We start from the raw sequence: 65408 nt of genomic DNA, 5'->3' as shown, positions 1-65408 counted from the left end.
CTCGAGGGGTGAGACAATGCGGACCCAACGCTTCGACCTCCTACCGAACGGCTGTATGTTGTCGAAAGTTGCAAGAAGGTCATTTCTCCCAGACCTATAGTTTGTCGTTCACGTGAGAAACACTGGCGGGTGTGTATGATGCATGTGTAAACTCACCCGACGAAAACGACGCGAGACATATTCCCAGCAGCCTCGAATACAGGCTTTCGTGGAAGGCAACGACCTGTGTGTAACATGAATTGTGATTTCAAAGAAAGTCTGTTGTCATATTACCAGCATGCCTATAAAGCTTAACGCGCAGCAGGCGACAATGCGTCGAGCATAACGTATGCGACCTTTGAGAAAGTACGGCCACCCGAGCTTCACAATTAAGGCCGGAGCGATATTACAAAAGGCAATGATGCCCTTAGGTGTTGACGGAGGGACGAGGTCGAGTGCAGCCGAAAGTATGATGACGTAGAGTACTTTATGATGATCAGCGCAGCCATTTGAAGAAACAAAGATGGCACACCGTTGTTTATGAGTCCAAAGAGAAAGAAAGAAAGTCCAAGCTTCAAGGACAATCGTTTCTTGCCTGCCGAACAAGCCAAATCAGTAAGGTTTGAATCTCCATTAAAGAATGGCGTCATGGTACAAGGTAAGTACTAATTCTAGCTCAGCCCGGCGTCTACTCCATGGTTTGGAAAGCTTTGCTACAATCAACACAACACTTGCCATGCACATCGAACACTGACCTGTGCTTGGTATAATAAAATGTCCTTCGGTATGGAGAGCGGCTGTGCTGTGGGGTTCGACTGACATCTCCGAGAGAGCACCGGCTTGCCACTGGATATCGCGGGCACGAAGAGAGTTCTGGCGTATAGACTGGAGTTCCTGATTACCTTAATAAGGCTCAGATGGATCAATATCACGATGAAACACTGCAGCTGTGCGCCTGGGATGATAGCTGGTCAAGAATAAAGGTGCAACATGCAAAACACGATGCATCGCTGTCCCTCCGGATCTCAGCCAACCCCTAAAGAGGGGGTCAGTAACTTGGGGGCTCATCGACACAATTACACCAGTTAGGAGGCCCCGGGCCCCACGGTAGCTCTTACTCCCGAACTAGTCACTTTTATGCAGACATGGATGTCTTCGTGCTGCCGCCAGCTCTGAACAAAACTAATATGATATATCCTCGCCCACGTGTCAGACGCAAACAAATCTAACTGTGGGAATTTTTTTGCCATTGGCACCCGTCAAGACATAGTGTCTTCAATGCCCGAGCAGGGTTCACTGTGGCTACCACTCAGCAACGAACTACTTGCACGTCCGAGTCGCGTCGTCAACCACACTGCAACAAGGCGGCAAGAGCGGAAACACGACTTACTGTAGCTCGGCGGGTCACGTCCCCTCATTGTTGGGCCCAGGAGACGGGACAGACACCATCATCACTGACAACTGGCATAGACACTGTCAACTTGAAAGCAGCAACAACAGCGAGGATGAAGGAAAGGCGCATTATCTGTTAGATGTGTGCGGTAGGAAAACAGCTTGCTTTTATGTCCTGAATAATGTTCTGCTCGCCCAAAAAACTTCTTCAGAACAGATGTCATTTGTATTGCCAGCAGACCTCAGGTCTGATTTGCTCTATCTTCGACATTATCTTAGCGGCAGAACACTAGGAAATACCGGTAATATGTAATTTCAACCCGTTGTGGCATACAGCCTGGGATAGGTGACGACGATGATCCCTGGAGATGGATACTGACAGAAATTCAGAGTCTCGTCATGCATGGGAGAATGCTAAACTGGATACCAGGATATCAGCAGCTGGCTTGGGAGATCTCGAAAGACCCAGGTATACCTGTGTTTTCGGAACGCACACTATGCAATATCCTATAGTGCCAGACCCCGGCAAATTTTTAGCCCTGAAACGCGTTGTATATACGTGGGCTGACGTTGGTTCTCTATTATAGCAGGTACAGACGTGGCACTAGACACAATTTACCTGTGTTATCTATGAGAATATCGCGAGGACAGAGCGCTGGTGCACGAAACCTCTGGGTCCCCTGCATCATGCCATGAACGTCAGAGACTCGGAAGTTGCAAATCATTGTCTTCGATATTCACACATGTTCAACTAATGATTCTGCCTGATATCTTGACTTTTTGACACAGAAGATCAATTTCCATCCCCACCTGCAACTGCCATTACTTTCCAATTATCGAACTTGTCGGTAGATCTTGTGATGCGTCATGTTTTCTGCCATTCCCAGTCAAGCTTGTTCAAGACATATTCTCCTAAATAAATGTCTTTAATGCTCGAACAGTGTCTATTCACTGTGACAGGCTGACAGCCGAGCACTCGGCAATGAACTACTTACATGTCCCAGTTGTGTCATCAACCACACTATAGCTCGATGGGTCAATTACTGACACACATAAATTCGGTCTACCACGTCGGTAGTAAGCCACGGGGTTAGATGAAAACTACTCATGCTCACATCATAGGGGTCAAGGACTACTGGCTGGCAATCATAGGAAGGGCAGCAATCACCCACGTTGCAGTAGACAGGACAGTCACCGTCATCACTGACAACTGGCATAGACACTGCCAACTTGAAAGCAGCAACAACGGCGAGGATGAGGGAAAGATGCATCGTGATATCTTATATGAGCTTTCAAAAACAAATCTGAAGGGTGAGGTAGGAAGCTTACAGCTTGCTTTTATATCCTGAATAATGCTCTGTTCACCCGAAATACTCCTTCAGACAGATATCATTTGTATTGCCAGTTTTAAATTTAATTTGCTCTATCTTGAAGATCCTTTAATTAGGAAATGCTGGTAATATATAATTCCGGCCCGTTGTTACAGCGGTGACACGACGATTCCTGGAGCTACTATGTAGGCTAGGCTCAAGAATCTTGCAGTGGACACTGATAGAAATTTAGGGTTTCGTCATGCATAGGGAAACACAAAACTGGATACCGGGAGATCAGCAGTTGACTTCGGATATCTCAATTCCAAAGGAGAGTGCTCTCAGGTGTTATTTTTGTAGCACATAGCGGCCTATGCATGTAGGTCATTATGCGCTGATATAGTTATGTTTCACCATTCACTTTATATAATTGAGGGACCAACACTGCTAGTGCAATTTTCAATTCCGCACCTCAACGTGACCTTGGTTTGTGCGCCATTTCTCACAGAAGATCCTAGGCCCGCTGCATGTACACCTATCATCGCTTTGAACGTACATTACAACTGCGCAGAATTTTTGTGTACGTACTCAAACCACCCCGTCAAAGCAAAACCTACATCTCGCAATCACTCTTCAACATCCAGCGCGTATGTCCCCACCGGCTCGGAATACACCGGCTCGGATGCGTTTAATGTATCCTGACTCTGGGGTCATATGTACATAGACTCTTGTCATGGCGTCGTGCCATTCGTCAGGCATCACCATTTTCCCAATCGGATCCACGGTCTACCAATGTCCGCATGCGTAGGGTATAAAAAGCAAGCCTGCTTCTTACCGTGTCCACTCACCTCAGATTTATCAGATCCCGTATCATCCTGTACAGAAAATGCGTTTCTGCACCCTCGCCGTTATTATTACTTTGACAGCATCTATGTCTGTCAGTGTCAGTGCATGTGTTGGCCCACACGCCAAGTGCAATTTCGACACGAAGCCTTGCTGCCCTGGCTTTTATGGTTGTGACCCTGAAACTGTGAGTATGGATCGTTTGTTTGATTCAACACCACGGCTCACCTTTGTAATACTCATAGCACACCTGCGAAATCATATAGTTGTAGCCAGAGCTGACGATCACAATACTAGGTCATATCCCTGCCTTGATACCGTGCTTGATGGCATAATATGTAGTTCGTTGCTGGGTCGATCGAGGTTCTGTGTAGGATTGAACAATGTATACATTGTTTTCCAAGAAATTATTTGGCGCGTCAGTATGCTGGAGTGACATTGTAGTCGGTAGACAGTGATTGTACGCTTTGGCGTGTGTTGTTCCACGCTTAGATGGGCATTGAATTTAAAATACTCCCTGACGATAAAACGTGAAGATAAACATCAAGTTTTGTCTCCAGATAAAATCGATCACCTGACGATCACCCACTCACGAGCAGATCTCTCTGTTTGAGAATTGATTTGTGAAATAACACTGGTAGAAACCTGCTGCGACTAGGACTGCACAACGTAGAAAATCTCTGGGTTACTTGCTTATATATGTGAGACATACAAGGACATCCCTTCGATCGACTCTTCGACGATATATTGTGTTCACAGTAGCAACTCGTCCTTCGTTCGTTTCTCCAGATAGACATATCGTGTCTTTTCGTTGTTCTTACCCTCGACAACGCTGTGTACAGTTGACCGTGGGTAAAGGAATCCATTCGAAAGTGGAGCACGGTTCGTGCTAGTATTAATCCTCGATACCATCGAATGTAGTTGCATACGCGAGTCGCAGAGGAAACTCTTCGACTCACTGTCCACGACGGACAGTTTGGATGGAACGCAAAGTTGATGCGGGGGATGCGGTCATGGCTCTCAAATATATTGAGGAGTTGGACTTTGACAAACTGACTGTGTCCGAAGGTCCTAAGGTAGTGTCTTTGATAGTCATGATGCACTGATCTCCGGTGATGTTGTGCATGGTGGCCGTGATAATCATCAGAGAACTGGTGAACAAACTAGAATGTCATATATAGTAATATATAGTCCATAATCACAAGCATCAGCATAATTCTGCTATCGACCATCACATTATCATATTTGACCTTGTAGAGGAAAGAGGCGTTTTTGATGTCCCTAAACCAGCTCGTGATCGGGAAAAGACCCTCGCATTGCTCAAACTCAAACTTTGAGGGCAGGTGGAGCAAACGCCGATGAACAAGCAAGATGGATTCCAACTACCATCTTGGAATCACGGGCTATAATGTCGAAACTAGGCATAAAAGCGAGCACCGTCCAAAAAACGACAATGTGTTTACCGATCAGCGATGATACATTAATTGCCTGCAAATATCACGGTCGAGCCGAGCGAACCTTAACTGCCATGTTGGAAGTAATATTCATAACTTGAAAGCTAAGCGGGAAGGCGAGCACCTTCCGAAGAACAACCATGCGTTCACCAAGTGAACGACAATAAATTTGTACCCCACATTGAATTTTGACGCCATCTGTTTGAAATGCTTGATGTTCGTAAATCATAGGACCACTGTCCATGTAACACTGACGGCAGGCACTTTCCGGAGAGTGACTTTGTGTTCATCGTGCGACCAAGAATTAACTCGTGTTCTCCTCAGGATTTTGATTCCATCTTCTTTAGATATCTAAGTTTGGCCTGCCATATATCGGTTGGGAATCCGTGCGAAAAAGCGTTACCCTTGCGCAGCTGCCGCGTGTGTTCATGCTACCGCTATACACACCACCTGCTTGCAATGGCTAGTTTTCTTCAGCTGTTGGAGATTTTTTCATGTAAGAACAAAGGTTCGTATCTTTCAGGCGACGAAGATGTGTTCATCGAGCGAGCGAGTCTCAATTTGAGTCCCGCTGCAGCTATTAACGACGTCTTCCTGAAATATCTAATGATTCCATACTATACATTGGTTGGGAATATGTGTGAACATGCTGCACCATTTCGCAGTAGCACAGCATATGTTGATCAAGCAGGAAACAATCAATTCATACGATACCTCGAGTATTTAGGCAATCTAGTTTGGGCGAATAATGACTAGCATTGGTATACCAGTTGTGACTACGTCCAAAGAAGTCGCAGCTGTGCACGGACATTGTGAATTTTTACATAGTACTTTAGAAGAAAACTTCGCAGCCGAGGGTAATGCCTCACTTCGGTATCACGCATTCCATTTGACAGCCTCCCAGTGTTCATCCCACAGACCATTACGCTCTGCGCCGTAATTAGCACGAGACCATAAAAAACAGAGACCGTCGTGGTCCTGCTGTAGGTCCTGGATCCAGCTTATCGAACGTACGTAGGCGTATCCGCGAACTGGTGCCAGAATTGTGCTATTGGGGTGGGTGCTCTGAAATACAGACATAGACATGGTCACGCTGTACTTACCGGATCTAGCTCATCGAACGTACGCGGGTGCATCTGCAATTCGGTGCTAGAAGTTTGATATTAGTATGAATACTAAAAAATACAGACACGGGAATGATCGCGCTGTACTTACTGGATCCAGCTCATCGAACGTACGTAGGCGTATCCGCGAACTGGTGCCAGAATTGTGCTATTGAGGTGGGTGCTCTGAAATACAGACATAGACATGGTCACGCTGTACTTACCGGATCCAGCTCATCGAACGTACGCGGGCGCATCTGCAATTCGGTGCTAGAAGTTTGATATTAGCATGAATACTAAAAAATACAGACACGGGAATGATCACGCTGTATGTTCTGGATCCAGCCCATCGAACGTATCCACGATCTGGTGCTCATATACTTATGATGTTCCATGCGTTCGTTCCACAAAAAACAATTATTATGATATTATATTGATAGAGAATAATAGTATGTACTAGCACACTACAATTGTAAGCGAGCGACAGAGTTCAGGGTGAATCAAAAGTGAGGTCGTCACGCTGTGCTCTCTGCCTTGCAAGGGCATTGACAGACATGTTTTCCTTTGCTGCAGTACTGATGTCGTCACGGTAGTTCCTTCCAAAAACTTTCCTGAACAGAGGACAAGTGAGTCTTATTGGGACAGCGGGAGCGGTACCTAACGCACCTCGTCCACCACTCCAGGAGTCTGTCGACCCTACGATGGGCTTCTCGACCAGGGGCCCGTTCGAAGAAGTCTACGATAGTGCGCCAAAATTGAACGTAATCAAAATCCCCATCAACGGACCGCCACGAAGTGACAGAAGAGAGTGTGAATCGAACCTGAAAATTTGGTCATCATCTCTATCATGAATCTTGCCAAATGAATTTACCTGGCACGAAATGTAGGCGATAGACCGAGGAGTAACTTTTCTCATCTTGATGATCTGCGCTACGTGTTTCTTGACTTTGACACCAGCAGCGGATTTCTTAGCGAGTCTGTTGTTTTGGATGACATCGGCCCCATCACCATCGCCCTCGATGACCTTTGCGGAGGAAGGCGACGTGAATACAGCTTTGTAAGCCTGCCAAAACTTGTGAGATCACTGTAAGGTTACTCGGGTGCGACAAACCTGAAGAAGAATTTTGCCTTTAAAAAGCCCCTCCTCCAGATCGTCCGGGTTGGTGGTGTACTTGTCATATAGAAATGCCGGGAAGGACAGATCCGTCACAATATGGCCATCAGTGCGATCTCGAATACCTGCCCTTGCGCTGCTGAACAATCAGCGTCTTTTCGCAGCATGCCGAGCATACTACTTACATTGGGTCGTTCCAGTCAATTTCTGCTGGGCAGAGCAACCTACCACATGCATCGTTGATGAACCCACGTGAATGCTTGTCGTCGGGGTCGACAGGGGGTTCTGGCTTGAATTCTTGGTTTACCCATTCGGAAACGAGTGTCTTGAGTTTCGAGGTATCGTCACCTCGGGCGCCGTCAGCCCCCTGCCGAAGCTAAAGAAAAATCAGGAATGTGACAAAGCCTATCATCAACACGTAGAAAACCAACCATTTTAATCATGTGGACATACTCGTCATACTCCATCTCTACGGCCTTTTTATGGAACCATGGCAGGGTATTGGTGAGAGTGACGTACCCTACCTGCAGTCGATCTTGGCTATATAAACAAGCGCATGTTTAGCAATCGCAGACTGACTTGAAGGGAGAACGAATTACTCTACATTGACTTCCTCATCACCACCAGTCAGCTCGTATCTTCGGTCATTTTCGGTGACGAGATCCTCAACGTTGTCGAACAAAGAGACCACACGCCGGATCGCCCTTCCTTGAGCCATATATTGGTTCGATTGCCTGATCGATGATGAGTAAAGCCGACTTCATGGGTGGAATAAGTGACTATACCTTTCTTTTAATGCACGCCCCGCCTCGAGAACCTCCAACTTTTCCTCCAATTGAGCAATTCTGCGCCTTTGTCGAGCCTGTAGAGATGCCGCCGCTGCCGCCGTGAACTCTTGGCTGGGCTCGCCCTGCTGGCCCTCCGAGTTCAATTGTGCCGTGCTGCCTTCGTCCTCTTGGTGCTCCATGTGCTCCATGGGTATGAAGAAAAGATAAAGCGAATCAGAAGGAAGTTTCTCGAAGAAGGGAAAGGTGCGAGATGAGCTTGGTTCTATCCCAGCTCATCTTATATAGTGGTCGGGATCCCACCTCCTGCGACTAGCCTATAAACGCATAATCCTATTTAGGGAATCGCTAAATAATAACGTTAATACGATGCCTTTTTAGGGAAATATTGACGACATACGACTTTATAAAATATCTCACTAGTTTGACGGAGGAGTCTAGTGATAACGGAATAGACTAATCGTGTCGGATTGCGTGAAATGTTGATGTTGTGGTAAGAGAGATAGGTGTGGACGGGTGAGGATGACATGTTAAACTTGCCGTTGGACCATTCAAGGCAGCCGGCCTTCGTTGCTTCATCGATATTGTCCATGTGAATCGGTATGATTTGACGGAATCTTGAAGTTTACCTGCCCGAAGGAGTGCATGACAAAGTTTCTGGTGTGCAGTGAGCCACATTGATTTGAGATTCGAACCGAAGAGCTGGACAAGGGACTCGGTTATAAAAAGAATTTCGGATGTGTATCCACGTACCACTACCAAGTCCTCGTACATATAATGAATAGGTGAACTCGATAAAAGCGCGCTTGAGTTGAGAGCGGCAGTAAAATGGCCAGCGGCTTCTTCATGACGTGTGCCATCCAAGGCCTCGATTCCGAGTTGAACACGCAGATATGCCTGATGTGCGAGTTGCAGATATCAGCGTCGATGACCAAGTGTGGATGATACTTACTTGCACGACACAGCACCCAAGAGTATCGGCATTCGGACAACCAGCAGCAAGGTCTTTGAAGAGCAGGCTTGCCTCGCCATGTTGACCTGCATTGAAGAGGGCGATAGCCTGAGATACGCGATGAAGCAAAGGGTAATATGTGAGGCAAATGTAACATACTTTGATCAAGAGCAGTGAATAGAGGATTTACGAATCTTGGTCTGTGTACAGTGATGCGACATCAAATGCTGCCCTCCCATCCGGGACGCGGCCTTTTCCGCAGAGGGCAATATGTCGCCGTCGAGTCAGCCTTTCGTAAGGGGGCCATGATCAGTGCATATAACTCACCTTGATTGCATCCTGCAGAGCGTTGTCCCAGTCGTTTTGTCGAGCCGTCACGGATGAGCGATGGGCGTAGGAAGTGTGGTCGTTCACATTCCTGTTGATATCTTGCGTGAGTACTAGGTCTTCGGCGGTAGATAAGTCACCATCTGTGCATGCATCGCGGGCTGTTGTGATGGCGAGAATCTGTATAGGCCGTTATCATATCCTCAAAATGGTTTAGAGTCTCCAAAGTACGGCTACATAAAAATACCACTTACAAAAGCGTTGTTCCAGTTATAGATGATACATTGCTTAGATCATACACCCCGCAAACGAATGTAGCCACGTTTCCTGGAACCCTTGCGCCCAATGCAAGGTTAGAGTGTATTTGCAATTCCAGCGGATGACGTAGATGATAATGATACTTACTACAAGAATACCCAGAAGGTAAAAGCTACCAGAATCAGGTCAAACGAGGCTAAGAGTAGCGATTGGATTGGATTGGTGAGTGATTAAGAACACGGTGGTTTGGAATCAGGTTGATGCCATGAACTTTTCGATCGCACATCTCTTGGCTCGAGCGGCTTCAATGAGTCACCCTGTCACAATTGATACCGTAATGTATCAGATCCCCGTTCGCATTTCGGTCGTGTGTAGTCATATCCTATGACATCGCCGCTAGAGATGGAGAGAAGACACATCGCCACATGAAGGAGAAAGTCAAAATGTGTCTCGTGATTCGCGGTATTTGAACCTGCTGATTGGCTTGGTTACTGAAAAGCCTGGGCATAGAAGATAGATTACTTTCCTTCCACATGCTAGACAGCACGAGACAAAAATTTGTACATCTCCGAGGAAGCGCATCTCGTGACAGGTTGAAATCGGCTGTAGGGCGATGTACGCATTTGTGGAAAGCTGCGAGGGTTTAGTATGAGGACTGCTGGCATGAACTGTGTAGTCTGGATCTAATGTCAGTTCGTAACCTCGCAGATGCAAACACCGTCTCCCTTTAGGTTTTTCTGCCAACAGGAAAGCATGAGCGCATGTCTTCTGGTCCTTAAGCTGTGTTGCACTTACCACAATTTCATGTCACGCGACAGATGAAGTGATAACCTTTGCTATCGCGCTTCCGGAGAGCACGGCATGTGAAATAGACAGTCGGCAAGGGCCTTCCTGTACAGTGTAACACGTTTCTCCAACGCGTCCCTGAACGCGCCTGGAACGTGAATCTTCCTTATAAGGTGAATGGGTGACTATCTGCAGGCTCAAATAGTGCCGAATGGAATGGAATAAGTAGAGCCGAATTTGCAGAACAATGTTGTGTACATGCGATGATGCATGATGGTCTGACCAAAAGTGAGTGCCATTTCCTGACAAATTTGATTTCCAATAAGTCAGATAGCAGCGTCATTTCATCCGAGCACGAACCGAATGGACCGTTCTTCATACCTTCAAACAACAGCCTCGATTACGATAGATGTGAACATGCTCGAGTTGTGATACACGAGTCAAGAATGGAAACTTGCCGGGCGTAGGAAATTTGAGTTAGGAAAGTCCGCAGTCTGGTAGTATTTGGCAGTGTGCGACTGCGTGCTGACTCATGCTTGTCGGTCAGTGACGTCAGTCACGGTGGTGGGCGTGCAAGGTAATAGTACGTATGCCGAGGTTGATGTAGACGTGTAATCAGGTTCGAGAATAACTAAGATATCGAACATTGGTCATGTAGTACGGTACTGAGTAACAGATGTGTGAAATATTTCGAGACAGACGTATGAATACAACTGCAGAAGTCAAAATCAAAGGTCAAAGACAGCAATCACTGAGCCAATTGAGCCAATCTAGCCATAATAGCCTTCTTGAAGTCCTCCCATCGCTTCCGCAAAACAGGGGACTTCTCGATCGTCTCCTTAATGTAATTCATCAGTCTCGTATACAAGTCTTTGAAAGCTGCGCCCGAAAATTCGGCATCAGAGGATATTCTGCCCCTCACCCTCTCCAAGCCACAGCAAACTGCAGCAGCAGCAGCGCAAGCGAGACTATTAAGATCCTCCAGGTACCGGAAGAGTTTGAGCTCCTGAGCAGTGTCTAAAATGACGTTCAGAACTACCTCATTTTCAAGGAAATACCACAGGTTGTCTGTGCCCAGTCTCATGACAAAATTTGGGGGGAAAACCCGATCGTCGAGGAGGTGTGCAATGACAACTTCCTGGTGCTCACGTTCGGAACCTTCAGACCATATAGGAAGACGTAAACTGAAACCATCCACGACGAGATTGCAGGCGTGTTTCCTGCAGCACTGCATGATGCTTCTGCACGTTTCGGATAAAGTCAAATATAACGTCCCCAGATTGTGCGACGCCCATTCGGCTCCTTGCGCTATCGACGCATAAACGAGACATCAGTCAAGAAAGAGGCAAGGCTTACCCTTCATGACTTGTGTAGCTGCTCGTGTCAGCTTACTTTCAACTAACTCAAGTCTGTCCGCCTCATCCGACAACGAACTGACATTAATGGCATGTTTGGTGATTTCTGTCTTTGCAGACCTTACGATATGCCTGTGGTCCCTGTTTTTATCGTTGTATATGAGATGAGCTTGCGCCATATATCTGGCCCCACGCTAGAATTTTGTCAGTCAATAGGTATTTGAAAACCGGAATCACTTACGTTTCCCCTCCTTCCTCGTCGGTCATTCGGCCCCCCGTAGAAAAGGAAGGTTCTGTCTTCTTTGGGCATCGTCGCATTCTCGATGGAGTTTCGCATAGGCTCGTCGTCGGTATTCGGTGGTAACAACACGTCCCTGTCCTTAGAAAGGACCGGTTGAGTAAATTCTGGGATGAAAGCATTGAGGTTTATAGGATAGCGTGGTGTGACAGAGACGATCTTGGAAGGCGTGATTTGAGTAGGTTCGATGTGCACGATATTATCATGCATCTGAGACACAGAGTTATTCACATCCGGAGGGGACATATACGTGGGAGCCTCTAGGTTAAACGGATCGTGTATGGGATTGAAGGAAGGGTATGGGATGTCAAGAGCGATTCCTTGGTTCGGAGGTAACTGTGGCACAGATGATATATCGTCATCAAGCGCCAGATTGCCTGCAGATGAGGAACTAAAATTTTCGTAGAACTGCGGGTTGGCAGGCAGCAGTTGGTTATCAAAGAGGGATGGGGGTGTATGGACCTGAGGGTAGCTTGGAATGTGCCATGGCGATGGCGTCGGCATCACTGGCATTCCCTGCAGGTATGGATTGGTGGATGGATCATAGCGGTGTTCAGAATAGGCGTCATTATGGTCATGGTAGATAGGGACATCGGCGGGGGGAAGCCAATGACTCGGCTGGGGAGCAGAACCAGACGCATGCGGCTGAACAGCTCCTGCATGCTGGTGACTGTGCGCATGTTGCGACAAGGAAGGGCCAAGTTGCAACGACATCGCAGTAGGGTCGAATCCTGCATTTCGTAGCATGTCTGAGTCAGAGTCATCATGATTGGGGTATGTATTGCCAGCCAGCGGTTGGCCAATGCTAGCAAATGGCTTCATAATCAAGTGGTCAGAAAATGAGTTAAATCAAAACGGCGTGAGCCAGTTTTGAGTAAGTCGGAAAGTATGACTTACTAGTACCACCAGCGACTCGGATGCGAAGCAACTACGATAGGAAAGGCATCAATTCTCGACACACGTAAAATCATATGCAGCAAGTTACATGAGGCACACGCCTGGAATCTGATAGGGTGATTGGGAGCAGAACAAACCATTCGACCTTTGAGCGAAGGATAATATTCGGGGAAGTATACATCAAATCAATTTCCTAATAAGGTAATAAGACTTAATGTTACCGACTGTAACCGACAATTACAATCATAGACCAAATAAGGCATCAGACATATGCTTCTAATAGGAGCGATGACAAGGTACGAACTATGGAACAAAGTTCAATATTCAACTCTGGAAAGACACGTACAGGCTACACGTGTTGAAAGCCGCTGGTCTGCTGATTGATGCCGGTTGAGACCGGGTTTCAAGAAGTGCATTTACGTGCACTTGGCAGGGAAAGTGCAGCGTTGTAGTAATTAAACCCTTCGCACCCTCTTTTCCCAAACCCCAATTAGTCAACAACGACTCATCTGAAACGGAGACTAAGGTTCGAGTGTGCTGAACCGGTTTGAAAATTTTGCAACATTTCTCCCTTACCTCCCAACGTAATTCAAATACGTACACTACCTCGTCCCTCGGTAACGCCACTAGGCTGGAATCCGCTCCGGGGATCGCATCATGATATATGCCTCGCGGCTGAGTCGTCACCCCCATAAGTTGTACCTAAATATCTCATTTAATTTACAACTTAAATCATTGTTACTTATCGATTTTTGTTGAAAGCGGACAAAGTCACGCTGGGTGACAGCCAGCCGAGCGCTGCCGTGGCGGAGTTCTAAACCAATACCATCACTGGCTGCGACGCGTGACGACGTGGACATTACCTTGCGAAACAAGGTGCCATCATTAATGTCATCCTTGCTTTAAGTCTGTAGGTATCCGTTTGAACCCATGGCGGCTTTGAGACACAATAAGTATAACAATTTCATAGATGTAAAAGAACATTGATCACAGGACACGTAACGTAAACAGCGAGACACGAACTTGATGCTGTGGAGAAATACATGATGTAAATATAAGTGTGAATGGGCAAGTATCTTGATCTGAACACTCTGCCAGGAAATACGTCATTGCAAAATGTCAGAACTCTACGAAACCAAACTAGACATCAGTGACCATTGGGCCGTTGGCAGCACAATTTGATGTATCGCCCAAGTTGCGGATCGACTGCTTCAGCTTGAGATGATCTTGTAAAAGATCAAGCTGAGCATCAGTCTCCCGAAGAGATGTCTTGTTGCATTGACGAGTTGCAGTGAGATACTCGACATCTGCCGTAGTACGGGAAAGCGTCTGCTTCGTGACAAGTGCTTTCAATAGCCCTTGTGTTTCTCGTTCTGTTCTACGGAACTCCAAGTCTGCTTTGGCATAAAGAGATGTAAGGAGAGTGCGCAGCCTATTCGTTTCCTCGAGCTCCCAGTACGTTGTGAAGAGGCGCATACGTTGGCGTTCACGAACAGCTTCCTTGTAATGAACGATATAGCGGCAGGATGCAGGGCTAAGCTCATCCATAAAATTTAGAAATACATCATTGCTCTAGGAATTCAATGCATATAATGAGAGTTATGTATGACTTAAATTTAGAGGTGCCTACCTTGCTGTCCGGAGCTCCCAATTGATTGTTGTAATCAGCCTGCGGTCTGCCTAGTTGGCTATCAAAAGTATGAATATCTTGGAAGCAGGGAGGCTGGCGTAAAGGATGAAAAAAATGATGGTTGTTGTTGCTGTGATGCTTCGCTTGATGCGATTCGGCTCCACGAGAGGTGCCAATGAAAGGGTAATGTGCGCCGCCTGAATATTTGGAATCAGGGGTCGAAGGGAAGCTATCCTCGGGATCTGTCTCTGAGACTGTGCTCGTCGTCGCTGTCACTGGTATATAAATACATTTACACCATGTTACGAGTGGTTTTACCTCTTGATGACAAGGGAGAATTTGGAGCAGGACTTAGATTACGACCAGCATTGCTGAGACCGTAAGGACGTTGAGGTGATGTAGATAGTGGTGTGATACACGAAGTTTCGCATGGAGGAGGAGCACACACATTCATGTTTCAGCGTAAACTCGGAAGGTGGGTTGTCTGGGGGAGTTCACCAGAAAGCGATAAATAAACCATTCGGACTTTCAAAGACCGTCTTATTTCCTTTTCTCTGCTGTTCTGGGAATTCAATATTCACATCGGGCAGGAACTAGTACGATGTTGGGATATTAGTGATTGCCAAATTTGGCATATGCGGAGATTGAACACTTACTGGCTCGTGTGATGACATAGAAGCACTGGCAAACCCTGGGAAGAGGATCTCGTGAATAGACAACGATTGGACCGCTGCTCATACATCATGATGTCGCGATTCCTGTACGGCGAGGGTACACAGAAGGGTCATGGTATCCTCAGGCTGTGCGCCATCCCGCACCAGAGGGCCCACTCGATTTCAGGACCCAAACCTTAATTGGGTAGTGCCATGACTCGTCTATGACTAGCCTGTGCTTGGCCTTGAGGACTCCGAGTCCAAGTCATCGGTTCTCTGATTAGTAGGACACTGTTATCGTGATGCTGACCTTTCTCAATTAGTTACCCAGCTTAGCACAATGAGAACAAGTCTGGACAAGAGCCGCGGTGTCCCAATCCTAACGCGAATATTTGGCAGTGAAAGACCAGTCACACAGTGACTAGGGTATTCAAATAGGCTGCCTGACATATCTGAGTCACGGCATCGTGGCATAGCCGCAATCACCTACTATGATTACTACTGTAAATAAGCATCACCATCGACCCACTAGTCTAGTTACTCACATGCAACCGTGACCGTGCCTCTCCGTGCCCCCCAACGCACAACACCCCACTGTAGCCGTCCTTGCCCTCACGATGCAAATAGTAGTGCAACCTGGAGGGTAACGCGAAAACACTCGGGCTCGGTTTGTCCTTCAAAAGGATGGTTCACATGAGGCGGCCATGGACGAGGCTGTGTTACAGAGTCCCGCTGGTACTAGTCGTAGACCCCAGCACCACTCCAGAATCAGTTCTCTCCGTGTCTCTCTAGCTGGTTCTTTTGCTACCCGACGAAGTCGTAGATCTGAGCGATTATAGAATGCAATAGAACAGGGGTTTGGTGAGGGCAGCGCGTGTCATGCCTATGAGTGTTCCATTATTACGATTACCAATTTTGGTATATGCGGGCTGAGTTGTGTCATATTAGGCTAACAGCTACAAATTACATATTAATAAATCGCTGCTAATGTCGCTGAAAATTGATCAAGCTCTGAATTTTATTCAACCTAGAGGCAGACAAATTACAATTTGTGAGTGGATATGCCGTCACTGGTAACACAACTATAAGAACTTACCAGAGCCAGCTTTGAATTCTCAAATAAACAACAGCTGGCCATGTCTGACCGTACCCATTACGCGAATACCCAACCCTCTTGGATCGAAGACATGATGGCGCATGTCCAAGCTGATCGACTGTCCGAATTTTCCACATGTGGCGGCGGCGACGACGTATCGGTTTACTGGGAACCAGAATGGTCATCTTTCACAGACCCTTTTATAACCAACTCACCAACAGATACCATCCTCCTTCCTTCGTCCTTCAAAAATCTTCCGACCCTTCCATCATCCCCTACCGAGAGTCCCAGCGCTAAACCCTGTATGCAGCTCGGTGACACTGACGTGTCGCATGAAATCGAATCCTCTGTCACGGTATCAATCAATGTTCCTGCCAACGAGAAGAGGAGGTCTCGTACGTTTCACACCCGTCATCAAGGTACTGCACTTGAGCAGTTGCAAACTGTCAAGCAGTTGAGCAATAATGACATAGCGGGCGTTCGCATTGGGCAACCTGATGAACCGAAATCTGTGGTTAGTGACGGCAGCCTTGTTTAATTGTGCTATACTAACGAGAGGTCAGCAAACCAAAGCCGGTCGTGTAGGGGCCATACGAGTTAGCACCACCAGCGCTCGTCAGACTTGCAAGAGGAAATTCGAAGATGACGTCAGACACGACTCAGATACAGAACAGATATCTCCGAATCCCGCTCCAATTAGGAAGCGCATTTGCCGGGAGAAAACAGGTACAGACTGGCAGACGGTCCTCGACATAATTGAGTATGGTGATGAACGAAGTAGGAGTGGAAGAGCCCTGTGATAAGGTGGTGATCGCGAAGGTATGGAGGGTTTTAGTTTTAAAAGGTTTGGATGTCGATCATAGTAGGCACGCCAAATATTTTCATTTACACCTGAGAAAGTATTCACCAGTCGTAAATTCGCGACTGGAGTGCGATAAGGTGCCTGAAATTGGTGAGGCATTACAAAATCATGAAGAAATGAAAAAAAAACTTGCCTGGCTCGTTGAAATGCTAATTCCACGAACAATCCAACGGTTGGGGGAAGTTCTCGAGCATCTTTGAACCAAGCGAGCATCACTCGGACTTGCTCGATTGTGTCTTGGGTTGCAGAAGACATTGACTGGACCAGCTGAGCCTCTACGACAGATGTCGCATTGATTGCACACTGGTGATGTATTTATTTCAATTAATATTGGTGGACTCGATAGAAGATATGCCTCACAAAACCCCCACTTCCTGTGGGTGTTCTACGACGAGTGAGTCCGACTGAGTCGTAGCGCACTCGCCCGATGTCCACCAACATCGTTACTGAAATCTGTGGCCTCCTAGAGACTTCGAATACGAGAACCAGCCACTTGAGAGGTGGCTCGTGATCTTGAGGCTCGCAACACGGTGAGGCTTTGGCAAAGTGCGAAAGCTGGTGGTCCGTCAGCTCGAGAACCTCGACCTACAGCCTATCGACAAGATCAAGATCTATTCTGACTTCAAGATTAATGCCCAGCTGCTGATACCATCATACTCGACATTAGCAAAGAGCCCCACGCTCCCTTCTTTATCAGAGGCTGCAAAGCTTGACATCGAAACGATTCTCAGGCTCATTATGGTGAGGGAAAGAGCGTTGCAGAAGGCGGCAGAGGATGGATGCCGTTCACCGACGAGTGCGAGCGCTGGGGATGAATACGTCAGAAGAACCATATGCGAGATCTTTGGTCTCCCCAACTCTTTAACGACTAAGCCGTTAAAGACTGCTGCTGAAGGAGCTCCCGCAAATGGGGTTCATGATACCACGGGAGGCTCGGTTCCGATATTAGGGAATCCCACTCCGGGGGAGAGGAAGAAGAAGAATGCCAATGCAAATGGCACCTCCAACGCGGTGAGTGACTGTTGTACATTCAAACTCTTGTTTACTTAGTCTGCCCAGAATGGTCAGCATACAAATGGAAAAACATTCTAAGGTACGCTGCAAGACGTTTTGTTGACACTGGGCTTCTCTCGTTAATTCACAATACGATCGTCCATTCAGGTATAAGAATATGCGCTCGCAGTAGAAAGCAGTCGCACGAGATTTTGTCTTGCATGTAGGCGAAGGGAGAAGTTCGCGTAGGCGCACATGTACTCTCTGTGGATATATTGGTCCAGTGTATATTGTGTGTACAGGTTGAAAACATTTGGACGATACTCACCAAGCAAGGAATTCAACTCTCTGCCTCGATTTTTTTCCGTACTTGGTAGACCAGTCAGTTGGCTGCTGTGTGTGACGGCAGGAGCGACTCACTTTGCTCCAGATCTTTTCGTTCCCATTCACCACTGACACCAAGGTCTGCAGGCGTTTTTCGGCCCCATAACACAGCCGTCCATCCAATGTTAGTTCCGTCCTTGTCGGGAGACTGTTTTCCCTCTCCATGTATACAGGCAAGGTTACGCGACTTCGTAATATCTTCGTCAGATATAAGCTTGCCCGAACGAAGTTGCTCAATGAGTTCTTGCAGAATGGAAGTTTGAGCCTTGAGCCTTGCTCAGTCTTCGTCGGCTGTTTTTCGCTGCCACAGTAAGTGCATAGAAATTGAGTTCAAGGCTGTTGAGTATAGTATGTGAAGGATATACTGAGTACCGGACATGATGGAAGAGAAATAAGTGTACCGCGGCAAATGCCGCACTGTCGCCGGGCAATGGGCATCGATGCACGTTGTATCGAATTCGCTGAAGGATCGCAAGCAGCTACTAGTGATGACAATCCACACATGCGCAGAAGAGTCAGCTTATAGTATAGCAGACAGGATTTGATGCGAATCTGGAAATATAATGACTATGCAGGCAAGTGGCAAGTGGCTTTTTACTATGTGGTAATAAATGTCAGGCAAGCCATCATCGCAGTAGGCTAGAACTCGATGGCCATGAGTTGACAGTAACACAACTAGCAACCATGGTAGCTTGAGTGGGTCGAGTGGAAATCAGGGGATCCATCACCTCATCTTCAATATGGGACAGTGCCTGCGTTGGGCTGCATGTAGTATCGCTCGTTCACTTAAAAGTGCGATGCGCGGGTCCACGACCATGGGTCCCAGATAATGCGCCGTTCATACATTTAAGTAATACACCCAGACCAAGGTAGCCCTCTTGCTGTGAACGTGAATCTGGAGCTTGACCAGTAACGCGGCATGGCATTCATAAGTGGTCTGCTTATTTGCGTACACACCTCTTAGTGGACACGTATGATGACGTGCACAAATAAGCTACACTAACTGTATCGCCTCAGTCTGGTCGAGACAATATAGGTTGTAAGCTGCCAGCCGCAACTGGCTAACAGCAGGCTCGAAGACTCCATCCTGCCCGAGTTTCATCATGATTTCTATTTGAAACGTGATAAGCATAAGATTGTCAACTGACGGGGTATGCATACCTGTGGGTCTAGAATTGGACCACTTATCCAAGACGCGAGTTCAGGTTTATGTCCAAAGACTTGCGAGAGCGAAGTGCAGACTTCATCGCGTGAAACAGGCTTGCCGTCCATACAAACGCCTTTCGTCGTGATCGAAAGTTGCTGTTTTCTATTCCCCGGCGTGGTAACAATCAATGTCAGCTCAGTTTGCGGGTTCTGCAGTGGATAGGCAGCAATTTTTCACGTCCAGTGCATCGCCCCGTAGACCAAAACTGCCAAACCCTTCAAAAGTCGCAAGCTTTGGATGCCCGATTGCTTTTCGGGTTGACGTGGTCAAACCGCCTTGTGGACGTGGTGGAGTCAGCCAGATCCTCTTTACATTCATTCCACCTTTCATGCCAACCATAGATGCCACCCAACCTCCAAACGCGAGATGCATAAAAACTAGACCAGCACGCTGGTCGGGCGGAGTTTGCACTGTGGCTTATTGCCTATAGTGTTGGGGTCATCGGGTATTGCGGGCTCGGTTGGTTCCACAGGACGCGTGAAATAGTTCCAGGAAAGCTCACACATTGCTAGTCTGCACACCATTGAAGTTAAACCAGCGCGTACAAAATCAGAAAAACTCACGTGCAGACCGCATCAGCTATGAGAAGTGTCCAGGTAAACTTGATTAAGATGCTGGGGTTCTTGAGTTCATAAAACGGTTGTCCTTTTGGTATTTGGGTTCCTTGAGCACGGCCAGGGAACAGGAAAAACCACCTTGAGCGATGTGCAGTGAAAGTAGATCGGTTGCAGCGGACTAAAGCTTTAGTAGTCTTCCCGGTCACGTTCCTGTGCTGTTTAACTCGCTTGCATCCGGCGTCTTCCGCTCCAATAGAAAGTCTGCTTTGATTTATGTAAGCTCGGATCACAAACTTGAACGTTGGAGTCTAACTGTGACTGACATTCATGTCAGCTAGCTTGATATGCGCCTTTTTGAAATTGTATGGACTGCTTTCTTCTTATTTCTTTTAATGGTCTCTTGTGATGCTCCGGGTTGCCCTTGGGATAGGCCGACGGACTTTCGAGGACTCAGTAGACATCGCGCCAGCTGCCGTTTCTTCAAGAGAGTCAGCACTCTTGCGAGTGAGAGGAGACGAGGTCGCGCAAAAGATTCTGTCCTTTCCAATTTTCTTCCAAACTCTTCGGCGACTACATCACTCTCAGCTGTTCGACATGTGAGGGACGGCCCGACTCTGAAGCCGGTTGCCCCTCGCAGACTCCTAAGGTCGATGTCTATGGCACATGGGCTAAGCCGTGCATCCAGTCCCGTGTACTTGCAGCACTCAGATGGGGGACATAATGACCACACTGATTTTGAGATGGGGAGTTATTCTGGAAACATGATGGACCATCACGATACCTCAGGTTGGTGTCTTCTTAGGTGGCCGCTTCCGAATTAATGCATTGCCAACAGGAAACCAGACCTCCAATGGGAAGGCAACCAGACCTCCAATGGGACGAATTCCGAGACCTCTCGATCATATCGAACATTTGCGCGATGACCTCAATCATTCTGACAACGGTGACGTCCAAGTCCCATCGGTTGAAGGTTCAACTCCCCTTTCCGCTCGGTCACGAATTCAACGTGTTATTCTAACACTAAGGGATACTCTTCAAACGGCGTTCAACTCGTTTAGCCTCTGCAGATTGTACCCTCGGCGTCCTTCGTTTGAGCCAGATGCCTTCGTCCCATCCACGCTACTTGCACGCACATCCCCATCAGCCACTCCAACAACAGATTCCCCACCGGACGTCTTGCCGCCGCCTCACCCATTCCCCAACATGACCATATACCGCCTCATGTCCTGGATGAACTCGGGTTCTAACCTGGTATCTGAAACTAAGGTCTCGCAACTGGTCAGGGAGGTGATGCTGGCCGGGGATTTCGACCTAAAGCACCTTGATAATTTCTCAGTCAGGCGCAGCTTGCAACAGTTGGATATGGAGAGCGGGAAAGGAGTCACTTTCCCTGATGACTGGATTCAAACGAGCGTCAATATCAACATTCCAACGAAGTCACGGGAAGACGGCCCTCGCCCTTATACCATCTCTGGGTTTCATTATCGTCCTCTTATTGACGTAATTCGCGCAGCATTTGCAGATGTCCAAGCACGGGCCTTCCATATCCTACCTTTCCAACGGTTGTGGAAAGACCCTTTGGACGGCCACCAGGAGCGGATATATGACGAACTCTACACATCTGATGCCTGGTTGGAGGCTCAGGACGGTCTTCAGAGGCTACCGAAGCAGCCTGGCTGCTCACTGGAGCGTGTCATCGCAGGCCTCATGTTTTTTTCTGATGCCACCCACCTGGCAAACTTCGGAACTGCGAAGGCTTGGCCGCTGTACCTGTATTTTGGAAATCTGACCAAATACGCACGTTCATCGCCTCAATCAGGCGCATGTCATCTTGTTGGATTTTTCCCCTCAGTAAGTTTAATTGAACATAGCATGATCTCTACTTCTATTGACACATTTAGCTTCCTGACAGCGTGAAAGACGTTCTGAACGGCTTGTCTCGTATATCGAAAACTGGCATTGCTTCTCTCCAAACTCATTGCCGCAGGGAGTTGTTTCAAGCATGCTGGGAAATCTTGTTGGATGAAGATTTTATTGACGCATACCGCCACGGTATTGTTTTGAAATGCGCTGACGGTGTGTTGCGCAGGGTCTTTCCCAGAATATTCACGTATTCAGCGGATTACCCTGAGAAGTATGTTGTTCTACTAACTTATGAAGTTAAATTACTCATCGCCTTGCAGGATTTTAATCGCGACGATCAAGGACATGGGTTTGTGTCCGTGCCCTCGCTGCGTTACGCCGAAAAACTTGTTCAGTTTCCTTGGGCTAGTGGGAGATATGAAAAGACGTGTAACTAACCTTCGAGCATACGCTAGGGCAAATGTTGTTAAGGCTCGTGATTTTATCTATGGATTGGGAAATACGGTAGATGGTGCTAAGGTAGAAAATGCGCTAGGGGAAGGATCATGGGTACCGACTCTGGTAGGCGGAACGCCTTCTCTTCAATTTTACGATCTGATTCAGAATATCTGGTGGAAGAATCGTTTTGTAGATAAGCTCGGACACCTCGGCCTCGACCCGTTCAGAATGCTTGTGGTCGACTTCATGCACGAGTGCGAACTGGGCACCTGGAAGGCGTTGTTTACACACCTTTTAAGACTTCTTCATGCCCTTCCCCAGGGTAGTCAGCTTATCGCGACCCTCGACAGCAGGTACGAGTTTATACAGAGCGTTATTGTCTGCTGACCAGTTGGTAACTTTCATTTAGATTTCGCCAGATACCAGCATTCGGTAACGGCGTGATTCGAACGTTTTCAAACAATACCTCCGAGATGAAACGGTTAGCAGCGCGTGACTTCGAAGACATTTTACAGGTTTTTTTCGGGTCACTTATTTTCTGCATCAGATTTATTGACATGCCCTCTGTTGTCAGTGTGCTATTCCAGCCTTTGAAGGGCTATTCCCCGCCGACCATGACGCGGCCGTGCAGTCTCTACTTTATCGGTTTGCCCAATGGCATGCACTCGCGAAGCTCCGGATGCACTCCGAGTCTACCGTTACCTTCCTCGAAGACACGTTCAAGAAACTGTCTAAGAAGCTACGTAAGTTTCGAGACTACACTTGTGCTATTGTCAACACCACGGAATTGCCCAAGGAGAAAGCGGCTCGCCTACGAAGGGCTGCTCAACGGTCTGAAACCAGTAACGCCCCTCCAGAGTCCAGCGGTACAAAGGCAAAGAAGTTTAATCTGAACACATACAAATTCCATGCGATGGGAGACTACGTGAGCACTATTAGGTTGTTCGGGACTACTGATTCTTTTACAACTCAAATTGTGCGCATGGATGATTGCATTCCTACTTTGCAGCTGAGCTTAACTTTGGCTAGGGGGAGCTTGCCCACAGGGCGCTGAAGGCATTTTATCCGCTAACCAACAAATTAGATACTCCGGCGCAGTTAGCCAAACATGAACGCAGACGCCGTGTGCTACGGCGGGTAGCAGACGCAGGAAATGTGCCCTCCTCTAGCAGTCCGTCGCAAGCCGAGACCCCACCTTCATCACTCTCTGGTCATCACACCATCTCAACTAGTCGAAATAACCCAGTAGATCTATTTGCGTTTCTCCGAGAAAATAATGGTGATCCCGCTGTCAAGGTATGGGTACTAATGCGTTTTTGATATTTTACTCATGGCGGTTTTCAGAATTTCATGCCGAAACTGAGGGATCACGTACTCTACAGGCTTCGAGGGCTAGATGTCGCCTACTGTGACCACACGTTCACTGATCAGGAGCGTAATACAGTCATTATCCCCAACAACAGGATCTATTCGGTTCAGACTATGCAAGTTCACTATACCACTTACGACTTGAGGCGCGAATACGACACCATTAACCCCAGAAGCCATGGGGATATCATGGTGCTTTCAGGGGAGACTATGCCTAGCCACCCGTATTGGTATGCCCGGGTCTTGGGTATCTATCATATGGAGGTATGGCTTCAAGACCATGCTGGGGGTCAGCCTGCAAAACGCCACCTTGAAGTTCTCTGGGTCCGATGGCTTGCGGTGCTTCAGGACTGGAGTTTTGGCATGAAAAACGCTCGTTTACCCAAGACTGCATTTGTAGAGGAATCGGACCCTGATGCGTTCGGCTTCCTCGATCCTGGGCAAGTAATTCGAGGAGCGCATTTGATTCCTGCGTTTGCCTCGAAACGTGGTGTAAGCTCCCTTCGCCATGGGAAATCGTTGGCACGTCCTGGGGGGCAGCTAGATGATTGGGAAGAGCATTATGTTGGAATGTAAGTGCGAATATATCTTCCCTGACACATTAATCCTCAAACTTCTGAACCAGATTTGTCGATCGGGATATGTTTATGCGCTACACTCACCTCGGTATCGGTCATTCAACTATGCTGCGGAGGATCTCCAGAGACTGTCTTGGCTCTGATTTGGTGACCCCAGACAATGTCATGGATATCATACCTGGCGGGCAAGATTTGGACGATGGCGACGGTTCTGATGGCGACAGCTTGGATGGATTTCATGAGGATGGCGAAAGCAGCGATGGCGAGGGTGATGAATGGTACGATGATGAGTTTACTGATGAGGAACAGGATGGTGGCGCCGGGGATGAAGGGGACGAGGATGAGGCTGACGAGTTTGATGAATTATCTTTCTGAACTTTTTCGAAACTTATCCTTCCAGTCACTAGGTCACTAGTTGCATCTCCAACATACCGCAGTTTCAGCACTAGAACCACCCTCCCCGACCCCTACGTCAGTGGAGGAGAGCCTTGTTTCGCTTGGCTCGACTGTGATATTTTGTGTATCATCGTTGATTGGTGAATACATTGTCGGTTTTTGGATGATGCTCGCTTTCATGCCTAGTTTCGACATCATGGCGCGCGATTCGAACATGGCGGTTAAAACCCATTAAATTTGCTTGTTCAAATCTGACATCAGCGCTTGCTCCACCTGCCCTTAGAATTTGAGTTTGAGTGATGCGAGGGTCTTTTCCCGACCACGAACTGGTGTTACAAGGTACGATCGATAACAGAATCATGTCGATGGGCTTGTGGTTACGGATTATATATTAGTATATGTCAAAAAGTATTCTAATTTGTTCACCAGTTCTTCTGATCTGAGTAACCCAGGCGCATCAGGGCCGGAGTCGGAGTCGGTTATGAATTGGGACGGACAACAGTGACAGTTGAGTCAGCTTTTTCGTTTGCAAGTGTATTACCTTGTTTGCTCCGTTTGTTATCGATCGCATGGATGACTTGAGCGATTGAACCAACACAGTGCGCAACAACATTTCTGTAGGGTTGTCACAAATTTGTGAACACCTCCAAGTCATTATGATGTTCCTCAGCAAAGGACGTCGAAGGCGATTGCGGCAATGGCAATACTGCCGTCTGGGGAAGACTTGGAATGGAGACATCTGCCACACCTCATCGTCATGCATCCGCACTTGATGGCTGCAGATTTTTCTGTTGACAGCTGCTTCAGGCTAAACATCGAGTTATATCTACTACTGATAAACACTCAGGCTTACCAAGAATTCCAATCGTCTCTCTCAAGACCAGCCTTGTCTACCGACTGCTGTGTATTATGCCCGTTTTCCAGACTTCAACATTTGTCCTGTCTGTCAATGGTATCTCTGCGACGCCTCCAGGCTTTCGATGAGCTGTTACCTCTCGGCGATGGGCATGCGTTTTAGACAAGGACACTACAGGTGCGATATCAGCTTCCACTTCCTGCACTCATTTGGAAATGTGTTTTCATCGACAGACAATCACCGCACCTCATTCTCTCGAGATTAAAAATATATCGTCGACCCTTCAACTAAGGCGTTTAGCAGTCATTCAGCAAGAAATTCGACCCCAAACCTCATAAGGGTCAGTCGTCCGTTCAATTCAAATTTCGTGGCCGGTGCCTGAACTGATCTAAGCCAACAGGTAGTCATATGTATATACCCAAGACCATAGTTAGGAAGTTGCCAACCCGCAGTTCTACGAAAATTTTAGTTCCTCATCTGCAGGCAATCTGGCGCTTGATGACGATATATCATCTGTGCCACAGTTACTCCGAACCAATGAACATACCCTTCCTCCGATCCCATACACGATCCGTTTAACCTAGAGGCTCCCGCGTATATGTCCCCTCCGGATGTGAATAACTCTGTGTCTCAGATGTATGATAATATCGTGCACAGGACGTTATATTTGACTTTATCCGAAACGTGCAGAAGCATCATGCAGTGCTGCAGGAAACACGCCTGCAATCTCAGTCGTGGATGGTTTCAGTTTACGTCTTCCTATATGGTCTGAAGGTTCCGAACGTGAGCACCACTAGTAATTCAACCATTGGCCTTCACCATCAATGATATAAGACCGTTTAATGTCCCTGTGTACGCACTTTGGTTTGGGGTATTTGTCACCTCAAGTTGATTGGTTATATAGGGCGTCTGCGGTAGACTATGTTGGACTCATCTACCTCCTGATTTTGGCGGTACGTTCACGACTTTCAAAGTTGATAGGGATATGTCTAATTCTCTCACATCTAGTTCGTGTTGACGGTACGACATTCACGATGGTTCCGGACAATGTTCATTAATATGGTGTGATGGTTAGAACCAACTTCTGGCGGCTCGCGTTGAATCAGGCTTTGAGAAGCGTTTGAGGTTGCGACCTCTCATCCTTATCCGCCTGCTATGGCCGGTCACTCTCTACTTCTTTGTCTCCGTATGGTGTTTTACTCATTTCCGGATGATCAACTGAAGTGTGTCATTTATAGCTAATGTACTCTCTCTTAAGTTTGGCGTTCGGAGTGCCATTTGGCAGGAAGTGAGTGTCATATTTTTTGATGTAGAATTGCGATCTGACCTTTGTATCTTTCTAAGATTTGGGCACGCAGGCTTTGTCATCTCCTGGATGATGTCGTGGTCTTGTACCACGTGTCCGGCAAAGGGAGTAGAGGATTCAGCGTGTTACTAGACGATATTGGACAGGCCAATCTTTTATGGTCCGCGTCTCGTCTGCAAAGTTAATCAGCCCCAGACTGAGCCCACAAAACAAACAAGCCCCTGCAGATCCTCAGCTGTTCCGCCTTCGTCAAAGTCTGGCGGACTGACAAGGAGCGTTTGGAACACGCGCGGATGGACGTTTCAGGAATGGAGAAAACAATGCGATATAAATAATTCAGTCACGAGTTATACATTCGAGGGCACTCCAATTTCTCGCTGAACCAAACTCCGGCAGATTAGACACGGCCTCGGATTCCAGTGGACGAAGGTTAGGGAAGAGTAATGCGGGAGGGAACCACACGGAATGTAGGACATATGCACCCCAACTTCACAACGGACTGAAAGTGCGATGCAGTACATCCTGCTCGCACATTATGCGCCGCATCCCCATTCCATCCCATTCCCGTTCCCATTACTACATCCCGTTCCCGTTCTCATTCCCGTTCCCACCACCATCAGCACACTGACTCCAGCATCAGCCGGGAGAGTGGAGTGAGTCTTCCAAGTCCAAAAATTGATACGAACGACAGCATTAGTTGGCCCACCGGCAAGCTCTCGTGCGGCCATCATAGCTTCCCACAGTTCTGAATCGGATCAAAACATCCACCCAGAAGTTCGGTTGATGGTGTAGTCCTGGTCGTCCAGCTGTAGATGCCTTTCCCGAGTCGAAACGCACAAGACGCAAGAACTTGTCGAATTCATTTGATGTATAGCATGTCCGCTTGTGAGTTTTCACATACCTTCTGCGTAGAATCTCAGTGACATTGTGCCATGTGTGCTTGTTGGTGCTCGGTTTTTGGCATATGGCTATCGTATGTCACCACTCATGAGGATCTCTTACTGAAGATCAGAGATATCCACTAGTTTTGATGTTTGGCTTGAACCCCTTCGAGGATACAAATCACTCGGAGTTCATGGCGTTCGTCACGGCATATCTTCAGTGCTAGTTGTGTACGCGTTCCTCCAATTTTACGTTCTCGCGAGCGCACTCTGGGTATCCTGTGCTTGCGGCAGGGAATTTCTGGATACTCTCCGGTAAGTCATACCTATCATTACTTTACCTAACTTCTGACGAGTGCATCAGATCATCTCCCCCTACTATTCCTACCCCAAATAACCTTGCACCAAGAATGCGGAATGACCCAATCACAACTGCAGGGATTTTACGGGTTTCTTCTGAAGGCAATTTTTTTGTGTTTCCCTGCTTTATTCTTCAATTTGACCATGCCATTCAGAATTTCAGCGAAACGAATTCCTTGCCCGTGTTTAGAACAGACTCCCAGTAAGTATTTCAAGGGTCGATAATACACATTCTGAAGATGACGTATGAAGAACCCGGATGCTGGACTCTGCGCATAACTTTGCTCTTGGATTTTTTCGTTACCCTCTGGAGGGTCAGTACCAACAAGAGATCATGATTGGAGCCAAAGGTGTAAGTCATTTGAACTACTCTAAGATACTCGATTGATAATATGAGCATGTCAGATCAACAATACTCTCGCCCCTTATCGATTTTGCCCCAATAATGACATTCCAAATATCGGCTACCGCGGCGCACCACTTACTGATGCATGGAATGCAGTGTATCTCAGGGATACCGTCCCTCGTTTGCAACGATATGTTGATGGGTTTGAATTGGATGTCCGAGATGTTTATGCCATGCAAGAATTGTGTGCCTACGAGACGGTCGCTCTTGGTTATTCCAAGTCCTGCGAACTCTTCACGGAGAAGGGTGGGAAGGCTTTGATTATTCGTAAGAAACCTCTTCTATACAGTTTGCACGCCGCTGATCTTAACCAGATCTGCCTTAGCGGTCCAGAATAGTGCTACTACCAGTACTGTTCCCTCTTCATATGCGGTCCCAGGAGCGTTCCCAACTTCTCTCTACCCTAATTACTACAATAATCCAACGGCCACCTCTGCGCAGCCACAGCCAGTCATTTCAGATCCCGTCACAGTAATTCTCTACTGTAACTGCTACGTAACTGAAACTAACTCGCTCTTCAGCATGAAATCTTTCCATTTTCCCTGACAGACCCGCAAAACATTCCTCAGGTAACTTGCATTCCCGATGTGTGCCGCGTCGGTTTCATCGTTTTGACCCTCCGGCTTTGACAGAATGACACCGTGGATCCTCACCCACTTCCACCCCAGGCGTCCTCTCAACAACTTCTTCAACAAGCTGTAGCGCAGATCAAGTCAATTGCAGTAAACCCGATGTTCACTACATCATGTGCACGGTGCCAGGCTTCCCTAGAAGTGGCCAAATTTCTTGCTTTTGCGGCTCCTGAACAAGGGACCAATCTCGCTTTGACGCTTTGCGAGTACTTCGATTATTCGTCCTCTTGCGAGAAAAATTATGGACCTCTCGTGTTGGGACCGATCCTTACTCAAGTTGCATCTTTTGCTGATGTCGGAGGATATGACGGACAGGTGGAATCAGTTGCTGAAACGGAAGAATACTGCTCATGATGTTTCCCAGTCGATTTGCTCCGAATTTCTTGGCTTATGTCCAGCACCTACGACAACGACTCTCATCCTCACTGGCTGGTTTGCAAAGCCGAAGCCAAATCCTCTTCCCCCTCCCAAGCAGCCCAGTGGCCAACTGATGAAAGTTCTGCATCTTTCGGACCTGCATATTGATTCCCGTAAGCGGCATTTGCACGCATGCGTTGATTATCTCCACTGATATTCTAATGTTCACTATTGGTGTGTTCTCTCCTTCACTTGCCGCCCCGAATTGAAGTTTGATTGAAAAAAATATATAGGTACAGTGTAGCTTGGGGCTCACCTATAGCCAGGGCACAAGGAATTGGCTATGTGCGAGAGCTTGTGTCTCGTCTCACTCAAACGCCGATTGAACGCACAATAGTTCCACTAATGCGACACTTCATTACGCTGTCACTTTCCCCCTTGGAGACAGCCTTTATGTGGACGCAACGCATGAAACTGTAGTATTAAATGGTCAGCTCGTTGATGAACCTGAACTTGAAAAGCATCCTAATTTTTGTTCATGGACAGTTCTTGCTGCGTTGAATATTTCGAGCTTTGCGGCGATGGGACAATTGCCGACTATCGGCGGTGTCCTTCACCGCTGTATAGGTTGCGAGTGCGGTGAGGGTCATAGAGACATTTCTTTTGTGCAAGACGGCTAATGTTCTTACATAGATGACTATGATTTGTGTGCAGCAGTTTCCTGACTGTCACAGAACTATTGGATGCCCACGCACAACAGGACGACGACAGAGTCCGGCTCTTAGTCCAGTCAGAAGGAGAATCTGACCACACGATTCCTGCAGACAACACAGGTGATTTTGCTAGGTAAGTTTTCGCCTTTGATTTGTATTGTCTACGATTGAGCTTTCGGGCAGTCTACGCGATACTATTCTCCGAGTGCGCATCCATGACTCTGACATATCGCTTTTCCTACACCGTCAATCTAATCGCCCTCTCCCGAATCCCAGAACTTTCAACAGCCCACGCCGCCACCTCGACACGATACGAAACGTCTGTGCTGATCGTGAGATGTTCGCCCTCTCCCTCGCCCTCTCCCTTTTCCTATCCCTTTTCCTCTCCCTCTTTGCCTCCCTCTCCCTCTTTGCCTCCCTCTCCCTCTCCCTAGCGATCTTCCTTGCACGATCGATGCTGCAGAAGCGCTGATACGCCATTCGAAGAGTCAGCGCGTCTGATTGGATGTCACGATGGACTACTCACCTCATCCTGAGGTGCCATCGTAAAAAGTAAGCGTTTTCGATTATAATTTGACGTTTTATATACGACATAGCAGATGGATGTTATCGACGAGGTCGATTGCCTTTTTCGGCGCAGTGCCTCACGCTTCAAATTCCGCCGAACTCAACCAATGGTTCAAGCGCCCGTCACTCATAAGGCTGTCCTCAACATTCAACCTATGTCCTGTGCGTTTTCTCGTCTTTTGGCCTGCTTATCCCACGTTGATAGTGTGATAGTGCTCTTATCGGACGCTGACGGTGCTACGGCCATCACTTTCTGGCTTGACTACCACGTCAAGGACATCCGGCTGATGTAGTGGCTCTCTGTGGCGGGGCTGTCGACCTTGACCTCCGCAACAAGAATGGCGATACACCACTTCATATCGCTTTAAAGGAGATGGAAGAGGATCAGGATCGTTTTGAAATTGTTCAAGAACTAATATGTTGTGGCGCAGAGTGCAAACGGTGCGTTCTTCGCGTCTCAGTCAAACGAAGTGCTGAGCGCTCTCCCTAGGGCAATGTCAGGCGGCCTCACACCACTGGAATATGCGCAAAGTCGATATCCTTTAGAAAACGGATCATCGCAAATCCCCCATGTGATGACGAGGATGACGAGGTTGAAATACAGCCAGAACAACTGAGGAAGCAAATGTATGACAGAAGTGATTTCGTAGACGGTAAGATATTCGTCGATTCTGCCCTGATGACCACCTTCACGTTCTACTTCCAGATGTCGAAGATGGAAGCGAGGGATCAAGCCTGGAGGCTGAATAGATTATATATGCCGCTAGTACTGTATTGTTCCCGCGCACCTGCTTTTATGCCGCCGTGATATTGTCGTAGCACGTCGTTTATCAATTCATGGTTTCTACTGCACTACATGATATGTTGTGATAAGACTATATCTGAAAATCAAACGAAAAACTTATCCCATCGGAGGAGATCGTGCCCCATCATGCAATATATGTGATGCCTACCGACGTCGTATGTTTGTCTCTGATTTTTTGCATAGGTGAGAAAAAAAACATATCACGCCCGTTCTCATCGTGCCACGCCATAGTGGGTTTTCACTGGGAGTCACATATCTTCCCTTACAGGCTGTGATGCTACAATGCAACATTCGTTTTGCCAACTCTACGCTACCTTAATCTCGAAGATCAATGCTAAAGTTATTTGCTACGATAATGCCTTATATAGCCTTGTAATTCGAGACATGATAAGGGAAAATGTGAACACTCGACAACCTCGACACAATTACCCTGCTATCCCTTCCAGGTTATGATGGTGTAATGTCACAACGTAGTCATGACTTGTAATGTTCATATATATTTGATGACCAAGGCTAGTGCTGCTTTTCATCATAAAGTCATGAATAGCTTTTTATTGAAAATTGAAATTATGACAAGTGAGCATGGCTAACATAGTGGACCCAAATTCAACACGATCCCCTGTTGGCCGTCATGTTGCTGTGTTGTACCCTTGTCATGAGTGCTTGAAGGTACTCTAAATTTGTAGATGTATATACCTATATATCAATAAGTCAAATTTATCGGCGTATGAATGGTGATATATGGCAGAAACATAATTATTTCTTTCTGTAGTTATCACGGGTACAATATCACGGACTCATGAATTCACTGATGATAGGACTCGGAGCCTGGCAACACTGCACAGCATGACGTATGAATGCAATAGTACCCGAGCCGGTTCTCGGTCCTTGCGAAAACTTCGGTCGACCCAACAAACGGACATGGTGGAAAGTCCATTATGCATCATGTGGAAGTTTATCATAGGACTGTCACGGCACATTACCGTGAGTCTGTGACCAGCCTGTGACCACCAGTGCGCTAGACTCATTTGTACCGTGACAGGCACTCATACCTCTTCTCTGGAGTCTGGAGTACCCATAAATGTTGTACTTAGAACAGCACATCGAACTAGGCCAAAGACAGTAATCTGGATCCCTACTTCCTAGTGCTACCGTATCACAGGTGACCACACAAGTTATAATGGGGTCGGGTAACTCCTTCCGCGGGCGACAGCAACCTGTCATTGAAAAGTCGTCTGACCGATTGAACATCTGACAGAGTTTTCAGATCATGGTTCTTGAAGCTTGACAAGAACGTACGGTATCTCTCAGGGCAAAATGCTAAGACTGACACCATCTAATCCCACACTTGCTCCGCGTTAGGTTATTATACGAGCACGGCTTTTCTCGGTGCACGGATGATATTCGTTCCGTCTTGCGTTTAAAAGAGATCATATGGGTGGTTTTTGGTCTCCTTCGATCCATTCAGAGGCACAATGCCAAGTCTTACGGTTCCACAAACTCCAAGATATGTCCCTGCCCTGCCTACTAAAGAAAAACGTGGGTGATATAGAAGTGACACCACTGTAAGATGCATGCATCTAATGTACTTCTCATATCCAGTCCAATATGCAGATCTTGCCATCATCGACCTCTCCAAAGCAGCTACCACAGAAGGCCGCGCAGAACTAGCGGTTGAACTACGAGAGGCCTTGACTAGTCATGGGTTTTGCTATATTATCAACCACGGGTACACTCAAGCTCAGGTGAAATATGTATCAAGTATTGTTTCTCTCGCGTATTCTCACTTTCAAGTGCAGAATGAGAGGATGTTTGATATCGCAGATATTCCCATGTCCGGCGTACCTGAAGATGAAAAACGGGCGTACACAGGAGACAGCAAGAAGACAGGCATATTTCAAGGCTATAAACCAAGACAATACTGGGTAGACCGTTTGATGACCCCTGCCGTTTCTACTGTTGATTCCTTATGAGCAGCACATTGATGCAGGCGTGCGTGACCAACACGAGCACTATAACTGTTCGTACACAGTCCATATTGGCGGAGAGAATCTAACATCCTTGGCTAGGCAACCGCCACGTCTACAGCCTGATGCACCCACAAGCACTCAGACCGTTTCTTCCCGATATCGATGCCTTTGTGCGCCATAATCACCACAACATTCTTCATAAAATTTGCAGGCACGTTTTCAGCCTTGACTTCAGAACTTGGATTTGACTGTGCTTCTCAGGCTTATGGCATTGAGCCTTGAACTTCCAGAAGATACATTCGTGAAATTGCACGACTTTGATGCACCCGGAGTATCATATCGTACGACTTATTTCGTTTCTCGATGGCTTTCGGCACTCTGATATAGTCACTAGTGAGGTTTATGAAATAGTAAACATACGACGACATGATCCATGCCATTGTGTCTTACTTTTTTAAGTTTCCCTAGGTCAGAAGAAGAAGAAGTTCGGACAAAAAATGTCTGGATGAAAGGGCACACAGGTTACTCTACTCTTTTCCAAATGTTGCCTTGCTCATACCGTAGCAGACTTCGGGAGTATCACCCTACTTTGGAGTCAGCCTGTTGCTGCCTTACAGATCCAAACGAAGGAGGGCTGGCGCTGGGTCAAGCATGTCGAGAACGCCTTGGTGTGTAATTCTATCCCATAGCCCTTCTATCTGACATGAATGCTTTAGCTCATGAATATTGGTGATTCGATGGAGTTTCTCACAGGAGGATTCTACAAGGCAACCATCCATCGGGTTGTGCAACCCCCAATTGATCAACGTGGCTACACTCGGCTAAGCATGATCTATTTCTCCTTCCTAAATGACGATGTCAGATTGGTACCCCTCATGGACAGTCCAGTCCTTCAGAGGATTGGGGTTAAGCGCAAGTGTGAAGACGATGTAGCTCCTACCATGAAGGCATGGAGAGTTGCAAGAATTAGTGCATATGGCGCTAGCGATCTGCAGAAGGGCAAAGAGCCTGGTATAGAGGAGGAGGTATTGAATGGCATTGTTGTCAAACATTACAACTAGGTACATCCGGAAATTAAATCTGCCTTTACTAGGCCTCTACTTGCGCCCCACGTGGTGTTTCGAAGCCAGGATTTTTCTCACTGTGTATCAGTCAAGATGTGCACAATGCGCCCTGATAATGAGGTGATTAGTTGCTTCCAATACGGTCCGGGTGGTCATAAGATCACCAGAATTATAAGGCTAGATCAAATATACAATCCCCCTCCATCCTTAACCTTCTGTCCTTGATCACCATGGCCAGCCTCACCCTACCCTACGTACCACATTATGTTGCCGCACCTCCTAGCAAGGAAAATTGTCTGTGCTAAGTTATCTGCTTAACGTCGAACGCTGAAGTGTGAATTGACAGTGGAGTATGCCGACCTTGCTATCATTGACATTTCAAAAGCCGACACTGAAGAAGGTCGAACCGCGCTAGCGATTGAAGTAAGGGAGGCTCTCCTCGACCACGGTTTCTTCTATGTCGTGAATCACGGGTATTCGCAAGACCAGGTGAGGCAATTCTTCCATATCGTGTGGATCGTTAATATCATCTCAATGCAGACAGATCGCATATTTGACATCGCGGACCTACCCTTCTCGGCGGTCAGTGACAGCGAAAAGCAAATTTATGCTAGAACAATGAAACAAAGCGGTTCATACCGAGGATATAAATTGCGACAGTACTGGGTGCGTGGTCGTCGTGTCTCGCTCAACATATGAGTGTTTGGTTTACTCAAGTCAATGGAATTCAGCATATCGATGCTGGGATCCGTGACCAACTTGAGAATTATAACAGTGAGCAGGATACATTTGTGTCCTTTCATTGACTCACCTGACATCCCTCTAGTCCATCGTGATGTGACCAGACGAGGACACCCGGAGACCCTCCGTCCTCTTCTCCCAGAAATCGAAGAGTTTAGCAAATACAATCATTTCAACGTGGTGCATCCATTACTAAGGCACACATATATATCATTGTCGAGCCTGAGGACGAACACCTGATTACATTTCAATCAGGCTTATTGCACGCAGCCTCGAGCTACCCGAAGAGACGCTAGTCAACATTCATGACTATGACGCCGTTGGCGAGACGATTGGTAACATACTTTTTAAAAGATTCCAAATCGTCGCTGACTTATTCATCAGTTGGGTTCATGAAGTAGTAAGCGCTGCCTTCTTCATAGTCTTCACAAGTTTCTGTAGTTTAGTTACCCACGGACAGAGGAAGAAGAAACCAAAACAAAGAATGTTTGGCTGAAGGGACACACAGGTCAGTTACCTTAATCATGAAACAAACACCTGTGCTCACCAGCGTCACCGCAAGACTTCGGAAGCATTACGATTCTGTGGAGTCAGCCCGTCGCTGGACTGCAAATTATGACCCCTGGAGGCAAATGGCGCTGGGTCCGCCATATCGAAAATGCACTTGTAGGCGGTCACGTTCTACGTCTCAATGCATCACATGATGAAAGGATTGTAGGTTGTCAATGCAGGTGATGCACTGGACTTCCTTACCGGAGGGTATTACAAGGGCACAATCCATCGTGTTGTAAAGCCTCCAGAGGATCAGGAGAACTACCCTCGCCTCGGAGTCTTTTACTTCGCCATGCCTAACGACGATGTCAAGTTGGTGCCGATGGCTGAAAGTCCAGTCCTGCAGAGAGTTGGAATTCATAGGCGTTGCGTCGATAGCGAGGCACCAATGATGGAACAATGGAGGAAAGCGAGGACATCTGCCTATGGCCAATCAAAACTGGAGAATGGCAAGGAGAAAGGCGTGGAACAAGAAGTCCTCAATGGAGTGTTAGTTAAGCACTACAACTGAAGCTCGGAACTTCAAGATGTTAGATGTACTCACTCTCTCAATGTACTCGTACATCCGAATACTAAATCTACCTTCACTAAGCCTCTATACAACCTTACTTGCGCCTTAGGGGCTCACGTGGTGTTTCGAAGATAGGATTTTTCTGACTGTGCATCAATCAAGATGTGCGCAATGTGCCCTGATAATGAGGTGATTAGCTCCTCCCAAATTACTTACGGTCCGGATGGTCATAAGATCACAGGCTTATAAGGCTAGACCAAATATACAATCCCCCTTCGTCCGTGACCCTCTGTCCTTGAACACAATGCCCAGCCTCACCCTACCCTACGTACCACATTATGTTGCCGCACCTCCTAGCAAGGAAACTTGTCTGTGCTAAGTTTTCTGCTTGACGTTAAACGCTGAGATGCGAATTGACAGTGGAGTATGCCGACCTTGCTATCATTGACATTTCGAAAGCCGACACTGAAGAAGGTCGAACCGCGCTAGCGATTGAAGTAAGGGAGGCTCTCCTCGACCACGGTTTCTTCTATGTCGTGAATCACGGGTATTCGCAGGACCAGGTGAGGCAATTCTTTCATATCGTGTGGATCGTTAATATCATCTCAACGCAGACGGATCGCATATTTGACATCGCGGACCTACCCTTCTCGGCGGTCAGTGACAGCGAAAAGCAAATTTATGCTGGAACAATGAAACAAAGCGGTTCATACCAAGGATATAAGTTGCGACAGTACTGGGTGCGTGGTCGTCGTGTCTCGCTCAACATATGAGCGTTTGGTTTACTCAGTCAATGGAATTCAGCATATTGGTGCTGGGATCCGTGACCAGCTTGAGCATTATAACAGTGAGCAGAATGCATTTGTCTTTTCATTGACTCGCCTGACATCCCAAGTCAATCGTGATGTGACCAAACGAGGACACCCGGAGACCCTCCGTCCTCTTCTCCCAGAAATCAAGGAGTTTAGCAAATACAATCATTTCAACGTGTTGCATCCCTTACTAAGGCACATATATATCATTGTTGAGCTTGAGGATGAACACCTGATTACATTTCAATCAGGCTTATTGCACGCAGCCTCGAGCTACCCGAAGAGACGCTAGTCAACATTCATGACTATGATGCCGTTGGCGAGACGTATGGTAACATACTTTTTGAAAGATTCCAAATCGTTGCTGACTTATTCATCAGTCAGGTTCATGAAGTAGTGAGCGCCGCCTTCTTCATAGTCTTCACAAGTTTATGTAGTTTAGTTACCCACGGACAGAGGAAGAAGAAACCAAAACTAAGAAAGTCTGGCTGAAGGGACACACAGGTCAGTGACCGTAATCATGAAACAAACACCTGTGCTCACCAGCGTCACCGCAAGACTTCGGAAGCATTACGATTCTGTGGAGTCAGCCCGTCGCTGGACTGCAAATTATGACCCCTGGAGGCAAATGGCGCTGGGTCCGCCATATCGAAAATGCACTTGTAGGCGGTCACGTTCTACGTCTCAATGCATCACATAATGAAAGGATTGCAGGTCGTCAATGCAGGTGATGCATTGGACTTCCTTACCGGTGGGTATTACAAGGGCACAATCCATCGTGTAGTAAAGCCTCCAGAGGATCAGGAGAACTACCCTCGCCTCGGAGTCTTTTACTTCGTCATGCCTAATGACGATGTCAAGTTGGTGCCGATGGTCGAAAGTCAAGTCCTGCAGAGAGTTGGAATTCATAGGCGTTGCGTCGATAGCGAGGCACCAATGATGGAACAATGGAGGAAAGCGAGGACATCTGCCTATGGCCAATCAGAACTGGAGAATGGCAAGGAGAAAGGCGTGGAACAAGAAGTCCTCAATGGAGTGTTGGTTAAGCACTACAACTGAAGCTCGGAACTTCAGGATGTTAGATGTACTCGCTCTCTCATTATCCTGGATGAATATGTCGTCGGCGATATATACAATATGAGAATACAGTGCAGTCATGCCTGGACTGCTTATTGGGTGTTGGAGAGCATATAGATTTCTAATGAACTGTATACGTACAGCATCTTGACCCTATCTGCGGTTACGTAGCAGCCGAAGTGCAAGTTCTTCCTCATCTTCAAGGCCATCGGAATCTGTTTTGGTTGAAGCTGAGCGTTTACTCCGCTTGAGTGGCGGTGGCGACAACGCGTCCTGCACTTCATCTTCGGACGCCAGGTCAAATACGGGAGACATATACCCGTCCTCATTAGAGGGTGCAAGTTCCGCAATAGCTCCCCCATGAGCATCATCGCGCTCAACCTGAAGAACACATTCTGAACAAGATCTCGCAACAAAGAGACACTGGACTTACACCTTTCTCACGATCCTTTCGCTTGCGTTTCTTTTCGCGTTTTTTCTCCTTGGCTTCCATTTTATCAACCACATCTGCACCCTTCAGTTTGTGCTTCTCCCCTTCCACAAAGGCCTGGCCAGCTTCCTTCACCTCTTTCAGACCCCCTTTGTAGAATTCTGCAGGGTCCACCATTTCATAAAGTTCGTGAGGGTTCCCCTCGTCATCGAATATCAACTTATGTCCCAATTGGCCATACTTGACAACTGCACGTTTCGTCTTGGACAGCTTGAGCTTTCTCTTCGACAGGTTGTCTATCTCCGGGTTTGCGTCGGTATCAGATAGGTCATGATTTGCGCGCTTGAGCGTGATGAAGTCTTCATCGTCATCAACCGCGTCGCCATGATCAACCAATTTCGAATAGTGCGCAGAAAGAATATTTTGATTTTTGCGCTCAAACATTCGATCGTATTTCGTGCGCACACTAGGCTGCAATACCCGAGTTAGGAGCAATAAAATGAATGCAATGTCACATACTTTAGTAGACGTGGAAAGCTTTGAATCATCTTTAACCTCGGAGTCTGAGGCAAGAGCAGCATTAGTTAACGCATCGTCATCGGACGACACAGAAGCTTCTTCAGAGTCATCTTCGTTATCAGAAGACCCTTGCTTAGCCTCCGCTTCTATTTCGGCCTGAATAGCTGCCACCGTTCGAGACGAGTTCTTCTGTTTCTTTACAAGTTCTCTGTTTAAAAACTTGATCTTTGGCGCGCCTGGCAGCCCAAGAGACTCGGCAAATTTCTCCACAGGAAGCTCGTCGACTTTGAATATCGATTTATCCTTGTAAAGGTGGACAGAACGGACATAGGATACGAAAGCCTGAACCTCCAGATGAGCAACAAAGTTCACCGTGCAGACATGCAGTAGAAACATACACGTTGCCCGAGATACTTGATCTCTGGCTCTTGAAAAGAGAGTTTCTGGAGTTGGTTTTGTATATTCTGGGTTTTGCTAGGTCTAATCTTGATGTTTTCGATCTTGATACTTTTCTTCTCTAGTGCGGCTTTCATACCCTGTTCCTCGCTGGGCATGAGAAGTAGCAAGCCACTTCCCGAGCTCTCATAACGCGCCGTTCTTCCCACTCGATGGATGTAGGTGTCAGCATCCTCTGGAGCATCGACCTGCACAACCCAATCGACCGAAGGAAAGTCCAAACCGCGTGCAGCTATGTCAGTGGCAAATAGTACTGCATGTTGAGAAGATGTAAATCGAGAGTACATCGTTAGTCTAGCAGATTGTTTCTGTTTCCCATGTAGATGTAGTAGCGGCATTCCAGGATGCATCTTGCAAAAAGTCTCGAAAACGAAGCGAACTTGCTTCCCAGTCGACAAGAAGACGAGGACCTTGGAGTGTAGGTGAGTTTTGATGAATGACCATAAGACATCAAGCTTCTTGTCCAATGTACAGACGGAGTAGTACTGCGTGAGGGAGTGAGGAGTAGCTGATGAGCTGCCGGATCCATCCACGCCGATAGGGACAGGGTCTTTGAGACTCAAGCGAGCTAATTGTGAGACGGACTGGGTTTGCGTAGCTGAGAAAAGTAGAGTTTGGCGTGATTTCGGAAGATGAGAGAGTAATGCGGATAATGTCTTGGCAAATCCCATGTCTAGTATGCGATCCGCTTCATCCAGAACTTTACAAACATGGTCAATCCTTGGAAAGGGTGCGCGGTCTGGAACTTACTGAGAAGTTGCAGGTTATCACACTCGAATCCGAATGTCTGATCCATGTGCTGCAGCAGTCGACCTGGCGTAGCGACCAGAATATTCATTCGAGCGAGGCGGTCCCTCTCGTCCTTTAGGTTTTTTCCGCCTATCACGAGCCCTGCGGAGAATGCGTGAAAAGCTCCAACGGAACGCAAGACGTCGAAAATTTGTACAGCCTTCATGATGTAAATATCAAGTGACTGAAAAACCAAGGATAGGCAGGACGTACCAATTCACGCGTCGGTGATATTATTACCGCGCCTAGACCATCCTGGGGCCCCCATTTTCTTCTGTAAAGTATCTCCAGCGTTGGAATGAGAAAAGCAAGAGTTTTTCCGCTACCAGTGCGAGCAGCTGCGAGTACATCTTTGCCCTTCAAAGAGACTGGTATACTGGTTGCTTGGATTTCTGTCATGTTAACGAAAAACGACTTTTTGAGTCCTGAATGTGTAACACTGTCATGATCAGTCGCGTCCGGTGAGATTTATATCACACCTTTTTTCGAGAATTCAGAAATAGGAAGATCAGAAAAAGCTTGAAGACTGTCTTGCGGCTCCTGAGCCGCCCTTGAGATGAAGTCGCGTTCGACAATGCAGAGGAGTTGAATAACTCACGAATTCCATCACTGCACGCTTCCAAAGCTTCAATCTGCTGCTTCTCTGAGAGCCTTTTGGCTTTCGCCAGACGCAAACCGTGCTTCACATTCTTCTGTGGCTTTTTTGACTGCTTCAGTCTCGAGGGTCCTGCTTGATCTGCCATTTTGAGAATTTTGATGACGATCCAAAAATCAGAGTTATCTCCCGGTTGCAGGGGACTGAGGGGTTATGGCTAACGCGCTGACGGCTCACCAGCCTGAGTCCTCGGAGAACTTCATCTCGGAGATATCTTGAATTTGTGCTTACGTCAGCAATTTTACACAACCAGTTGAATGAAGATTGGACGTCGGACAACACTTCCTGAAATGAGCCCCAATGTGTTTAAGAAAATGCGAGTAAGAAATCAAGAAAATTAGGAAATAAATTCAAGAACGCAATCAAATGAGATAAATCCTGGGACGTGATGAACGAAGGGTTTAAATAAGTGCTGTGAGGAAGCTGTACATTTTGTATCCAATGTGAATGTCCTAGCTGTGAGATGGAGGGTCCAGATGCGAATGATCAATGCACGAGACAATGCTTGCGAGTGAGAAAAGAACGGCTAGTGTAAAGCAGAGTTCCGGAACTCCTACTGAAACGGCCAAACATAGATGTCGAGGAAGGCTCATACAGACGAGCACTTATACTCACCGATGATTTATAAGCTACAGTTGGCGGCACACCAGCTTGTTGCTCTTCCCTAATTGACCAAGGACTGGAGTAGAAGCAGAGGTTGCGATGGCTGTGATTGTAGCCCCGCTATTGGTTGTTCCGACAGGCACTGGAGGAGCCTTTCTTCTCTTGGGCGGTGCAGGTGCCGGCCTTCGAACCTTGTGGTTAACAGACTGCGGTCGGAGGAATGTTCAAAGAACTAGACGAAGACGGTCTAGGTTGTTGCGCGAAAACGCTCTTCTCTGGATGGAGTGTGACAGTACTAGTGACATCGTCAACAGAACTAGCTTTCTCTCGTTGTCTAGATGAAGTGGTGGTTGCAGCCGCTAGACTCGTTGTGCTGTCTGTGCTAGAACGCATGTATGATGCTTTCACCGATCTTGGGGAGGGTAGCCGCTGGAGATGTAGGTTTGTGTAGGCTTTCAACACTTCTATGGTGCTTTATAACCTTCAGCTTCGAGCTCAGCGCCTTGGAAGCAGGGTCATGCTCCACGTCTGGCGAAGTTGGTGCTCGAGAGGACACAGTATCTTGCGTCGTGGACGCAATGATGTCGTGACTTGGGCTGTTGTGTCGAAAATCTCCTTGACGGTTGAGTGCCTCTTTATCGTGTGATGTCCTTCGCAGCTGCACACACCACTCCCCTCCGAGACATCGTTCAACCAAACGTTTCGTTGTGGGGTTGATGTCTCGGATATTTCCATTTTGAATAAGGGATTCAAGGGCAAGAACAATCTGCGGACGTTTATATGGCACACTCCGCATTTGCGTCTTTGTGAGCAGTGGATGCATAACACGAAGATAGGTATGCCGAAGCTGTGAAAAATACATTCAGGAACGCTTCCGTGTGCAATGCTGCAAGACTTACAGATTCACTCTCCTCATCAAGGTCGACCAGTTCGCGTAAGAAGACATCCACAAGGACACGTAGGTCGTTTGTATAAAAATATTCTGACGTTGCCTTGTTGGTGAAAAGAATGTAAAGAAGCTTGAGCACCAGAAGTTGCATACACAGGTCTTCAGCAGATCGCGCTATCAAACAAACATCAGTCAGTGACTCGACCATGCCTTTAGTTACTCACAAGCACGATTGAGCATGAATATCATGTTTTCACCAAAAGTCTTGCTAGATCCGAGACGAGATATAAGAACGGTGAGCACTCGATTTTGCAATTCTGGCTCCTTGACTCCAGAATGTTGATTATTGCTTAAACAGGCTACCATGAACTGCTCATTTAATGCAACCTGACAACGAAATTAGGTATAATCTTCATAGAAATTCGGCGGTCTCACGATCAATTTGATTATGGAGTAATTCAGAGTTTCATCAGACATAAATCGAGTCTGCTCTACAAGCTCAAACAAATTATCGAGAAACTGATCGTTGAAAACATCTGCGCAGGGTTATTGGTCAAAAAGCAGATCATCGTCGAAGTAACAGGACCACGTACTCAAATCATATAAAGACAGTTTCTGGACCCGGCACACTTCATAGAGTAGCCTCACGCCCAGACCCCTTAACTTTGCCTCTATAGGTATGTGGCCAACCACCAAGCTGGAGCGTGAACCGGAACCACTTGATATAGATGATGCCCCGAGATAGACGTCCTCTGTATCTAGGTTTATTTCCACCAAAACGTGATCCATGAGAAGCGGTATTAGGGGTTGCCAATGTTTATGGGAGCGGATAAAGTTCGATTGACGGCGACCGTGGAACAATAGTACGCTGTATAGAATGAGTTGTGAGTGAGGATTTGTTTTCTGTAAGACAGCTTCAGGACAGGACGAGTGATATGTGAACGTTCTGCGTACAGACTTGACATCCTCGATGACCAACTCGCACATCCGTTCAGAGTGAAACACGAACAATTCGGAGTCAAGCAGAAGATTGCATGCATGTTCCAGCTGCATGGGACTTTGAAGGAACTGTTCTGAAAACAGATATAAAGCATTTTAATACATGAAGAGCGACTTATGCAATCATGGCGAAGCTGACCGTGATATGAAGCACAGAGCGACACAAACCTCCTGAGTGCAGTGTCTAACATGGATAACGTGGCAGAGCCATCACTTGGAACTCGAAGGACATCGTCAAGCTCTATAAAAACCAGATTGACAGCCCTCGATTGTAAGTTCAAGCCTTCTTCCATGCCCCAAAGAGACATTTAAAATATGTGATACAACGCACCTGACCAAAACTGTTGTGCATTCTCTATAAGATAGACAATTCCGAAGTCATCTTCAGCAAGCATGTTGACCTTTGATTCGGATGTCTGTACAAGCATGATTCTAATCGCCGTGTGGGTGAAACACGAGGCGGGGTAGGAATCACACTGGAATGTCCGATCAGTTTTTTTTGCAGCTTTGCAGGCCTAGATTTGGAAGGCGGGATTGCAGATTCGGACGGCCCCCACTGATTCTTGGCAACAATTGCGAGCTGAGTGACTTATAGTGAACGGCGAGCAGACAGTGAAAATCGTGGGCAACCGTTTAACCTTCACTGCCGTGGAGATCCCGTTTCGGGGTCTTCACGGTGTGACACTAGGAGTCCTGCCCAGTAACCGCTAAATAGTGTAAGGGGCAAAACTAGTAGGCCATATGTAGACTATGTGTACGAAATTCTCAGTAACGATTATGCCTCCGGATGGATCCATTATCCTCGCCAATGTAATTAATCACCTCAGCCTCACCTAGAATAGCCTGTGTTATCATTCCTTGTTCGACATGATCCGACTCGTCAAAATCAAAAGCATTTTCCTCCAGCACTTCGACTTCGTTAATGTTCTGAACTTCTTCAGCTCAAGTTCGAGAGCTGCAAATTCGCCACCAATGACATCAGGCGAGATAATCTCTGGACCAGTATGACTCGGAAGGTTACCACGAGGTTCGGTCGAAAGCGGAGGTGCCCACGCGAAGGATGCTTCAAGATTATGTGCAACGTTGCAACAGCAATGTCAGGGTTGTATCAAATTCAAGTTAGCATCTCTGGGAGTCCTACTATTAAGTTTTGCCGAGGACCAGCCAACAACACTGCCGCCAAACAATTAATTACATAAGCTCAACTGAACACCTCGGCTTGCGGAAAACGTCAAGTGTACATTTTATGTACTAGTTATTGCATGCAAAATCGGAAAACAATAAACTACGTACTAATCTAACAGATTATCTAATCGGTACACGAGAGACCATAAGACCACAGAATTAACAGAGAAAACATTAGTGCCTATGATATAGATGATCTTTCCACTGCGATAACCAACCCGTAGGCTGCAGCGGCAGCGAATCCGCCAACAGCCATCGTACTGATTGCTCCCCAAATGTATCCCAAGATACTCCTCGCTGCTCCCGTAACTCGTGATTTGACGGCACCAAATATGAGAAGAACTATCCCAGTAATTATGCAAGAAATTTTCAATGCATCAAGTGCTTGAGCAAGGAAGAAATATGGGATAAGGGGGATGATGCCGCCAACGAGGTATGACATGCCGATAGTGAATGCGGACAGGTATAGTCTGCGAGTCGGAATATCCTCTAAAGAAGTAAAAGGTAGCGACAATTAGAACCACATCAAACGAAAGAATTACGACAAGATGAACATACCTAGCCCCTCTCCAAATTTGAGTAAGAAAGCTGATAGCCCAACCTCGCTCTTCATCCCCAGTGATGATTTCTCCGCATCGGTAGGTGCGGATGTACTTGCGTCAAACCCAGATTCATCCTCCGCCCTCCGCAGGCAATTCGTGACAGCCTGGGAGGTCGGTTCATCGACACCGATGGGACCCAAGACATCGTGTACCTCTCTCTCCATTTCTCCAACGCAACTCCGCATCACCCGTGAGTACGTGCTTCGTCGCAAGAACCGGAAATGGTCCCGTTCAGCCTTGGAGGCAAGGAAACCACCTATTCCCATGGATATGGCACCAGCAATGATTTCTGCAAGGCCACCGACAACAACAATTCTTGAAGTCCCTAAGCCAGACAGACCAGCTGTCAGCGCGAAGGGAACAGTCAAGCCATCCGACAACCCAATGATACTATAGAAGGGATGTCAGTGACTTGTGAGGAAGACGCAGATAGAAGGCTGCGAGCTGGAAGGGGAAAACTTACATGTCGCGGATAACATCAGGATCTATCAACATTCTATCATCTTCGTTCTTGAGCTCCTTGCAACAGATACCATCTTGGCGGCCAAATTTATCGCATTTTTCGGAGAGTGGTGGACTTGAGCTTCTATTTGATTCCAGTGACCAAACTGGTTGTGGTTTGTTCTCAGAACCAGCATCTCTGCCAGGTAGGGGAACCGCGGTTGTGGTAGCACTGGTAGACACCTGGTGAGTTGAGGTCATGGCTGGGTAATGGGTGAACGATGAATGCAGTAAAGAAATTATGGGAGCAAGGGAGCTTATATAGGAACATGACGGACACAAGGGAACCAATGATCAGACATTAGAAAAAAGCTGTAATTGCACTGGACAGAGGCTGAAGTGATGATGGATGGAACGCCCCCCCGTTAGTTACCGGCGGCCAGGTTAGCCAATGAGATCATGGCTATTTGAGACTCATTTGCTTTGCGCCAGCACAACAGCAGCGCAACAGCGCCTTGAACGGCCTGATGATCATAACCACGGTGCAAAATCGAGGCTCCGACGGTAGCCGTGCCTCAACAGTTGCAGTACATCACGCAGAGAACGTTCCTAGTACGACATTCAAGTATACCACACAATTTTAATCGACAATCACATGCTACAATTACCGCGTGCATGAGCTCAAACATCCCGCCAAATTACAAAGGCCAGGAATTGCCATATTCGGAAGAACTCAATAATTGTGCTGAGTTTGATTTCGACCAATCCCTAACACGGCATTTGTTCAGAGCAGCCTCTGATTGGATGGTGTTCCGCGACTTGCGGTGTGCGACAAATTCACGCGATACGCGTCGTCTTCACATGCAAGGCACTGTCCATCGCCTTTGACAAATTCTAAGTTTGCCCTGGGTAGCTGATGGTTTCATTTTTATCAACCTCTTTCGATCACCCCGAGGATTTTGCTGCCAGGCCTAAATCTTATCCCTGGGACAAAAGTGTCGCTGAAAAAATAGAGTAGATGTGCTACACCCACAACATGAGGCGACACGTACGGCTGGGTTTTGTTTCTTTTTGTTGTTTTCAACGTTGACTATGTTTTAGCGGCCAGCTCACAAATTGTCACCCCTTTAGCATCTCAACCGTCCACAGTGGAATGTTTTTCCGTTCTTGTGCCAGAATTGATTTCGCGGATCTATATCGTAGGATTTTTTCCTCGATCTCGCGGAGAACGAATGTTTGGGGTGCCAAGATGCTCCGCGCTCACAGAACTCGAAGCTATTAGTAGCACAGCTGTTCGCTGAAAGTTCACAGACAGCGAACTTGACTGAAATAAGACGAGTTTGTGGTCGGAACTTTCAGACTTCCAATCTAGCAAGATACTCACACATTTGACGGCTTCGAGGTCTTCTATGGCGTCTATGTGGAAAGAACACAGACAGACTCAGGGGTAAGAGGTCACGTTTGAACCAAGGATGGTTTCAAGAGTCGCGAACGTGTATGCTCTCCCGCATGACAACAAGGACAACATCATTCACGAAGTGTCGTGAACCTTTACTTCGGGTGACTTGACAAACGTGGAGACTTTCCTTATGCAGGGCTACAGTCATCATCATTCAAGTTATAACTGGTACTCAGCCCGTCAGATGGAGCTAAGCCGCTGAGTCATTAAGCAATTACGGTATGTACGCGTATATTTCAGCTTGATAGACCCACCTTATCGCGCGTACAAAGTCATCTCATCTTAGCGCATGGCACAGCTAAAACGACCGGCGGGAATGACGGACTGATGGGGGTACGCATGATGATTAGCCGAGTCATCGGGACGTCGGACGTCGGACGCGCAAGTGGTAACTCACTTTGTGTGTCATTGCACATGTGCGGCACTAGCTGGCTGACGATATCAATGCGAAGTACTAATATTGTTCAATTGTGAAACCAGAGCTGATAAGCTGAAGTTAACGGAATTGGAAGGTGACGAAAATGACTATCAGGGAAGGTGGTGTTCAATTGGATCTCGCGAGATGTTGACGATCACTCAAACAGTTAGTGATACAAAGTTACCCGCACCCGTTCGTCACCTATCATCGTGTCATCACCATGTCATCGCCGTGTCATCGCTATGTCACTACTACTTTGGTGAAACGCCGATCCAGGCGGTGACAATAACCTCCTTCCGGTTTCATGGTGTACACAGAGTACAACTTCCAAAGGACAAAAATTGGAATTAAAAAAAATAGCGGTACAGTAAACGAAAAGAAGAAACATACTATACGGTGAATATCTGATACGCGACATGTGCAGCAGCTGACCTTAAATTGACGTCGCCTCCGAAGTGTAACAATGTTGTACTGCTGAATCCTATCTGATGGGTGCGTCGTGCGTACGACTAACATAAATATCCCTACCATGTGCGCCAACATCATTGTTATTAATTCAGGGTAGAGAAAAGAGCCTGAGAGAACTCCTTGAACAGTGGGAGCGGGGGTGGAGTGATGCGCTCATTCTTCCAACCGACACACGACCTGTGTTCTCTGCCGAAGCGTTTCTATATAAATATACATTAGAACTCATGTTGCTTCCAGGGAAAAAACCTGTATTCGAATCAACTCTGCAGCTGGTGTGACTTGGGAAACCTTTCTTTCGGAGCCGTTACTATCCTTTTGACCGGCTTTCACGAGTTTTTCCGCCGCTTCTTTTCATTGGGTGGCTTTCCGAGTCGGCGAGGAGCTGCTGGCATTGTGGTGCTGCTGCAAAGCGCCAGTCCCCGACTTGAGATATGACGATGGATTGGCGCCTTGGCAGCAAACAGTCATCTGCTAAGAACTAGAACTCGAACACTGTTGCGAAACTTGTAGTGCTGCATCTGATATGAAAAGTTATATATCGATAGGAGACTAGCCTCCGAGCTCGTCAGTAACCTTCTTTTTGCCTTTTGAATCGTGAAGAGCTTTCCTCGGGTAGGCTGCGCATGGCAACAACTGCCTACGCCCCAACATAATTTGATATACGCGGGACCCATCAACGTCGTGACTGCCAGCGCTAGGTTCTGACTTCTAGATAGGCTGATATGTCATCAATTAATTGACAGAGCGCGAGACAATTTCCTGTGAAAGACGTTCGGTAACAAGCACGACAAATTCATGAACTAGAATGTGACAGAGAACAGCCTTGTGCAACGGACATGTAGGAAATGGCTAGTCTGTATGAAGTCTGTGCAAACCCCGCGCCAAAGTCTGGGGACATGTCTGTGATCGGAAAGTTCCGCGCGGTCAAGGACTGCTTTCATCATTGCAACCACCTTGGCGCCTACATCAGTCACCATCATGCATGACGTCATCTATGTGAACCATCATGCCAATCTCGTCATCCATGTCAGCTTGCCGTCACGGTTATAGTCACCTGGAGGGAGGACATGGGAGCTGTAGGCTGTGATCTGCAGACAACGACATGGAGTTGGCAGGTGAGCAGGAACTGAGTAAACACTGAGGAAGTGGTAGACAGACAGGCAAGCGTGAGAGACTCGCAGGAATCATGGAGGTAAATATTCTGATGGCAGGCAGGCGGGACGGAGGTTGGGCGGGATGATAATGACATCGTGCCGCAGCCTTGACAGACTTCCCAGCACTTTCTGAATACTGACAAGACAGTGTATGCGAGTGTATTACACGTTTTTCAATGAGAGAGGTTGTTGTAGAGTGTGCGATAGCGTGGCGCCAGTCGACGAATACGTGGCTGGACGTCAGCGCGGTTCAGCTTCTCTAAACGGCGAGCAAGATCATTGATAGATGCTGAAATCCACGGTGAAGACATGGCTTTGCAATTCGGGACTCGCATAGCTGCTGAATCGAGAGCAAGAGATGCGGTGATGACTGGAGTACGTAGAGCAGTGACCACATCAGGACTGTACAAGTGCTGAAACCCAGCAGCAAGTGCCCCATGATCTTGTGCAAGCGGGTTGGACAGGTGCAGTCGAAAGATATGACTGCATTGACACTACGTTCTTTATTTCGCGCATCTGATTGTTTAGCACTAACTGCAACACCACGCAGAACAGGGGCGGAAAAAGCAGACAAATGTTCTGCATAGCAAACATCGGTGTAATAAAACCATCGAGAATAAACTTACACGTCACCACGGCAACGCGCATTTAAGGACTGGAACAGGTACGAATGAACGAAGGGGAAACTCAATCAGATGACAGTGATGGTGAGGAAGAAGACCTTTCGATCAGTAGCTCAACACTGGCCAGAACATTCCAGGAACACATCAAGAACTTTTCCGTGAGTTCTGTGACGCCCTTGAGTATCAAATTCAGTCTGATGATTATAGAATGCTTACTATTCTCGAATGAAACAGTTCATTATTCCTTCTGCTTGCAAACAGCTGTATCAGTCGGGACTGGGGAACGACAGGAAAATTTGTCGAACACGGAGCCCAGCAACATGGGGAAGAGAGACTGCAAGTGCTATGTTTGAAACCATCATTTTTTGGATGCCGGCGGCACGTCATGTGATGTGTCGAGCGCGACTGCGAAATTAATGCCATCCACATGAACAACTCATACCAGCAGCTAGCCATAATAATGATTATGCACGTAGTGACCAGTCTCCTTTTGGTTGCACTGCATAGCTAGTAAACGTTGATGCCCGCCCTCATTTGTCTCATCATGTGTCACCCGTAACGAAGCGAATTTATTGAGCGCCATGGACCGCTGCCAAAGCACCCGAGGTTGTGCCTATTGAACCAGGCCTGAGGCACGCATCGGCATAGGTGAAGCTATGTTTTCCGATACAACATCTACCCTTTGCCAAGAGCGCCGACTCGGACTAGATCCATCTGGGTAGTATTGAAACTATACACTTGGGGTTACAGCGCTCTTTGAAGACGAACATCCCATTTTACGTGTTCTTACCTCGGAGATATAACCCCTTTTCGGAGTCAGAATAGTATGGTCGTACACTACATAGGTTTGGCATAGCATGGTGACTAGTCTAGTGGCAGTGCTCACTCTAGTGCAACTCTAGTGTGATAGATGATTAATCTGATTGGCGCATTATAATTAATCCCGGTCAACATTGTCGATTACAGACACAGGCAATCATGATATCAGCCTAATATCAGCCCTACTCTTATTTCCTTCCGAAATAAACAAATGAACTGAACAACTTGAAGGGTGGCTAGACTGGAGACCAGCCCCCGACGGTTGGCCTGATTGACCAGACACGACCGTCTAGCGGAGTTCGAAATTAAGCGCGAAGGCTCACGCGCACGCTACGCCGGAATCTTACTGCCACTCTGATCTGCGTTGTCACCGGGGTAGGAGCTACCGGGCGTTTTCGTATAGGCACTCGTGCGATTGACTCTCCAGCATCCTGTGTAGATTAGCATGGATGTACGTGTTTTTTTACTAAGACTCCGCTCGTATGTATATTGATCTGTGCTTCATTAACTACTGCAGCCTTGAAGTATATCCGTACAAAACGCGCTGATATTTCATATGTGGCGGGCGGTGACACCGGTGATGGTGAGTTTCCGACATCAAAACTTGATCCGCAGTTTTAATGGTTCCAGTACGGCGACAATTCAATATATGTTGTGTTATAGCGCTTGGCATTCCTTCAAAGTGTTGACTCGATCGATACCATTTGGTACTAAGTGTGGCGGTATCTGTCTTGGCGTGCTCAACTAGGATAGCGCTATACTCAAGATGCGGCATCTTTGAATGGCTATCCACATTGGTGTGCTATAAAGTGGACAACTGTGAAGCCGAAGCCCTCATCACTACCGGTCCAATAACTCCAGCCATGGTCAACACCACAACCACAGCGGGGCTCATCGGTGTTGTTCTTTTGGCTCGCCACGGCGACAGGACCGGATACTACCAAGACCCAGCTACATACAACTCTACCCAAGCATACATCACCCCTCTTGGAGAGGTGAGAGCTCTGTTATAATACTGGATCTCGCTCACGAGTCTTTAGCAACAAGAATATGAACTCGGCACCTTTCTTCGTAACACATATCTCAATTCCGATTCGCCGTCTTTCATCCAGAATATCAGTACTGATGTGGCAAACATCAATCAGCTGGCTGTCCGCGCAGACGCTGGTGGAGGAAATGTCATCCTTAACTCCGCGTATGCTCTACTTCAGGGTCTCTATCCATCCACAAAAAAGTCAGAGATAACTTTGGCGAATGGTACAACGGTCGTTCCTCCTCTTGGGGGATACCAGTATATTCCAGGCAAGTCAGTCAAAATTGCTCTTTTCTCCTCTAATTTATGTGCTACAGTGGAATCTTTGGAATTTTGGCAGAGTCCATCTCTCACGAGCTGGATGGATTGCGAGGTATGAAATCTGCACCTTCAGGACCTCATTTCATAACTCCCGGCAACAGTATTTCGTAGATCACCTGGACAGACTTTACGTTTCGTCTACATTCTTAAACATGTCCAGCACTGCCGCCCCCTTCTTGACCGCCTTGAAACCTTACTTGGGGAGTGTCAGTAACAACTTCACGAATATGGTATGTCACCTCATTGTATTTGTGAAAACTTTTCTAACAAAAATTTTCAGTGGAATGTAAGAGGCTCATTTGAACATCGTCAGACTGAGCCCACATCGTCTCGCAGATATACGACCACGTCAATGTCCAGTACACATATAACAAGACATATTACGAAACCCTACCTCCCACCTTCCTCCAGCAAGCGCGCTATTACTCTGATTGGCTCCAACGCAATGTCTTCACCGATTCCGTGCAAAATGGCATCGGCCAAAGTAGGTTTAGATTTGATGCTGAAAATGCATCCGACTAACGTTGCTGCAGTTTCTATTCGCACACTTCTACCTGAGGTCATCTGGGCCTTGGGTAACATGACAAAACCTTCTAACCAAGTCAAGATAAATATCCAGGAAATCGATTACAAGCCATTTATCAGTCTGTTTAACGTCACAAATGCCACCTTGACTGACCCCGAGATCTCTGGTACCGGTCAGTATTGTTTCATTAGTGTATGAATTCAGCACTGCAGACTGATACTAGTTCACAGTCAACTACGCCTCTGTCGTTGCTCTTGAGTTGTCACAGAATTCGCAGGGTCAGCATGAGGTCAGCATGAAGTTCAAGAACGGTACTCAAGACAGCCAGTTCCGTCAACTCAAGATGTTCGGCAACACAAGCATCACGCTTGATAGTTTGATTCAACAACTCTTTGTGAGTTGCTCTTTACAGCGCATATGTTTTCTTGCTCATGGCTTCGTTTAGTGGACTACAATCAACTCCACTAACAACTGGTGCTTCTCATGCAATCAGACTATCAACCGCGGATGCTCTGTCTTCAACTTCAGTAATGACCCATTCTTATACGGCTATGGTACCGGTTATACGGGCTAGAAATCATGAAACCACGGATGCCTTTTGATCTCCGTAATGTAGAATGTAGAATGTCTAATTCTTTTTACTAATACACCGTTCTCCGGAACCTCCTTTCAATGAGCGAGGACAACTTCCAGCAAATAAGAACAGCGACATCGCAAATGCATTGCAATTTCCCTCGCCCTCGCCTTGGACCATGCTTTGAAGGATGAATAACTCTCCCCTGAAAGGGTTCTCATTGTACCCATGTGAGACATACCTGGAATTTCCAGTACGGGTGGGTTTTTTCGGGATGGTACTACTGTGGGTTTGGACAACGCACTGCATGAAACCCAGACTTGTGTGAGATCTTGGACCACACAGACGTATATCCTATAACCCTTACACTCGATTACACACCGAAACTCAGTCGGACCTGGCACCACTTCAAACGACAATATGTAGATTAGTAGTCGGAAAAACAGGAGTCCCACATGAGTCAAAGCGTAGGGTTGCGTGGGTAACTCTTTGCCCCACCAAACTCCGCTGTCGATAGCGTAGTATTGCACATCCGGATCCAAGTGTCTGCTCGCATTCATGGCGACAGCAACTCCATAACTGAGGAATTTGGGTGGATATCGTTCGACTTCATATCCGCGGTGATCCTATCTCAGTTTGCCTTGGGAATCTATCTTGCTCTTGCCCGATATTTGAAATGCGATCGCATGGTGATATCACACGCGGAGTGTTTTCGTGCGGTGACTCAACTTTTTATAGATTTGAATGCAAGTGATGAAAACCCGAACGTCGGCATGAAATGTCTCTCAGTAGTTGAGTAAGATTTCAGCCTGCATTTGTCACTGATCGTTCAGTATTAAGCGAGGGGCGCCGCCAGTCATAAGTATGGAGGCTGTAGTTGGCGCCGGCGGAGTTCTGTATCTGCGGCTAATATGTCGGTCCACTTCTGGGACATAATGCATTATCCTTGCCCCCCGCCTGTCATGCGAACTGTGATTGCATGATGTCGCCATTGCAAGCGCGCGGTCATTGGCCTTCGATACTCGATTGAATGTGGCGACACAGAAGTACACTTCAACTGCGACGTCCTGTTTGCCTGCATGCTGCACTGTCCTCGAGGCTTGAGCGAATGGGGTGCATTCCACGTGGGAACTTGGGCTGTGAGATAGAAGTGCCTGTGCAACGCTCGATGTTACTGGTAGCCAGACAAAGAGGTTCCATGTTATCTTTAGAATTCACCAATGGCAAGAGACATCTGTGCTTCATCATGTTACAGGCAAATAAACTTGCTCCGCCGACCCAGCGCGCGAAAAGGGTTCACGCACGGGAGAAGAGTTCCCGCAGCACTGGATTGTGCCAGTCTGGCATTGGCGCGGCCGCCCGCTTTAGCCATGGAAGCGACGGCGGAAGCCATTGAAAGAATGCAGAGCATTTCAAAGAAGAGAGGGTTTGGAGAGCTGATAAGTGAGAGAGTTCCAGGGCTGGTCAGATGGTAACTTGTAGTGGAGAGATGGAACTGTGCCCGTCTTTTATAAGCTAGCTAGCGCGGATCAAAAATTCTTCAGGCATTTTACCTGGACCATGAATTTTGTCATGCTAAGCAGACGATATGATTGAAGGACGTAAGATCGTAAGCCCAGTATGCCGCGACGCGTAGGGGTTGAACGTGCCTTGACTCGGACGTTTTTTGATCTTCATGCTGACCAGACGAGTCTGAATTTTAACGCGTTTGTCACTCATCACATGACTCTTGTGACCACTACCGATGCCCGGACGTTGGTCTCGTCCTCGCAGCTCTCCCTTGATCACGCCAACCTCACGCCATGTCAAAATCGCCCAAGAAAAAGCGTGACACTTGCGCTGCCTTATATTCTGCTGGTATACAGTGTAGTATGCCGACTGTTGATGGTCCACTTTGGTGCCCGCGACACAATGAGGTTAGTTCCTCAAACACACGGTGGCGGTACTCTATGGGGTTAAGCCGGTGGTTTGAATCTCGTTCTAGGAACGACTGAAACTGTATGCAAACTACAAGGCGCATCATGCACTGCTCGACACACTTGTCGATAACCCGGCGTGCAGCGATGTTACGACAATCCTGGGGTGCACCGCCCTTCCGCTCCTCAAGGAATGGAATGATTGCTTGAGGCTCAAGTATAATTTGTTGACCAGGTACATGCCTTTATGAGTTTCATTTCACTGTCATCCACTGAGTGCCGGTGGAAGATGTATAGAAGCTCGAGTCTACTTCTCCGAGCGTTTTTTCGGGTGAGTAGGCGTCTTCAGTATCATTTGACCTCATTGATCGCATTGCTTTTTTACCATGATAGCAATGACATGGTATGAGATTCTAGGCGGAATTTTGAACCTGATTTCACCTGCAGGATAATAGGACTTTGGTCACAAAGCCTTTTGGGAATCCCTCGTCAAGAAACGTGCTGAAGTCGAAAGATTCTTGTACTACGTCGAGACGCGGGGCTATCAACTCATCCTACAGGCACAGAATGCGCTTTGGGTCTTGGATCGCGACCCTGATGCACACGATCCAGGAGACTGCTCAGGATATGAAGGCGAATCTCTTGTTCGTGATGCCTCCTTCCATTCTATAGAGAGCGACCGGGATGCAGCTATCGACGATCCTCTGGAGGCGGTACTGCGCGAGAAGTCTGTGGAATTCCTGGAGAAGATTAGGTCCCGTCTGGCCCGATACTGCTGCACCCCTTCTACCTCCAGGTACCACGATGAACGACTAGAAGTCATATACGCCTATGTGCGCCGCGGAATTTTCACGGAGCCAGCCCTCATGTTCTTGTCTCAGAGCTACGACAGTGTCATGGCGCTTCTCAATGATGACAACCTGGACCTAGTGACCTTGGAAAAGATCTGGAATGCTGTCAAGGCTCTGTGTGTCCACGATATCAGAGATGCTGTGGACGACGTTCTGCGGGCCAACAGGGAAGGCGACTACGTGATGGTCTTGGGGGGCAAGGTTTTCAAGGAGACCAGCGGTGAGGAATGGCCTTTGCACGCCTGGGGCCACATGATGGCAATCTACCATTGTTACTCCTGCCTCCGCATGGCGTGTAAGACGGTACGTATCTATACCATGCACCCGTGAGTTAGTAGCCTATGCTTCAGTTCTCCAGATGGACGAAGTCATTGCCATGACCCGATTTGCCTTGTTCTCCGAGACAGCCCTCTCCCAATCGTGTGTCAAGTACGAATACGGCTTCGACGGTGCGAAAGAACTGATCTTGGCGGGTTTTATTCCCAGCGACATACCGCTCTCCTCACCTCGGCATTCCATCATTTGCACGGATAGTGGTTCTCAGTCGTTCGGGCTCATGTGGGAGGAGACGAAGCGCAACCTGTCTCTGTACGGCTCTCTATCTCTCAACGACGCTAAAGCACAAGCCTTTGTCAATGGTTGCATCCGACATCCTGACCTCATGGTCATGTTGCGCAAGGGGGCAGACGGACGTGTCATCCGCTCGCGGCCGGTGGTATGGACCTCGCGGAAGCGACACGCGCGGAGCCGCTCAGCACTAGCATCTGTACCATGGGAGAAGACACGCGACGTCGTGCGCTGCGAGGACGATGACCTGGAGGAGGCGCAACCCCCTGGGTGGAACCACGAGAAGATCGCGGACTGCTTGATGGTAGTGCTCGTTGATAGCGGCGAGGGTAACATGGGCGACTTTGTGCGTAAGCTGTTAGAGATTTGGTGCCAGGTGTACCATGTCAAGGATAAGAAAGAGCTTTACTGTGCATTGGAGACGACGTTCGTAGAGGCCGGGGAGCTCGAGCAGTGCACATGTGGGCGACACGACATCGCATTCACGCCATCAATCACCCAAGGAAACGTGATGAACGCGTATGAGAGTTTGTGGGGGACGCCGCCGCCACCTTGGTTAATAGAGAATCCGAATAGGTTCCGCCTGGCAACGGATTCGTTTTGAAACGGGTCTGGAGTTTTCTTTACGACAATCTACTTATGCAGGAAAGCAACGAACTTGTAACAAGTTAAGTCATTGGTTTCGTGGATATACTTGGTATCATAGTGCCACTCCCTACTTTGGATTATATATATACCTACCCACAGCTAGTGGTAATCCCCTGCATTTTATATCCCGTGGTTCATAGTATTACACATAGATACAGCGAAACAAAAACAACCCGACTACAGTACTAGTGGCACTGAATGCAGAGTAAGATCCAACTACCCTAGAAATTCTCTGCACAGAACGAGTCAGCTAGGCCTGGCAACGGAGGGACAAGCAGAAACGCACCCTTGCCAAAGAAGAAGCGCGTGCCTTTGGGATTGGAGTATTTGTTGGACATCTGGTGGAGCTGCCTGGAGAGCACTGGGGGGCCACAGAAGAACTAGAAAAGAACGGGTGAGCGGATGAGTTAAAAGTAACAACAAGCTACGAACCACTCCAACATCAGTTTCGGGGTGCTTTTCAACCATGGAACTAAACACTTTGTCCCAGTTTGGCCTGCCAAAATGAGTGGGAGCACGCAGCGAAGTAATAGCGTCTTTCTCTGCACCGACATCTTGGACCTAAGGAAAATATAATTAGTACAAAAACTACCAAGAATACGGGGTACCGCGCACTATAATGTTGTTCATGTCATCCTCCTTGATCTTTGCAGTAAGGTAGATATTGATCTCGATTCGGTTTGTCGTGTCCTGCTCTTCAATAGCCTGCAGTAGCGAGTGGAACCACTCGGCGCTGCCAAAGTCGCGGATGACCCAAGTGAAGTAGACCTTGGAGAGACGGGTAGGCTTGGAGTTGTTCAAGTTGTTCATGCGGTACCAGATGGACTTCAAAATGCTAATGCATATGGTCAATAATGTCATCAAGTAAATGAGGGATGTGATACGCACGAAGCGAAGGGCGTGACGCCAATTCCAGCACCGACAAGGAGGACAGTCTCGTAATTTAAAAAGTCCTCGCTGGCACTACCGAACGGACCGTCAACCATGATACGAGGGAGCACACGGTTGAGCGGCGGATTTGTGTTCGTGCCAATAACCTTCCCACCGCTGGCGTCGACATCCTTGGAATCCTTGGAGTCGAAGTTACAGCCGATAGCCTTGGCAAGCGCAGCGGTGAAATCACCAGCGACACGGATGTGCACAGAAATATAATCTTCCTCAGGAGCACTGTGGCATTATAAGCATTTCCTCGCAAAAGCGATTAGGGAGTTGACTTACCTCGTAAGGGTGAAGGGATGCCACTGGAAGTAGGAGATCTCTGGGCAAGAGATGAAGATATATTGCCCTGCCCGAGTAGTGGTCTTCTCTTTTTTGATTTGGATTTCGACAACTTTAGATGGGTGTTGGATGACCTTGGAGATAAAAGTCTTATGACGTGAACGAACTTCACGTAAAATCCGCTCGTATGTCCAAATGAGGCCACCGATAAGCCAGTATCGCTGAAAAAAATCGTTGTCAAGCGATGGCACAAAATTAGCTTGTTAAAGTTCACGCACCCAGAAGACACCAATAGTGTTGAAGGAACAGAACGGTTCTCTGTCCGGCTTGATCATGCACCACATACCATGGAACTGCCAAGCGAGGAAGAAGACGACAAACAAATGGTGTGTGTACCAAAACCTCTCAAAGTTAGCACGGCGCCTTTTCTCCATAGCGAACCAGACCATGACGCCCAATGCAATAGTCATAATCCAACCCGTAGCACCGGGACCGGTGGCAAAATTTGCTTGCAAGAAGACGAGCACACGCTTGCCAAATGTATTTGCATCTGGATCAGCGAGAGCAAGCTCGTAAAAGTTGTGCATGTGAGCACCGATGTGGATTAGAGTAAAGACAACCATGGACCAGGCTGTTGCCTTGTGGAATGTTATGTTCTTGTCGAACGGGATAAACGAATTAAGGGGTGTTCTGCGAAGCAGGGAGATGAAGTTTCGGCAGACTGGCAAGAGAATGAAGATGACATCGGTGTGTAGTACAAGTGCTGCTGATCTAGCGATAGCTATGGTAATATTAGAGGGGGACCTACACGACATATCTGAATGCTTACCGTAGGTGACGCCAAACGTTGCGCGGGCTCCAGTGAGGTCGTCACTGAGCTGGTAATTCATGAACCCGAAAGCAATAACAAGCATGTGGAAAAAGATCCAAGCAGAGAAAAAGAGGCGTTTTCCACCCTCGTTGATCATCCACAGGTCAAACTTTTGACCGAGAGTTTGAGGACCATCAGGAACTTTGAGTGCACCAATGCCAGCATTTGGAAGAGGCTGCTGGATACCCTGAAGACGGAGGCGTTCTGTTTTGTTACGCTGGAGGTGGTTTGGTAGTGCATAGTCACCCGCGCCGTCGACGAAGGGGTCTTGGTCTCTGAATGGGTTACGATCTTTGAAATCAAGACCGGAGGACCGTTTGAAATCGGACATGAGTTGTTCCGGTCAATAGTTGAATGATACAAAGAACGACCTGCGTATATAACAAAAGAGAGGACCCGCCTGCTGTAGAAAAGGAATATGTATGATGGGGGGGCACGGTAGGATTAGTAAAAGGTACTATGACAAGACAATTTATGCATTATTGTTCCCCGACGATGATCATTCCCACGACGAAACTTAACTACAGGTAACTACCCCGTGTTCGTTACTACTTGCACTTGCAATGCTATGTTTCGAAAGTGTGCATATCATTCTGATAGCCAGAACATCACTAAGGCTGCGCCCCCAGGGCCCATCACTCCTCATATCAGATAAGTAGCGACATCCGGCTGTGTTCTAGAAAGCCTGTGTGGCCGCGTACGGTACAGTCAAATTAAACTTATTAACAGAAACGTTATGGTCCTCATACTATCTCCCCTGGTATGCCCTGGCAGTTACTTTCTATCCTCGTGCCTCAACTTGATCAGGTCCATCATTATTGCGGCATAAGTTTCATCACTGTTTAATCAAAATTGATGGAGCAGGCTGTTCAGATAGCTCCGATTCGTAGTTCATCATGACTGCAATACGCACCCTTGGCTCAGTCACGGTGAGCTTGAGCTGACAGATATCTGATAAGACTATGAGTGGTCTCAATCAAACCAAATGGATTACCGCGGCGCTCCTGGGTCCAGGGCGAATATCTCGCCATTCCTATGGTTGGGGCACAGGTGTTTGACAACGGTTCCGTTAGCACTGCGAGGAGCTAAAATTGATAACACAGCATATGACCTACACGCCCAAATTCAAGAGACCAGGCCGCCGACAGTCACTTGGTGACCGGGACCTGCCACAGTGACAGTGACTTCATGTGAGGGTATTCTCCGACTCTCCGACAACCGGGCCTTGAGCTTGAGTCCCAATGGGCTGCCTCTCAAGCCCGACCCACGACCTCAAGCTAAATTTCACAACAATAGTTCTGCTGGGCTCGTGATCGGATGTCGACATGTCAGTGGTCGCTGGTGCTGCTTGCCCACTTACTGACAGACAGTCTGGAATTCAGCATCCCGCAGCGTAAGTACACATGAGTCCAACGAAATTATATCAGCTGTCCGTCAACTGTAACATCGAATGACTGCTACTACACATTAATATATTAGTATCCAGAGCCTCTTGTACGGTTGGATTCGAGCGAATGATCATCCGCCATTGAGATCAGCCCATATGTATTCTATCCTACTTATCGTCCCTCCTGGTAAAATTTGAGCTGGAGTAGTATTTGCCACGTACCCTACTTAGTAGTAGCCCATTCTACAAAACAATGTGTAGTTCCTGATAGATGAGTTGCAGTAAAAAAGTAACACGCCCGCCGTGTGTCAACGGTGACATGTGAAACCTCGCATACCTATACTCCGCTAATGTGTTATACCTGTGGCTGCTTCATGCCATTCGAAGGTGAGCAACCTCTCTTTGAACGCCTCTGCGTCATCTGGAGAGATAGGAGGCCCACCATGTACCTGCAAAACCTGCAAGTTGTTGAAAGGGGCCTGTGATGTGATGTCTCTATCCCGCGCTCGTTGCACCGCATCGTTGCGTGCATCGATCAAGGCCAGAAGCGCATCTGCGGAGAACTCTGTGCAATTGTCTATCTTTAGTTGGGACCAGTTTGGAGACGTGAGTTTGTTTGGATCCCAAAAACGGTGAATGTCACGGATGGTACGATCGTCGAACGTGGGACAATTTTTGATGGAAAGACAATTGCCGTCCCAGATATTGATAGCGTTAGCCATGTGTGAGAAAGGACCTTCCAGCACGAGGGTGTCAGCCTGAGTCAAGCGAATGTGATATACACAAGGTGAGAGCTCGTGCTTGATGTGTACAAGGCGTGGAGCTGGTCCGGTCTTAGACATAAAGATGGCACGGACCGTCGAGAGGTCAATGGACTGCAGGCTCACAGCTTCGATCTGAATGTCGTAGCCGTCCTGTCGCGTAAGAATGCCATCAAATGAAGTATCTTGAAGAGTCAGCTTCTGAAGTATTCCAAACAAGCGATGAAGTCTGTCGACGACAAGCAAAACGTCGTGCAGGTGCAACTCTCCTGTTGGGTATTTGCCACCGGAATAGCGCGAAACACATAGGTCCTCTAGGTTTTGAAGTGACTCGACCCAGTGAAGGGCGCAAGCGTCGCGGAAATTGCGCCCGTTGAGAAAGAGGTGCCGAAGCATTGGAGCGTAGAAGCGCCACTGCTCAGGATCTTCGCTGCCTACGAGGGGATGCTCGCCATCATCGACCCCACATTGCAGCTTTAGCCGTTCAAGGAGAGGTGCAGTGGCGTTCAGATAGCGAAGAGCAGGCAAAGAGGAGCTGCGAAGGAGCTGGAAACATAAAGCCCTGCAGCGATGTAGATGGGGAACAATCAGCGCCATGGCTGCGGCTGCTTGGGCGCCCTCGTCATCATTATTTGTGCGAGAATGAGAAAGGAATCGTTGATCTCGCGTGACGGTGATTTCGAAAGGGAGCTTTCGGGAGAGATGAAGGTATGTGTTGATATCTGAAAGCTTTGTGGTGTCAAGATTGATTATGATACGTGTCCAGAAGCGTGGCACCGACGCAAGAACATCTCTCCAGGCCTTGCATGCGGCCGCGGGAGCAAATGGGAACTGCGTGCGAGACTGCGGGCTACACGCAATCCACTCTCCGTTCAGCGTACTATCTGCGTAAACATGCTCGAAGATTAATAGGAGCAACTCTGGTGGCAAGCCTCCATTATTGAGTCGACGGTGATGAGCAACAAATTGGGGTTTCCTGCGTGAAGTTTCCACCCTAGTTAGAACTGGATGCATACGGGGGAAGAAGGGAGAAGTACTGGTCATGCGAGGTCTGGCCACTGGAGTTAAGGTGGAAACCTGCAGGCGCATAGACAAGTGATTTCTGGGTGATCATATGTGGAGACTCCAAAGATAGAATGCTTATTCAAAAACAGTTATGTAGCAACCAACTGAAAGTTTTTAGTGTGCAAGAGCATTACCATGGTATGTAGTATGGAAGCAATCGATCATTGAATATGAATTTAAATATCACAGCTGTTATATTCCCACAAAGGTTGAATCAGACTCCCGGCTAACAACAATGGCCTTGATCGCCGACGTGGCTCATAGCTTCACCGAAGCCTTCAAATTCGAGGTCTAATATTCATCATGCACCACTTCCATGGCAGCCTTGGATACTAACAACGTGTTGCAAGGTCCGCTACGACCCACTTATAAATCACCAGTAGTTGGGGTGATCGGCAGTTGCAGCATGTGTAGGTGAAATTGCGCTGTTGCATGTCAAGATACGGGGGTCATAATATAGGTATAGGCTAACGTCGAGTGCGCAATTAAGTCTGCTCCGTAATAACCATCTTTTTGCGCTCTGCGTTTGGTTTGCTCTCTCCGGCACATGTATGTTTCCGCCGACGTTCTTCCTTGACGGCACGAGTATCGAGCATAGTGCGTTTGAGCTTCGCAGCCTGGTAAACTGGCTTTGGCAAGTGTCGGTTGCTGTGCTACTAGTGAGCACGAATCAAACTGAGCAGAAAAATTGTTACCGTTGAATCCTGCCAACTTCGTTGTCGTGCTTCCATTTGTCTTTCAAGGTATCCCGGTATTCGATTGCGGCGCGCTCCCGGGCTGTGATGATACCAAGTTTTTCTGATGCTTTGGCTTTCCATATCCGTACATTACCATCGTCGGAGCCCGTCAGTACAAAACGTGCGTCGGCAGTGAATATAGATGATGAGACCCTTATCGCAGTGTGTGAACAAACTGACGAACGGAGATACATGGACTTACCTTTGCATTCGTTTAGTATGATACACTTCTGGTCTCGTGCCCTGACCCTCCTTCCATATTCTTACTGTTCGGTCCCATCCACCACTAACAAATTCCAATCCAGTCGGGCTCCAATCACAGCTCATAACTGCTGCAACATGTCCTTTGTAGATGTGAGTGGGAGTTTTCAGTTGCCTGACATCAAACGTATAGAGATTGTGATCCTCAGATGCAAGCAAGACATTCGTTGGAAAAGTTGGTGACCATGCAAGCGCGTTTGAGCTCATCTGCATGACAATACGACGCTCTGCCTTTCCTGTGCGAATATCATAGAGGGTGAAAGTTCGATCTGAGCCAATGCTGCCAAGTACACTTGTTTCACTCAAATTGAATCGCACAGACGTGATGGTCTCTGTGGACGTGGGGAACGTCAAGTTGGATATTGCGGCGCTCCTGAATGCGAAATCAGCTGAGACATGATCATAGAGATGGACAACGCCCACTTTGTTTCGTCCCATATTTGAACAATGTTTGAAGCTGTAGCAAAAAGTGGATCTGAACGATGGTGATCTATTGAACTGTGGAGGGACGCGTCAATCAGATGTAGATTCCAGCGTATCTAAGCAGCGTACTTGAATGCTGATTTCCCCGGATATTCGTTCAGTGGGCGCTGCTCCTAGATGGACTGGGGTAGATATACAAAAAAACTCATCGCCAACTGAGAAACTGACTGTTATATCATCTTGCGGGCTCGCGTCCCAAAGTTTGATTTTGCTGTCCACGCCGCAGCTTAGCAGCCGGTCGTCTTGAGCAAAACAAAGGCCCGACACTTTGCCCTTATGAGCACCTTGTATTCGACGGATGTGTTTGCGCTCGGAAACATTATGCAAAATCACGCCTAAGGGAAGAAAAAATTTGGGGTATGAATGGTTGTCAGCCAAGTCGATTTCTCAACGCACCTCCATCCCAGCTACCACTGGCAACAGCACTCAATGACCCAGGCTTTTTGCATAACACCTCGACCGCGTCTATGTGACCCTCGAGAGCCCCTACGAAGGGCTTTGCAAATAGTTTGTCCATTTTGGCAGCATTCAAAGCACGATTTCGCTCACGAGCACGAGCAAATGGGTGCATCAAGGGATCGAGATTGCGGGTGGTAGGCGTAGGGTCTCCAGGACGTGCAGGTAGGTGTACTGAAGGAGCATGTTGGAGAACAGATATTTTCTGAAAGGGCTCAATGATACCAGTCTACTTGATGCGACTAGTCTAATGCTCACCACCATGGTATGTCCGCAAACAACTATTCTGGTGTCACTTACTGAAGCGTTTCAATCCTCTGCAAAGTGTAAATGCATCGTGGGAATTTGATACGGTTTGGTCTTTTTTTTTTTTCGACACCTGGGTACTACTATCGTGGTGTTGAATCACATTGCTCAGTTTATGATCGTGGAGTCCATCGTACGTTCGCTTGCCAGATGTTGGACATTCCTGCCATTGATATAATTACACTCATTTACTGTCACGAACTGCAGATACGACGGCGTTTGTCATCAGCCTATAATGGCCCTTCAGGGGATTTAAAATTTAAACACCATTCCACGATGCGGCATATACCATCCCTTGAAGATTTCCGAGTTACTTGTTGAATTTTCGTTCGCTGTCACCGCCACCTTCTCTCGTCACCTTGCATCTCTAAATGTGGTCATTTCTGTCGAGTAGTGTGAGCGGTGGTAGTACTACTAGTGGTATCAAGTA

At 47.5% G+C, this 65408-nt stretch overlaps 18 protein-coding genes across 18 annotated transcripts in view; 8 read left to right on the top strand and 10 right to left on the bottom strand.

The window, feature by feature from the left end:
• The window catches only part of F5147DRAFT_778601 (batten's disease protein Cln3), a gene marked incomplete at both ends in the record, with an annotated part of 1888 nt that extends 1259 nt beyond the window's left edge, over positions 1–629 (bottom strand). Inside the window, 4 exons of the mRNA XM_041442152.1 lie at positions 25–94; positions 157–223; positions 274–464; positions 512–629. Of these exons, the coding sequence (XP_041287954.1) occupies positions 25–94; positions 157–223; positions 274–464; positions 512–629 (446 nt within the window). The remainder of the gene's footprint in view (positions 1–24; positions 95–156; positions 224–273; positions 465–511) is intronic.
• Positions 630–6483: 5854 nt separating this feature from the next.
• On the bottom strand, positions 6484–8281 carry F5147DRAFT_717834 (uncharacterized protein). The gene is made up of 8 exons (XM_041438673.1): positions 7981–8281; positions 7795–7929; positions 7627–7735; positions 7381–7571; positions 7193–7331; positions 6953–7144; positions 6748–6902; positions 6484–6692 (listed from the first exon to the last, which is right to left on the bottom strand). The coding sequence occupies exons 1-8, from the start codon at positions 8169–8171 to the stop codon at positions 6572–6574; spliced, it is 1233 nt and encodes a 410-aa protein (XP_041287953.1). The 5' UTR covers positions 8172–8281; the 3' UTR covers positions 6484–6571.
• Positions 8282–11051: 2770 nt separating this feature from the next.
• On the bottom strand, positions 11052–15157 carry F5147DRAFT_656804 (uncharacterized protein; the record flags this gene model as incomplete). The annotated part of the gene is made up of 10 exons (XM_041434158.1): positions 11052–11611; positions 11696–11852; positions 11900–12772; positions 12854–12884; positions 13455–13555; positions 14009–14425; positions 14484–14758; positions 14932–14967; positions 15001–15076; positions 15140–15157. 10 exons carry the CDS (start codon positions 15155–15157, stop codon positions 11052–11054), a joined length of 2544 nt encoding a protein of 847 aa, XP_041287952.1.
• Positions 15158–17631: 2474 nt separating this feature from the next.
• On the top strand, positions 17632–18144 carry F5147DRAFT_584406 (uncharacterized protein; the record flags this gene model as incomplete). The annotated part of the gene is made up of 1 exon (XM_041431790.1): positions 17632–18144. A coding segment is annotated over one exon (513 nt), but the record flags the coding sequence as incomplete, so codon positions are not given.
• A 1151-nt stretch (positions 18145–19295) lies between these two features.
• On the bottom strand, positions 19296–20560 carry F5147DRAFT_717822 (uncharacterized protein; the record flags this gene model as incomplete). Its single annotated transcript, XM_041438672.1, has 6 exons — positions 19296–19581; positions 19633–19827; positions 19856–20068; positions 20149–20191; positions 20242–20450; positions 20549–20560. Coding segments are annotated over 5 exons (672 nt in total), but the record flags the coding sequence as incomplete, so codon positions are not given.
• A 6990-nt stretch (positions 20561–27550) lies between these two features.
• F5147DRAFT_818926 (uncharacterized protein) lies at positions 27551–30156 on the top strand (the record flags this gene model as incomplete). Its single annotated transcript, XM_041443627.1, has 12 exons — positions 27551–27693; positions 27833–27908; positions 27953–28013; positions 28143–28236; positions 28286–28483; positions 28534–28633; positions 28687–28954; positions 29013–29158; positions 29209–29256; positions 29320–29634; positions 29684–29849; positions 29981–30156. 12 exons carry the CDS (start codon positions 27551–27553, stop codon positions 30154–30156), a joined length of 1791 nt encoding a protein of 596 aa, XP_041287949.1.
• Positions 30157–30902: 746 nt separating this feature from the next.
• F5147DRAFT_778596 (uncharacterized protein) lies at positions 30903–31706 on the top strand (the record flags this gene model as incomplete). Its single annotated transcript, XM_041442151.1, has 6 exons — positions 30903–30926; positions 30989–31118; positions 31170–31190; positions 31250–31397; positions 31458–31609; positions 31663–31706. The coding sequence occupies 6 exons, from the start codon at positions 30903–30905 to the stop codon at positions 31704–31706; spliced, it is 519 nt and encodes a 172-aa protein (XP_041287948.1).
• A 1354-nt stretch (positions 31707–33060) lies between these two features.
• On the top strand, positions 33061–34873 carry F5147DRAFT_717812 (Clavaminate synthase-like protein). The gene is made up of 10 exons (XM_041438671.1): positions 33061–33300; positions 33364–33506; positions 33561–33686; positions 33739–33781; positions 33831–33942; positions 33993–34072; positions 34126–34141; positions 34191–34252; positions 34299–34399; positions 34448–34873. The coding sequence occupies exons 1-10, from the start codon at positions 33237–33239 to the stop codon at positions 34790–34792; spliced, it is 1092 nt and encodes a 363-aa protein (XP_041287947.1). The 5' UTR covers positions 33061–33236; the 3' UTR covers positions 34793–34873.
• Positions 34874–35025: 152 nt separating this feature from the next.
• F5147DRAFT_747695 (uncharacterized protein) lies at positions 35026–36599 on the top strand (the record flags this gene model as incomplete). The annotated part of the gene is made up of 10 exons (XM_041439974.1): positions 35026–35089; positions 35142–35284; positions 35336–35461; positions 35527–35569; positions 35622–35733; positions 35792–35871; positions 35921–35936; positions 35983–36044; positions 36099–36202; positions 36255–36599. 10 exons carry the CDS (start codon positions 35026–35028, stop codon positions 36597–36599), a joined length of 1095 nt encoding a protein of 364 aa, XP_041287946.1.
• A 286-nt stretch (positions 36600–36885) lies between these two features.
• On the top strand, positions 36886–38484 carry F5147DRAFT_618722 (uncharacterized protein). The gene is made up of 10 exons (XM_041432578.1): positions 36886–36967; positions 37020–37162; positions 37214–37339; positions 37404–37446; positions 37495–37606; positions 37663–37742; positions 37792–37807; positions 37854–37915; positions 37970–38073; positions 38126–38484. The coding sequence occupies exons 1-10, from the start codon at positions 36904–36906 to the stop codon at positions 38468–38470; spliced, it is 1095 nt and encodes a 364-aa protein (XP_041287945.1). The 5' UTR covers positions 36886–36903; the 3' UTR covers positions 38471–38484.
• A 157-nt stretch (positions 38485–38641) lies between these two features.
• On the bottom strand, positions 38642–41425 carry F5147DRAFT_747693 (DEAD-domain-containing protein; the record flags this gene model as incomplete). Its single annotated transcript, XM_041439973.1, has 7 exons — positions 38642–38869; positions 38922–39779; positions 39836–40593; positions 40644–40842; positions 40896–41107; positions 41162–41232; positions 41298–41425. The coding sequence occupies 7 exons, from the start codon at positions 41423–41425 to the stop codon at positions 38642–38644; spliced, it is 2454 nt and encodes an 817-aa protein (XP_041287944.1).
• A 166-nt stretch (positions 41426–41591) lies between these two features.
• Positions 41592–44493, bottom strand: F5147DRAFT_717800 (uncharacterized protein). The gene is made up of 10 exons (XM_041438670.1): positions 44160–44493; positions 43968–44069; positions 43784–43902; positions 43423–43732; positions 43265–43365; positions 43054–43216; positions 42840–43003; positions 42401–42787; positions 42148–42369; positions 41592–42101 (listed from the first exon to the last, which is right to left on the bottom strand). The coding sequence occupies exons 1-10, from the start codon at positions 44254–44256 to the stop codon at positions 41967–41969; spliced, it is 1800 nt and encodes a 599-aa protein (XP_041287943.1). The 5' UTR covers positions 44257–44493; the 3' UTR covers positions 41592–41966.
• Positions 44494–45054: 561 nt separating this feature from the next.
• Positions 45055–46581, bottom strand: F5147DRAFT_755060 (VIT family-domain-containing protein). Its single transcript, XM_041440315.1, has 3 exons — positions 46079–46581; positions 45572–46005; positions 45055–45502 (listed from the first exon to the last, which is right to left on the bottom strand). Exons 1-3 carry the CDS (start codon positions 46315–46317, stop codon positions 45195–45197), a joined length of 981 nt encoding a protein of 326 aa, XP_041287942.1. The 5' UTR covers positions 46318–46581; the 3' UTR covers positions 45055–45194.
• A 5279-nt stretch (positions 46582–51860) lies between these two features.
• On the top strand, positions 51861–53556 carry F5147DRAFT_818919 (phosphoglycerate mutase-like protein; the record flags this gene model as incomplete). Its single annotated transcript, XM_041443626.1, has 8 exons — positions 51861–51992; positions 52038–52299; positions 52348–52403; positions 52453–52581; positions 52688–52835; positions 52885–53049; positions 53108–53271; positions 53323–53556. The coding sequence occupies 8 exons, from the start codon at positions 51861–51863 to the stop codon at positions 53449–53451; spliced, it is 1185 nt and encodes a 394-aa protein (XP_041287941.1). The 3' UTR covers positions 53452–53556.
• Positions 53557–55656: 2100 nt separating this feature from the next.
• F5147DRAFT_397632 (uncharacterized protein) lies at positions 55657–57482 on the top strand. The gene is made up of 4 exons (XM_041429595.1): positions 55657–55698; positions 55761–55770; positions 55823–56521; positions 56577–57482. Exons 2-4 carry the CDS (start codon positions 55768–55770, stop codon positions 57387–57389), a joined length of 1515 nt encoding a protein of 504 aa, XP_041287940.1. The 5' UTR covers positions 55657–55698; positions 55761–55767; the 3' UTR covers positions 57390–57482.
• Positions 57483–57521: 39 nt separating this feature from the next.
• F5147DRAFT_397582 (NADPH oxidase B) lies at positions 57522–59971 on the bottom strand. Its single transcript, XM_041429594.1, has 8 exons — positions 59481–59971; positions 58930–59432; positions 58652–58872; positions 58322–58600; positions 58049–58268; positions 57866–57994; positions 57720–57813; positions 57522–57665 (listed from the first exon to the last, which is right to left on the bottom strand). Exons 1-8 carry the CDS (start codon positions 59851–59853, stop codon positions 57655–57657), a joined length of 1830 nt encoding a protein of 609 aa, XP_041287939.1. The 5' UTR covers positions 59854–59971; the 3' UTR covers positions 57522–57654.
• A 1028-nt stretch (positions 59972–60999) lies between these two features.
• F5147DRAFT_840126 (uncharacterized protein) lies at positions 61000–62768 on the bottom strand. The gene has a single exon (XM_041444274.1). It carries the CDS (start codon positions 62757–62759, stop codon positions 61257–61259), a length of 1503 nt encoding a protein of 500 aa, XP_041287938.1. The 5' UTR covers positions 62760–62768; the 3' UTR covers positions 61000–61256.
• Positions 62769–62947: 179 nt separating this feature from the next.
• F5147DRAFT_717782 (WD40 repeat-like protein) lies at positions 62948–65000 on the bottom strand. The gene is made up of 8 exons (XM_041438669.1): positions 64931–65000; positions 64613–64877; positions 64385–64551; positions 64286–64329; positions 64157–64231; positions 63675–64106; positions 63431–63625; positions 62948–63383 (listed from the first exon to the last, which is right to left on the bottom strand). The coding sequence occupies exons 1-8, from the start codon at positions 64934–64936 to the stop codon at positions 63221–63223; spliced, it is 1347 nt and encodes a 448-aa protein (XP_041287937.1). The 5' UTR covers positions 64937–65000; the 3' UTR covers positions 62948–63220.
• Positions 65001–65408: the final 408 nt, after the last annotated feature.

This window comes from Suillus discolor, assembly GCF_016758755.1.
Source record: "Suillus discolor strain FC423 chromosome Unknown F5147scaffold_73, whole genome shotgun sequence".
Lineage (NCBI taxonomy): Eukaryota > Fungi > Basidiomycota > Agaricomycetes > Boletales > Suillaceae > Suillus > Suillus discolor.
Note: the sequence above shows the minus strand (reverse complement) of the source record. Positions and strands in the feature narration are given on the sequence as shown.

Coding starts and splice junctions, on each gene's coding strand:
- F5147DRAFT_717834 (XM_041438673.1), bottom strand. CDS start 8,171: ATGGAGCACATGGAGCACCAAGAGGACGAAGGCAGCACGGCACAATTG. Junction 7,930..7,980: donor GGGCGTGCATTAAAAGAAAG/GTATAGTCACTT, acceptor ATCATCGATCAG/GCAATCGAACCAATATATGG. Junction 7,332..7,380: donor ATTGACTGGAACGACCCAAT/GTAAGTAGTATG, acceptor ATTGTTCAGCAG/CGCAAGGGCAGGTATTCGAG.
- F5147DRAFT_717812 (XM_041438671.1), top strand. CDS start 33,237: ATGCCAAGTCTTACGGTTCCACAAACTCCAAGATATGTCCCTGCCCTG. Junction 33,687..33,738: donor ATAAACCAAGACAATACTGG/GTAGACCGTTTG, acceptor CCTTATGAGCAG/CACATTGATGCAGGCGTGCG. Junction 33,943..33,992: donor ATTCTTCATAAAATTTGCAG/GCACGTTTTCAG, acceptor TGTGCTTCTCAG/GCTTATGGCATTGAGCCTTG.
- F5147DRAFT_618722 (XM_041432578.1), top strand. CDS start 36,904: ATGCCCAGCCTCACCCTACCCTACGTACCACATTATGTTGCCGCACCT. Junction 36,968..37,019: donor ACCTCCTAGCAAGGAAACTT/GTCTGTGCTAAG, acceptor GCGAATTGACAG/TGGAGTATGCCGACCTTGCT. Junction 37,163..37,213: donor ACGGGTATTCGCAGGACCAG/GTGAGGCAATTC, acceptor ATCTCAACGCAG/ACGGATCGCATATTTGACAT.
- F5147DRAFT_717800 (XM_041438670.1), bottom strand. CDS start 44,256: ATGCTTGTACAGACATCCGAATCAAAGGTCAACATGCTTGCTGAAGAT. Junction 43,903..43,967: donor GCTCTGTGCTTCATATCACG/GTCAGCTTCGCC, acceptor ATCTGTTTTCAG/AACAGTTCCTTCAAAGTCCC. Junction 43,217..43,264: donor ACTCCATAATCAAATTGATC/GTGAGACCGCCG, acceptor TTTCGTTGTCAG/GTTGCATTAAATGAGCAGTT.
- F5147DRAFT_755060 (XM_041440315.1), bottom strand. CDS start 46,317: ATGACCTCAACTCACCAGGTGTCTACCAGTGCTACCACAACCGCGGTT. Junction 46,006..46,078: donor CCTGATGTTATCCGCGACAT/GTAAGTTTTCCC, acceptor TCCCTTCTATAG/TATCATTGGGTTGTCGGATG. Junction 45,503..45,571: donor CAAATTTGGAGAGGGGCTAG/GTATGTTCATCT, acceptor TTACTTCTTTAG/AGGATATTCCGACTCGCAGA.
- F5147DRAFT_397632 (XM_041429595.1), top strand. Junction 56,522..56,576: donor TCCGCATGGCGTGTAAGACG/GTACGTATCTAT, acceptor TCAGTTCTCCAG/ATGGACGAAGTCATTGCCAT.
- F5147DRAFT_397582 (XM_041429594.1), bottom strand. CDS start 59,853: ATGTCCGATTTCAAACGGTCCTCCGGTCTTGATTTCAAAGATCGTAAC. Junction 59,433..59,480: donor AACGTTTGGCGTCACCTACG/GTAAGCATTCAG, acceptor ATATTACCATAG/CTATCGCTAGATCAGCAGCA. Junction 57,814..57,865: donor CCGAAACTGATGTTGGAGTG/GTTCGTAGCTTG, acceptor GTTCTTTTCTAG/TTCTTCTGTGGCCCCCCAGT.
- F5147DRAFT_840126 (XM_041444274.1), bottom strand. CDS start 62,759: ATGCGCCTGCAGGTTTCCACCTTAACTCCAGTGGCCAGACCTCGCATG.
- F5147DRAFT_717782 (XM_041438669.1), bottom strand. Junction 64,552..64,612: donor CAGTGGTAGCTGGGATGGAG/GTGCGTTGAGAA, acceptor TTCTTCCCTTAG/GCGTGATTTTGCATAATGTT. Junction 63,384..63,430: donor GAAGTTGGCAGGATTCAACG/GTAACAATTTTT, acceptor CTAGTAGCACAG/CAACCGACACTTGCCAAAGC.